We start from the raw sequence: 63,611 nt of genomic DNA on the forward strand, positions 1-63,611 counted from the left end.
CAAATTCTGTAAAAATAATTAGTACCATTAAATTCTTCAGCAAATTTACTACTGACATCGTCACTTAACTTGTCTCAGATTTTCTCTTAACATGATAACCGACCTCGGAAAATGAAGTATGTTAATTTACGTCGAGATCGAGAGTCGCCATTTTTAAATGTAAACAAACTTGCACCACTTCAATTTACAAGGCTGGTGATGGTGTTTAAAAGACTATCAGAAGTAAGTGAAGTGACGATATCTGTAGTAAAATGTCCGAGGAATTTTTTGGGATCAAATATTTGTACAGAATGTGTTCGTAAATGAGATTAATAAGTCCAAAACTAGCGCATTTTTTTGTGCGCCGTAAATTGCAGATTTTTACTATGGGAGGCACTGTAGCTCCCAGGTCGTCCATCCGAATTTTTTCAGACCGGGAGCTACAGTCCTGCAGCTAGGCACGAGCCTTGTTTACATGACGAAGAATTATGAGGCCTGTATCGTGCTTAAAACTCATTGACTGGCACCCAAATTTCATTTGATCATTAGGAATGCCTTCCTAAAGCATTGTAAATAATAAAAACAGAAAAGCAGAATTTGACCAAAATCGTGACCATGCCCCTTTAAAGGTACGTAAAGATTATTTATTTGTTTATATCAAATCAGTTAAAATAAGAATTACTACATGTAGCATATAAATAGTTATATAATATGAAAAGCATTATAAAGAGCCCCCCCCCCCCCCCCACACACACACACGCAAATTATGCCAGTTGAACATTACAAATTCCTAAATTTTAGAACATCAAAAAAATTAGAATAGAAACTTAAGACAGATAATTATAGGTCGATTTGAGTTGCTGGGAAACAAACAATACATGGACATACATTTAGCTGTAAAATACCTATCTCCCACCCGATAAAAAAGCAAATATTTTTAATGGAATCGCTTTAATTGGCGTCAAATATCTTATCGTGACAGCCAGTGAATGAAATCGAACGCCTGCGTGAAAATATTTCAGTACATTCAGGTTCTGAAAAGTACTTTGAAATAAACAGATGAATGGTGTCCACTTCGGGGCAAACGATCCGATAGAAAACCGATGATAATGTGTCACCGGTGCAGTTGCATTGCACTGATTGAATGAAAGTCAGAAAGAGAGAGATAAATTCTAATAAAAATTGTATATAGAGCAAAAGGAGAGAAAAGTTGGTTGATTTTTTTTTTGATTTGTACTAAATGACTTGTCTTGATTCAGATATCTGGATAGTTGAGAAGAATTCTCGACTAAATTAACCTTCTTGAAAAGAAGAGTTCTCAATAAAGATTGAGGAAGCGACTCAGATCAAAATATTTGGAATTCTTCTTAAATAACCGTTTTTATGGCTATAAAAATTTGTATCTAAAATTCAACTTAGGTCGGATCAGTAACTTGTTGACTATTTAGCCCCCTTAATATAGTCTCTGCTCGAAGCTTCTGCCGTGATAACCGGGACTATTACATGATTAAGCCAATAATTATGCCTATAAAACGAATACCCAACTTCTTGTCCGATAACCCCCACGTGCTCCTACGTCCTCTGGCGGGAATTTGTCATGTACGCTGATATGGCTATACCACCATCGCAAATTATTTTGCAATCTGTCCTGAAACAGCGCTTTGCGGTGAAATCGAAATCTTGATATTAATTTTTTCTCTACGTGTTCCTTCGAGCTATAGTTACACGGCATCGTATATAGCTATGATAATCTACTTTATCAGGGAATGTTTTGCATATTGTTAAGTATGGTTCGTATTTATTGACGAGATACATATTTGCCCATATAATGCACTGGCAAAAAGAATGCAGAATTGTTTTTTGACGATGTACTTTTGAACGAGAAATCTAACGATTAGACCAAATTTGAAATGAGATCATCCCAAACTCATAGCTTTCTTCGTGAGTTTTGAATCAATTTTAATTTATAAATTTCATGTAAATTTTATGTTGGCTACCATAATTTACTTATTTTGTGTTTAGTGTCGTTGGGAATTCTGAAAAAGAATACATGTATATCCTTATTCGATTCTTGAAAAAAATCTCAGTAGAGATAAGTGAAATCGGTAAAACTTTCTTTGTTTTTGAGTTAGTTACTAGTAATAATGCAGTATACATGTATATTTAGTAACCACCGGAGAAAACTAAATAATTGTCTTCACGGGTTCATGTTGTAAACAAACCACGAGAAAAGTCAATAGCATTGTCGCCAATTTAAACATTAAGGTAAACTTTCCGCGACAAATGCGAATTCCCACCGGGTTGGGTTCTCATAGTAGTCACTCTCATTGTTATTGGGGTATACGTAGCGGCGGTTAAATATCATGTTAACTATATATGGTGCGGCAGCGACAATCGGTGGGGAAAAGAAGCAAAAAACCAGACTACAACGCTTTCTGTAAATATCTTTTTATTGACATTGAAAATTTTTGCATCAAAGCATGAATAAATATTATCAATTTTATTTAACCAATCAAAATATAAACATACTGATTTGTACTAATTTTATAAATTCTGTCATTTTATAATCGGATTTAGGACAAGAGAAATCAACTTCTTTTGTGGCTTTTATGGATACACTTTTTGCAGTGCGGGATTGTGGAGTAAAGGTATGTGTCTCAAAATGCATACTGTATATACAGGATAATTTTCGCCCCGCTTTTTTCGCCCTTTTACTCTTGCAAACGATTTCCCCCTGTATCAAGGTCTGCTAGACAATTAAAATATTATATATGATGCATGCTCTTTTATAATTAACACAGTAATTAATTTAATAAAGAATTGTTTTAAATTTATCCAGTTTAAAATTTGCCAAAATAACGAGGGTAAAACGGCGAAAATAAAACTGGGGCGAATATTTCCATGTATACAGCAACGGTAATCAACGGTAACTGCGTAATTGTGTGAAATTGTGTAAAATTCTGCTATAAATATTCTCAATTGAATTGAGCAATAAGAGAAAAAGTTCAACAGTTAATAATGAAAAATAATGATGAATAAAATATCGGGCAGGAATATCCTTGAAGAGACGTGCATTCGACTGATTTCTGTTCTACAATGAAAACTTATCTTTCAATCTTCTCATATCTTTGTATATAGATAAATTATGTTTTTCATCCCTTTACTCTCTTTATGCATGTACCTACATGTATGTATATACAGTCATGTACTTCAAAACAGATGGATATGCTTTTTTGTAAAGCATCACTCTTTTCATTTGCTGTGGGTTCTTTAGATATGGACCCTGACACGATAAAACGAAGCCGAAATAATTTAAGGGAATATATTGTACTAAATTTAAATGTTGCGTCTAACGATACAAGAAATGCTCGATCTGTAACGAGTTTAGCTCGCGAGTCCATTGATTCTAACGACCAATTTAGAGGATTTACGAATGGCGATGGCGATTTTTTAAGCAAGTCATTGCGGCCATTATCGGAAATTGTTAGGCGTTCTTTGAATAATTCTTCATCATTGTTCCGTATGCTGGTCGTTCATTAGGAGTTAATTCTGTAACCTGCACTTCTGAGTGAATCGTAAAATATAAAAAAGAAATTGAAGGACAAAATGGATTTGGCATTGCAAAGGATTCTGGAGAATACAGCTGTTTTATTGCATTTCTCAAACCAAAATTATCTCAGACCATCTTTCCCTCTCAGCCGTATCGTATAGAATTGAAGAAATCTCAACTCTAACATTTTCGCTAGCCAAGGTGTGGATCAGAAAACCTTGGCTAGCGAAGATGCAACTGTAGTTACTGTAATATATCCATCATTGAAATGGGGTATGTTTGGATCCATGGGGAGTTTGGGCAGAAGAAGGAGGATGATGCCTCCACCCCTCCTCTAAAAATAGACTCAATTTATTTGTAATGCAAAATTACAAAAAACGGGCATTGGAACCCGTAATGCAAACATAATTACATGTAACGACCCTCGAGCCACCCCCCCCCCCCCCGCAACCTCCCCACTCCCTTAACAAACCTAACATTTAGGCTAATACCTATCTTTAATGCCTGTCGGATAATTTAATGTTTTAAAATAATGTATGATCATTCGATTTTATTTACAATTATTCCTGAAAATTGTTACATGAAATACACAACAGATAATCATACTATATTTACATGTAAATGTCATAATTATCTTTAATTATTTGCAAAATAGGAAACAAGAATTATTCTATTTTGCTGACAAGCATAAAGGACTATTATAAATTAGTATTTTTCAGCCATTTTACGAAGGAATCATTTTTTGTGTATCTAAATATACATGTACCTCTACCTACTTTTTCACCGCTACCAAAGACCACAGCTGTTTATTATTTGTTGAATTAAGGTTCTCTATTAGTATATTCCGGTAATTAGGATGGCCCGATGTCATGTAATGCATAACTCACACAGGTGCGTGTAATTTTGAAACCAGTACACATCCAATATCTCATCAATCACTGCAAAAACAACAAACACAATAGTGTTTCTTCATTGTTTTTGGGTATAAAGTCACCAGGAATTCAGGCTGCAACATATTTGTGAGGCCACAAAAGCAGAGACAGATACGCGCCGCTCTAAATGCTTGAACAAAACGATAATGATTTTGTTTACATATACAACAATTGGTTTCAATTGTTAATTCACAAGATTGGTTGTTTTAGACATGTGTGCAGAAAGTTTTCTTTTTTTGCTAGAAAATTTTAATGAGTATGTGAGTTTTCTTTTTTTGAACATGCACTGCCAGGTTATACTTGAATCCTAAATTTTATTACACTCACTATTTTGTAATACTTGGAAAATTGTATATTTTATAAATAAAACCAGAAATGAGAGAGAGAGAGAGAGAGAGAGAGAGAGAGAGAGAGAGAGAGAGAGAGAGAGACCTTTTGTTCTGTAACAGTTATATTTAGCTAAATTTCGTGAAGAAAGCAATTTACAATGCTAATGATCAGTTTAAGAACGTCTTATTAATAAATACTTTTGCTGAAAACGAAGAAGAAGAGAAGAGTCCTCTTGTCAAGTCATCTGGTACTTAACACTTTGGAGGTAACGAATCTAAAAATATTATGTTCTTTCGTATTTTCAGTGAATGTAATCAATAAAGGGCAATTTTCGTTCTTTTATGATTTTATGAATTATTATTATAATAGTTTTCTTCTTTTTTTCACTTTCTAAAAGAAAGAGCTGGTTTAACCAATAAAAGCAAGGGCAAGGGTCTCTGTGTGCAAACAATGTAAAGAACAAAAAAAAAAAAAATAACAACACCCCAGAGTGCATTCCCCGCATTGCATTGTTATTGATAGCGTGAGTAGATGACATTCAACCAGCGTTAAAAGATAAAAATAAAAAACAAGCTGATTTAATTCCACTGCTAAAATCGGAGAAGAGATGATCTTAAATACGTTTTTGGATATAACGACCGTTTAGCAGAATTCTTTTTGCACTTTCTCTCGATCTAATAAACACAACGTCAAAACCTAATTTAAGAGGGCTGGATGGTCGAGTCCACTTTATTTATCTCCTTAAGAAGAAGAGTTAATAAACAGAGATGTAAAAAAAATAAAAATTTCATTATGATAGTTTTTAAAGCTCACATTTTTGGGATTTATCTTCACGCAGTTGATACAACTTATCTTAAAAATCATATGACCGATGGGTAATTTGATGACTACCCCGCCTCATTTTTTAAAAATATTTGAATAATTCAGAAAACATAAAAAAGCAAATTTTAATTTAAAAGAAGTTCCACCCCTTATTGTTTCATTCGTGCTATTTACATAATTGATACACACAGCATACTCATACCAGAGATGATATACTTTACTTATCACGAGTGTAACTAAGTTTTGTTCTTTCAAATATACCAATAGACGACTATCACGTGGTACGCTCCATCCAATGACGTTGCGTTATTCTTGTCCAAGGCCAAGCGCAACCTTTTGGAAAGGCCCGAGAAATTACGTTTTGTCTGAGGAAAAACAAACTTGAGGCATATTATGGAGACTCTGAAATACTGTAAAAGCCTGTAGTTTTTCGAAAAAAAATAAGGAAATACGTGTATAATAAATAAGGTTTCAGGCACGTAGCATCGTTTTTGAAAGTGGGGGGCCAGACTCATCCAAAACATCTTGACAAGCAAAAAAAAAAAAAAAAAAAAAAAGGGGGGTAATTTAAACTTTCCTAAAATCTTCAAAAATCCTAATCCGTGGGGGGAGGGGGGGAAGAATATAACTTCAATTTCACTCCTCCTTTCCTTATTTTCATATCAATTTTTTACATACTCCCAAAAAAGTAGGGGGGGCCAACTCCATGATAATTCAATTTTTTTAATGTAAATTTTAAAAAAATTGTTGCTGTGAGAAAAAGTGGGGGGGGGGGGGGGGGGCAGGCCCCCCCTGATGCTACGTGCCTGGGTTTATAAAAAACTTATATCGAATATTGTCACTAAAAACAGCTTTGATTCGTGTGTGAAATGAATTACTGTGGAATCGTCATTGTTCGTGGAGGTCAATGTTCGCTGCTTTCATGGGTAGCCCTTGCCCAAGACTTTACATCACCACAAACGTTTAATATTTATGAAAATTATCACGAATTGGCTACCAACGAAATTACGTCCCCACAAAACAGGAAAATTTTGGTTACCAACGAACATTGACTCCCACGAATCCACAGTATATATAAAAATCCTATAGTCATAAGAATATCAATTCAACTCAAAACCACCGAATACGTTAAAGATATATTCTTTATTAATTAAATATGTTACCTCGATGATTCACAATTGATACAATGAAACACAAATCTTCATTATTGTTATGAATAATAATTATACATTTGTACTATTGCAACAAATTTATGCAACTTAGTCATGATAATACAATTAAAAGACAATATAAATTATCTACAACTAAATCCAAGAAACTGGTTTATACGATATGGCAACGTTTGATACATGTATATCATTAATAAGTCAAAAACATCAAAATTATACGAACAAGAATGGCGATCATGATGCAAATATTTGTAATACAATCTTCATTGGACATGATAAGAAACTATATATTTCATCCTTTCGACTGTCGTTTTAAAATATCATACATGCAAAAAGTACGTTTACTTATTTGCGAGATGTAGCGTTCATCGGGATTTTCTATCAGGCCCTCTGCGTTGTGTGTAGCAAGGTACATGTACATGTAAGTAATGGACACGCAGTCGTAATGTAGACATGCTATTGAATCACGTATGCATTAAAAAGCATCAGAATCACCCAAATCCAGCTATAGTTTAAATTTTCACCAGGCAAGATCATTCATCGTCACAGCCAGACATATTGTACAAATCTAAACGTATGTGCTTCCAACATTTATAAAAACCCACTTAACTCTGTCCTCAGATCAATTTCTTTGAAGAAAAGTATATACATTTGAGGCCAAAACTTCGACTTGAAGCCGAGTATTCATTCGCTTGCGGAAAGATAGAGACGGCGAAGTTTGGACGTATATATTTCCAAAAGTGCTAAACAATATAAGTCAGTGTCAATAAACAGAGAACACAAAGTGATATAAACGCAGATCTGGTTTCAAATTGGTTAAATCGAGTTTTTTTTTCTGTAGACAGACAACGGTGAAACACAAACAAGAAGATGTATAATAACAGTTTCTCAGCACTAATGCCTTCTGCAGAATGTCAGACTGACGTCAGAAGATTTACGTCACAGACGTCTGCACCTGTGACATTGGGTCGACAATCGTGTATTGTGTGGCTGAAGTAGACTGCGCGCGCTTACGTTTCCCCGGTAACATGGCGTTATGTTGATTCCATTTTCGTTTTAGTAGTGAAAGAACCTAGAAATTAGAGCAATGAAAATCGATAACCAAAACTATGCGTAAAATGACTTAGAAAAAATGTATTTAAATTACAGGAAAATGAATTATTGTAAAACGATTCTTAATTCTTCATATCATAATGGTTGATATGACCTGAATTTTTTAATTATTACTTTTTTCTCTTAAATTTCAGTGCAGCAAACATTTCAACACCACCAAACGATATTTAACTCTCTAGTCTACAAAAATGCATGCAAAACGTCCGTGCAATGTTGATATGGTTGTATTCCAATTTTACTCGGCAGCAAATATGGACACTTCACAAATATAACAACAACAATATTAACCTTCACCGCAATAATCAAATCAATACAACGCTTCACCATTCCTACTGTGACATACAAAATGAAAGCACTTCTTTAACGCGGATTAAATATAGGATGTCCAATACAAATCGTGGAAAAACATTACGTAGTGATGACGTCAACAAATTTGATTAGTATAACGAGGAGTGGATATTACAATATTCAAAAACAAACCATGTGCTTATGAGTTAATAGATCAATGTGAGAGACACGCTTAACCACGACATCACGTTCTTGTGTGTGAATAAACATTTATTCACCTGCGCGTTTTGACAATAATCGGCTCATTCGAAACGAACTTATGGTCGAGAGTTGATACGAGTTCTTTAACTTACGCACCTCTCCATTGCAAAAACAGTACATTATGGATACAAAAGCACCCTGAAAGTAAAAAGAAAACCAGGTCATGGTGGAAACAAAAAGTAAAACAAAATCACACACACATTGAACTTGTACAATGTTTTACTCAATTACAGGAAAGAGAAAAACAAGAAACCAAAATAATTAAAGATTGAATAAGTTTTTAAACGCTAATCAATTAAAAAAAATCATTCTAGGAATCTTAATATTGTAAAACCTCACACACAATTCCGAGAATACCAGTTTTTATTATTATTTTATTAAGCTAATAAAAGCATTTTACCGTGTTTCAAAACAATTTTTATTTTATTTTTACATGCTGTGTGCATGCAGTGCGTTTCTCCAAACATTCCCGCTCATATTACTCACTCGTTACCTCTCTGAATCATTGCAATGAATATTATTAACTTAACCACAATCTACACTGCGTTTATTATTACCTGTAAAGGAACAAATATCGCCAATACATATTGGTATATTGTCGACAATGTCGAATCTTTGTCCTCTGGGCGCTTGATGAATATGAGAAACTGTAGGCCGAGCAGAGGAATCAAAATGGCCGTAGCTCGGACGGCCTTCCTGTGGATAGAGATGAAACTGTGTGCAAATTAAAACGATCCTCAAAAAGGAGGCACGAGAACTGAATTTTCAAATCAGTGTGTCGTCAATTACGAAGTTAAGACACTGGAATTCAATCATCTGAGGCTACAGGGTGCTTCAAATAGTTTAAGATTTACTCTTAAAATGTTACAATGTTTGTTCGAAACTTTTAAATTTGTTTTTAACAGTCGATGATGCAAAATGGTCGAATATCACCAACGGGCTTGGCTAAAACAATAACTTGAAGAAAAACCCCAATAATAAACAATAAGCTAATAAAAGTAACATTAACAAACAATGCTATTACAATAACCATAAGAGATAAAACTAGAGGGTTTTTTTAGAATATAAACGGGCATAAAAAACCCATCAATTAAAACAAAAGCCGTTCAAAGTTGAAGGTCCCACATTTAAACACCGAATTGATAGAGCCCGAAGTAATATGCTCCTTATAGATATTACCAGAATCCAGGAAAATAACTTTTTTATATGATAGTAAATACTTGTAGTGTAATGTCTCCCCCTAAAAAAACGGAATATTTACCCTTCTTTCTGACATCTAATCGCCGCAAAGTAATTTCAGCAATTTCCCCGCATTGTAAAAAGACATTAGTATCTCCTTAAGGCATGCGGAATATGAAGACAATAACCAGGAATTTTCATCTTAATGTGACAGAACAGCAATATTGCGGATCGATAACAAGTTAAGGTCTCATTAATGGCTTCAATTAATTGCCAACTCGTAAAATGTATTAAAGTAATGGTCGTCATTTTTTAACAGGTGTTTTCTCTGACAATGATTTGACTATTTGTTTGTCAGTTTTTTAGATAAATGCAGAGTTTAGAATGAGATATCGCGCGTAAGTTCAACAATATTAAATAAAACATTTTTAACAATCAAGTTATGAGTTCAACTCCATGAAAAATTACGATAGCAAATTTAATTTGGGAGATAATTTTTATTTCGTCTTAATTGTGGTGTGTTTCGGTAGCTGTCAAAGTCTTTACAAAATGTCTTTACATTGTTCACGTGTTTCAAATATCAAAGAATATCTAACAAACTTAGAGGGATCATAGTTTTACTCTTAGAGTAATAGCCAGTAAAAATCAAACTATAATTAAGTAATTAAAAATGCAATATACTGTATACAGGGTTATTTTCACCCCGTGTTATTTTCGCCCTTCTTCATTTGCAAACGGTTTCACCCCGTCTTGAATTCGCCCAGATATTGGTGTGTTTAAAGAAAATTAATCTGAGATACTGGCAATCGCCCATTCTTAACATTTGCCCGCTGACAACGAGGGCGAAAGGGGCGAAAATATTTTCCTGTATACAGTAATAAAACTTGATAATTTTTCATATTCTCCAATAATATCTTCATACATAGCTCTTCTTCTCGAGGAGATAAATACAGTTATAAAATGACCACGATCATGAAGCCTCTTTAAGGAAAGATTGAAAACATGAGGAAACATAATACTGTGTACGGTGTATTCTGATATTTACCTGGTCTGGGCGACTTCCGGTATCTGTCTGAGTTTTGTGATGAGCAGCCTCATTATGTTCACGACAAACACAACGTTTATCTAAAAAGTCAAAATTTCAAAAAGTCAAATTTTTCCCTTATATAATTTCAACAGTCGCCTTGTATATAACATCGTCGCCTTGTATGACATGACATTGTATACCAATCTGAACTGCAATTTCTATGACACAACATGGCTGTATCTATAACTGCAGTGATTCTTTTTGTAGCATACATACACTTTTTTTTTAATCTTTTGTAAGTGTAACATTATTGTTGTGAAAAAAACATCAAAAGGCCCTGGCCCCGGGGCCATAAAACTTAGACGAGTTCACTTCTTTAATCTCAGTATTAATTTTCCACTATTTATTAATTTTCTTTTGTAAAAGTGAGACTGAGATCAAAAGTTAGCTCGCCTAAGTTTAATGGTCCTGAGGCATGATGTTAATTAACTATACAAATGTTGACAAGAAGGGATACACTTAGACATTGAATCCCTTTACTTACCGCCATGGATAGGACCACGGGGGCGTACATTATCCACAGAAAACTGCTCTCGCTGCTCCAACACCTGGTGGCAAAGGGTGGAAGGAGACAAATCAAATTAATTCAATTTATTGTGCAAGATATTACAACATCGTGTGGCATGCAATTCATTTCACATTAATATATTACTTCTATATTATATATAGCGCAAGATTGCGACTATCCATAGGGAATTTGGTGGGAGTTGTGAATTACACGGATTTAGTGGTTTTGGGTTCATTCATCATACACAATAGGAGAATGACATTCAACTTATCATTTATAATTGTTTTACAGCAAATCGAAAGGATACAAATCATGGCAAAATGCCCATGGGCCTTAACGGTCACCTGAGTTTATTTTCATAGAAAAAACATTTATTTCGAATATCCATATGAACGTGTACATTTTCAAGTGGAATTTAACATGCATGGATAAAAAAAACCCACCAAAAACATGTATACATATCGTTCAGATGGCAAATCATAGAGATAATTTCACAATGCATGAAGCAATATCGGGGGGGGGGGGGGGGGGGGGGTACTTATCGTGATTGACCAAGACATTGAGAAGGAGGCTAAATAAAATAAGTTTATAAGTTTTTGACACATACACGACACACAACAATCACCCCATTCCTTTTTGTAAAGAAAGGATTTGGATCCGCACATATTGTAAAGTTAATAAGAGATCATAACATACGCTATGATATTGTCCTTCAGTGATGCTCTGACCGCACCGTAGATAATTGTTAACGGAACCGGAACTCCTGCAAAATATAAACACAGAAAGGGGTAAACTCAAGGAGGGTGCGAGGTCATGTCGTAAGATCCATCTGAAATTAAGGTGGTATGGGACATTTCCCTGTCGTGACGTGCTATTGATCGAAATAAACAAAATAAATCAAGTGTTATTTCATAAATAGTTTCTTTCTCAAAATTTATTACCAAACAGTGTAGCGCAGTGGATTAGAGGGTTCACTATGAATCTGTAAGTCATGAGTTCGAATCCCGCTGGGGATTTTAAAATTTTAATAACTTTCCAAAAAGATATTTTTGTTTTATATCTAAAATTCTAAAACTGTGAAAGTATTTTATTTATTATGTACTTAATTCACATTAATATCGGCAAACATCCCATACAACCCTAAGTTAAATGAACTTTCTGGTCATAATACATCATTTGTTAAAAAAAAAAAATCAAAAGTCAATTACAACGCTCTCCAGTGGGATGAAAATGACATTATAATTGTGAGTATTGCGAATGAAGAATACAATTCACGTGCACTTTGCTCAATGGTGACCTGATAATAGATAATAGATAATAAGATCATATGATTGTGGACAGATAACGAGAAAATTGCATCAATTGCAACAGTACATAACGTGCAAAACATGCTCTACATTTCTGCAATATAATGTAGGGTGTTGAACTTGCCAATTATCGAATTGCATATAATTGTATCATACATTCAACAAACCAGTACATCAACATCAGTGATTGGCAGAACTATCAAAATATGATTCCGCTTACCCCAACCAATTATGAGACATGCGATAATGACAGACTTTCCGGAAGTGAATGCGCTCATCATCACGGTGTGGAGATATAGTCCCTCGCAGAACATCCAGGCAAAGTTGCAGACGATCGCGTATTGTGTGATGACGTGAAGAAATTGACACCAGTCCTGTGGAATAGAACAAAATAAACTAAATCCTTATATATATATTAAAAAAAAAAAGTACAAAAAAAAAACATGTGGCGACAGGAATTTATTGGCCTGTTTAATTAGATCGTGCAGACTTTGGATTACTAATTAGTCAATCATTACACATGGGCTATGGTCTTTTCCAGAAAATATCATTTTGTTACAACATATGAAAATAGTAAGTTAATACTCTACAGGGATTAACGCAATGTTATTGAGTTAAAATCGTCATTTTATGGGATAATTAGTTCCTTTTTAATGATTTGTCTTTCTCTTTTGCCATTGTGGTAAAAACCAATTCGTTTCTCAGACGGGCATGAGAGAGAGAGAGAGAGAGAGAGAGAGAGAGCACCAAACTGAACTCAATCTAGAAGCATTCTTAATCAGTTATCAAATATGCACAGAAAAAATAAGCTGCTTCTGCTAAGTAGAGCAATTTCTCTAGGATCTTGGATACAAGCACAACAAGAGATCAACCTTGAAGAGATAAAGACATTCATTTAGTTACTGTGTTTTTTTTGTTCTATGATGTTTCTTTGCCCGATTCCTGTCAAAATGCGTGTCTGTCTTATAGAGATTAACACAGTGTGGTTGGGATCATTGAAGGGTGATCGAAGGAAGAAGCATGAGAGAGCTGAAATGCATGCTTTTTTGTAAAGACAATTGCAACAGACATGAATAAATGGTGATTTTTAAAACATATTATCTGAGAGTAATACATCATATGAACTGCACACACATCATAATATTTAAAAAGATATATCATATCTTTTTAGTTTGCTGACGATTGTTGACACGGAACATGCTCAGATTTATCTTTTTAATGTAATCGCGGTGCGGAGGGGGCGGAGGGGGGGGGGGTCACAATGTCATGTCCCCGTCTCCTACTATGTGAATTTCAGACGCACTAAAGCAAGCAGTAAAAAAAAGTCACTATAAAAGTAGACCTCATCCATTTTTGAAACAAGCCCCCCCCCCCCCCCGAAAATATTAGAAGAACAGCGCCTTGAATGTATATCTATATATTAGATACATGCTGAAAACTTAGAATAACTGCTCATAACAGTTCAATATACATCTATGTAGTTACATGTAACCGTGCTGTCCCAAGAAGTGAATAGCGTTGACCAAAGAACGCATAAACTCACCGGGTTGTGTAGAACGACGTCTTCCGCAAAATGGATGACCGACAGGTACACCAGGTAAAATAAGTCGGTCAACAGGTAGGAAATGAACAGGTTTTTGTGGATGGTGATTCTATCACATCGAAGTTGTCTGAAGGAAAATCCGGAATATAATTATAGTTGCAAATTTAGTTACAATGACTCAAAACCAAGATGTAAACAGTCATTTGGTTCTGTTAAAAGTATATTTGTGAAAGTTTTTTACTAGTATTTTGTTTAGATTTTTATTTTCTACAAAATAATTTTTTCATTCTTACGAATCAGATTTAAGACAAATGAAGATATCAGACAAAAATATGAAAGTTTGCATACTAGTGTATTTCAGATTCATTTTGCATTTAGCTTTAAAAGCGTTATTTTTAGTTTGCGAAATTATTTTGGTAGGAATGATAGATTTGTACAATTAAATTTGAAATTTTTACAACCGTTTGGTTCTTTTTTGTGTGCATTCTTCAAAGATTTAGAATGTGCATCAGAAGCCAACACAGACATTTTTTCATGCAGAGCGCAGAGTCAGCATAATTATTAAATTCCGGTGCACCTACCTGAATTTGAAAAATATGACAAGCGATATGGAGATCATGACGAATGAAAGACAGAATAGCGCTATGGTGACGTAGATGTGAATTACGTCTTTGTCCATTTCCTGCATGAAAAAAGAAATATGATAAATAAATAGATAACAAGCTCAGTTTTCTTTTTCAAGATATTGTTAACTGAAAAGCTTTAAGTCTAGATCTGTTTTCGATTCTATATACTAGTATATATACCGCTTGTCGGAAAGGACCGAGACGTTGAAATTATACGAATTACTTGTAATAAACATATTTTTGGGCTAAAACTAGCAATATTTTCTAGACAAAAGAATTTTAATAAATTTTGTAAATGCTATGCATGTATTATCAGATGAGTATATCTTGCAGAAAAAAAAATACATGAAGCCCCTTTTAATTATACATTTTCCTTGGCATTTCAATAAAAAGTTCTACTTTCAAGTATTGCAATGGGAATTAACTCAATTATTTGAAGATCCATCAACCTTAACCTTTTTTGAATACTATATAGTAGTACTATTCCATTGGGAGTTAGCTCCTTTATCAGAAGACACATTCAGCTTAACCTGTTTCATTTATTAAAACTAAGCTCGCTAATTAGAAAACATTTACCAAAAAATGTTTCATTTATTCCAATTTAGAGTTTGCTCCCTTTTCAGAAGACACATCCACAGGCACCTTAACCTGTTTTTTCTATTCCAATGGGAGTTAGGTCCCTTATATGAAGACCAATCAACCTTAAACTTTTCTGGGATCTCAATTAGAACCATTTTAACAGGAGCTTTGACTTTGGGTAGTTGTGTCAAACAGCATTGTGACGTAGGCCTGTCTATTTTATTGTAGGCCACTCAATCATGGCTCTTTGAAATCAACAAGATGTGTCTGGCTTTTGAGCTAAGGCTTCGCAATCGGTGTATATTTCGCTTGAAACCAGCGTCATTTTAACTTGTTTTGACGCAAGAAATAGATAGTTACATCCTACTGAAAGTCCAAGGACTTGTTAAAATGGTTCTATCTACCGTCACCTACCTTGATAGCGTTTTCGAAGTTAAAGCACGCGGAGTAATCTGCATATTCCCGCCCCGTGGCTGGATTTACGTACCACGTGCCGTTTTCCCGACAGTCAAAGGTGGCGTTCTCTGTTAATACAAGAACATGAAAATTGAATTGATGAGAGCGTCAAATAAACGGCTGCAAAACAATTAAAACATATCAAAAAAATATCAATACATTGCTGTTTAAAGGGGCAAATTCAAATTCAATCTTTCTGTTTTTATTGTTTACAATGCTTTTGGGATGCATTTCTAATGGACCAAATGAAATTTGAGTCATAAGCAAGATGCATGGCTCACAATTCGTTTTCATGTAAACAAGGCTCAAGCCCTGTTTTTGTTTACATAGGCTCAATATACTCGTAAAAAAAACTTTCTCAAGCTGATTTGTCTATCTTCTTATTAAATTTAAGCATGAATAAACAATTTCTAACGTTTAACACATTAATGTTACTAGGTTAAACTGAAATTTTCACTTCAGCATTCAAAATGTAAACAACCGTTAGTTTACATAGCAACGAAAATTAAGCTCTTTAACTTGTTTATAACTCACCGAATCACACTCAGATTTTGGTTGCCTATCTAAAATGCCTAACTGGAGCACTTCAAATATTAGAATAGGGAAAAATGATTTTGGAACAAAATCGTGACCATGCCCCTTTATAACACTAAATAATATCAACTGAAGCCATTTCTATAAGAAAAGGTTTTTTTTAAAAAAAAAAGGACTGGTTTCCTGAATGTTAATTACACAAATCATTGTCGTATTTTTTTCCAGAATAGTATGGTACAAAATTTGTTTCAGTGCCGTCCACCATTGGGACCCCTTTCGTCCTACTTGGACATGGTTTGAAAAAAAAAACCCAAACCTTTAGCTTAAATTAAATCAACTACCAGTATCTAAGAAAGCTAAATATGAACATGTAGAGGATTTCACTTTGATGATGTTACTGGTTATATGTGTATCTTAATTCTTATGGACGATTGATGACTTCGCGACCTTCAGTCGAATACCAAGGATGCTTTACCAAGTTTGGTCAAAAGTGGTTCTGTGACTAGATAAAGGGAAAATCTCTTATCTGGCTCAAATATTTGCTGGCCTTACTTTTGGATTAACCATAATGTAATTTTGTATTTCATCTAATCTTTGTGTTTTCGGGGTTTATTTTCTAACAGTAAAATTTAAAAAAAAAAAGTAAAAAAAAAAAAAAAAAAAGTTTCGACGGAATGGAGAGAGCATGGTTAGAACAGGATTCCGTTGACAATCAAATCAGATTACAGACGACAAACAGATGAGTGATAGAATAAGAGGCCGTCAATTTATCTAATAAACAGAAGATAAACATGTCGAACAGTTCCCCCATTCCCCGTTGCTGCTACTAGATAGAGGCGGGAATTGCACGCATGCGTCGGAATCTTTTGTATCTCCAATCTCGTGTTATGTTTCCATTCATGTTTTATTAGCGTTTTACAACTTTTTGAGTGAATTGCTCAATTTCACTCACTGAAAGAGATCCTATCATGTATTATAATGGACGGTCTCTCTGCGCTTTTATTTTCTATATGTTCTATGTGCTTAAATCTCGCATTGGCACGCCATATAGAAAACAACGCGAATTATACGGATATAGAAAACCGTAATTGATTTAGTGAATACACTAAACATTTTGTAACGTTTTTCCGCATAAATTGCGTTTATTGACATCCTCTAACATATATCTCTTGTTAGCAATGATTTACGACCGAGGAACTTAGTGAATATAATTCTTTGTGAGGTTTAATTTATTTTCATTTTTGGTATTTATTGCATGTTCATCTTTTTTTTTTTACTAACGCAGATGATTACTTCTTGTGTAACTAGATCACATTACTTGTAACAATAATGTTGTAGAAAAATTCGTGCTTATTGTTCGTTCTTTTTAGCATGCAGACAAGCCAAACATGAAATAAATGAAGAAAAAAAAATGTGAAATGCATGGTAATTCAAGAGCGAGTATAGACGATTGTTTTTTTGTTTTTTTTAAAAAAAACCACTTTGTTGAGTTTGAAGAATATGAAATTATCTGACTAAATCAAAATTGTCAGTTTTAATGTGAATCAAGGTATAATAAGGTATAGGAGAGAGCAGCGATTTGTAAAAAAAAAATATATCCGGAGTGAGGTCGAAAATAATAATAATTCTTCCATATATAATAAAAGAAAATTATTGGTTAAAAAAGTTAAAGTTGTCTGTGTAGTTTTCTTTAAAGGTTGAAATGACGATTTTTAAAAATAAAATCAATCGTGGCATCTTTAGGTCTTTGTGTGTGTGCATGGGGTGGGTGGGGGAGGGTTGATCTGCCTCTCTTGAGCTGCCAATTTCAGAAGAATGTTCAATATACTCATATCAATAGTTTAATCTTAATAATAGATAAAATTAATGTATTTATGTATGATTTTAGTAAATGTTTATTGATTAGTTTTATATTGAAAACAAAAATCTGAATAAATAACTCACGCAAATAGTCAAAACCAGGTATGGGCGGGCAGGGTTCGGTGGCCCTCGTACCTGCCTCAGTGTAGTTCCAGCATCCCATCCAATGGTCGAGTTTGGGGGCGCAGTAAGACTTCCCTGTACGAACGAGAACCAGGAAGTGATCTAAATATCTAATAACATAAAAATGTGGTTGATGGAAAACACCGGAACATAGCGAATTCATTTTATAAAAGAAGGCTGCAAAGTCACCAAAATAATTACCTATCTGATATACCTTAAAATTTTAGACCCGATCTTTTAAGGTTTGAATTTTTATTCAGCCAAAAATAAAAGAAAAAACCAATGTATTCAAATAATTTAACTTTAAAATTTTAATTTTTTTACCTGTACACAAAACTCTTCTTTTTAAGAAGGTTATTATAGTCTAGCATGGCCACAACCATCCTCCCCTTTTAACAATTCAATTTATTTCTCTCATTATATTGTCTTTTACTAATTAACAATTCCTAATTGTCAATGAGTTCATGACTAATGATTAGGAATCGTTAATTAGTAAAAGACAATATTAAAAGATCTTGTAAAAAAATTCATGTATGTCATTGCTTAAAAATATAAATTAAATTAAAAATTCATTTTAAAAAAGATTAAAGGAAAGATTTTGGATTGTTTTTATGATTTATTATGCAATGTAGAAAAGTAAAACCTTGGGTTTTATATGCATGTAATTTTTTTTATTACTACGTGTAAAGGTGTGCCGTATCTAAGCTTGCTGATTGAAGAAGGGTGGGTTATCTAAATTTTATTTCTTTCTCCATCACAGTTTGTTATGTTTCGAAGCTATTGAGCATAATTAATGTGTTATTAAATAACTGGTCGTTCATGAGAGATATAATTTCAAAATATATGACATTTCTCAGCTTACTGTACCGAAAAAATGATTGGAATCTGTTTCCCATGCAAAGAAATAAAAACAATTTCAGTTGAAAATATACAAGATCAATTGTACGAAAAAATACCATGTTTTTACGAATGTGAAGGAATTCGTTCAATGAAAAAAGGAAAGTTTGTTGGCATCATTTACTTTTCTTTAATCTTATGCTAAAAACCTCAATTACGGAATTTTCTGAAAGAAATCTTGAATACTTGGTCTATGTTTGATATGACACATGTATATCTGGTATATTACATAACTGCAATAAAAATGTCCTCGAGTTTAAACTGGATTTAAAAAAAAAAAGTGGGAACATTGGACCGCCTAAGTTTTCAAAAATGTTAGGGAAAACGAATGTAATCGTCTCTTAATCATTCGATTACTTTAGAAACATAAAAATTGTAATAGGTTATCAGAAAATAACTTCAGTCGAAACTGAGAATGATATATAAGGAAAAAGCAAAGAAGATTTACATTCCGACCGATTTTTTAAACGGAAAATTGGTTGCCTTTAAAATTCCACCATTTTTTCATCGCTCGTAATAGAATACTGATGTGTTGTAAATTTTGACTCCACGGGAGGAAAACAGAGCGGGCAATTACTTCAAAATTCAACACAGCGTGAGTCCCCCATCTGGAGAGAAAGGTGGGTTAAGAAGGTCGAGTGTGTTTTTATGCTGTAAACAATTATACGGAACCAACCAAAAAAAGAATGGTTGAAGAAACTAGACAACAATGGATTGAGGAGGTTAGCAGGTGCGCTATGCTGTAGACTGCATATACTACACTCAATGTATATTCAATTAATGCTGATCACAAATCTTCTTGTTGCATGCTTTTCAATAAAAATAACTGGTTGATTAATTAAATATTTTTCAATTTTCATTGTACTGCTATTGGACCAATTCTGTCCAAATGACGCACTAGTTTTTGGCCAATGCAGTGCAAACGACACAATTTGAGAGCACGCAAATTTTATTGGCAGAGAAATTGGTAGATTAATTTATCTATTTCAAGAGAATATAACTATTATTTTTTTGTTGTTGGCTAAATCAATTTAGAATGAATTTGCCAAACACACCAACAAACCTAGTATACAATCAAATCTTTTTAACGTTTAATTGTCTGTACACGATTAACTCTGTTGTGATGTATTCGTTTCATACGAACCATGGTTAAACAAGACGTACGATATCGAATTCTTTTTTTTTTTTTTTTTTTTTTACAAGAAATGGGATAATTATACAACATATGTAGTGCCATAGAATGTTTTACTACACGTAAATGTAAGAAGTAAGTATATGTATATATATTAAGCTTTCTTACAAATGCTTCAGTGGCAAGGAGCGAATGCTGGATTTAAAAAAAATGACTAAGTTTTGAATGCTAAATTAATAAAATGTGTATATGTACGTAATTATCTTTTGCAACATATAATTATACAGGTGTACGTAAATTTTGATACCTAAATTACATGCATTTGAAGACATATAATTACAATATAAAGTACCCTTAAAAGCATTTTAAAAGATTTATCGTTATTTCATTTTATAGTCAATAAGAAAGACTTTATTACAGATTTTCTAATATAATTGCGTATTGCAATATACATTAATCAAGGTAGGCTTATTACTGTTCAATGTTGTCCTCGGTTGATCTATGACCAATATGGGAAGAGACGATACTCTACCCAACAGAGAGTGCAAATAGGTTACTTTCTAATAAAGATTCGATTAGCAGAGAAGTCAGATGCATTAAGGAGATTGCAAGGTTCCGATTTCATTAATTACTTAGGTTGTTAACGGAAATGATTTTAGTCGTTTACTAATACTATGTGACCTGAAAATTAGACTGTGATTAAGGTTCTAGTATATGAAAGTTGTTGAAGATACGCGAAAATAATTCAACGCGAAAATTAATGTGCTCATGAATAAGCAAGGAAAATAATCCTATTGTTTACTGTTGAACTATAATTTTGAGTTGAGGAGGCTAGCTGATCGATATCATTTATAATAGCTTTCTATCTCCAGACAAAGAAGAATTCGACGAATAAAGGTTAAGCTAAATATATAAATATATGATATGATTTGCTGCAAGTGCAATTTTTTGAGACATTTTGCTGATATTGCTTAAAAACATGGCAAAATTTGACCAAAAATCGACCTTTTTTTCAAAATAGCAAAATGTTCCATCTCTAATTACCGGGTAAAAAGATCCAGATATTGAAAATGGTGGGAAATCAAAGTTTTTCATGATATTAAAAAATGCACTACAAATGCACTTTTGCAAAAGGGTCATACAATCAAACTGAATAGAACTACAGTGTATCGCTACGTCTTTGTCTTTGAAGCAGGTACACATGTAAATATATTTTACCTCAGTGGCATCGGAAGCAAATTGAAAGTAGGTGGTAGACTTATCAAAAATCTTGACAAGCAAAAAAAAAAAATAGTTTTTGGCTATGGTTAGGAATAACTTTGCAAAAAAGCCCCCCTTAGCCCCCCCCCCCCCCCCCCCCGGTTCTGACGCCTATGGACCTTGAAGTTGTTTGGACCACGATCAGATAACGTTGGGTCACGCTGAACCAGAAAGTCTCCAACTATTTACCTGAACACAGCTGTGACTTTCATAAATCGGAAGAAAAAAAAAACCACGAAGAGCAGCGCGTGTATTCCATCCTTCTTCTGTTATATACCTTATCCTCGTCCTTTGATGGCAAACTAACCACAGCTGGTACGGGCACAATAGGGGATTAACTGAGAACTAGCGAGAAATTAAAAGAAAAAGTTATGTTAATTTACCAGATGCTGTCAGCGCCTAATCCGGTTAAAAGTGAAGCGATCAGCCACTGTTATAAAGCGCTCATCGACTGCTGGTGATGAAATTACAAAAAAAAATGTTATAAAGAGGGAGCAGGGTTATAGCAGAAACTCGCTAACAGTAAAAGAGAAGATAGCGGGTTCTTTAAAACACATATAATTTAAAATTATCTATAACAGTTTAAGATTGTTTTAAATTCTTTGAAATCAATTAAAAATTTTTTTTAAACTGTTGCTTGTGTTGAGGTGGTGGTGGTGGTGGTGGGGGGGGGGGGGTTAGTTGTTGCTTTGATTCGTTTTATTATTATTATTTGGGGGGGGGGGGGGGGGGGTAGAATGGGTGGGAAGGTTTTTGGGGATGGGCAGAGTAAAGAGGATTAACTGGGGGTTGGTTGTTAATATGACCTTGTAGGCTGAAAACTTTCAAAGCAAGATTCATATTGACAAAAAAAAAATATTTATATATAGATAATTTACTAACGGTAAAAAAAAGTTTGTTGAAAAAAAAATCGAGAAGCGCATCTTGTCACTGAGTTGATATGATGCTGATCTTAAAGTGCAGGGAACACACATGGCTTGTGTTTCATGTTTTAAAAGAGTTCTTTGTGATGGGCCGCCTATCTCTTTTACTTCTTTACTTCTTCTTTATTTTTTTTTCAAACGTGAAAGAATCCAGACCCTCCAGTAAACCGTATTAAATTCGTTTTTTGAAACTATATTTTGTTGAGTAATCGGAAACGACGAAAAAAGTGTTTCTGCGTGGTGAAGGAGGGGGGGGGGGGGTGTTGTTAGATTTCAACAGTGCAGATAAAAATAAATTAACTCCAATTCATAAGGTCAAGACCCAACATAAGAAATAAGAGAGTGAAAACTTCAATACAATTAAAAAAAAACCAAACCAAAAGAATCTTGACCAGATGTTCTTTATACCGCAATAATTGGGCCACTCATTTTGACCTTGTTGAAGATTCAAAAACCCAGTAAATTGCTCGTTCAGATCCGGCGATTCAAGCATCATTGCATTAAAAGCTTATTTAAAGAAAAAAAAAATCATGATGGTATTTTTTTTTATTTCAGAAAACATAAAAAGGGGCCCTTAGGTCTCTTTTCATTCCAGGAATATGTCCAATCTGTTGTTGTTACAGAATACGTTCTCTCCTTGAACCATTAAAGTTGGATGCGGACAATTAAGAAATTCTGAAATAATAGCTTTATCAGTGAACAAGAAAGGAGAATTCTTTCTTTATGAACTAGTTTTTTACCCCCCGGGGAATTCCTCTCAAAGTAACTCTATTAGTTACTGTGGACTTGCCAGGTGAGTTTTTTGTCTATTTTTTTTTTTTCATTTCGCTTGGAACGCAAAACGGAAAACACGTGAACTATTTGAAAGCCATGCATACGTGGGGTATGAATAGACTTGCCTTGAACATATGGTGACCGGGCCGGTCAAAATCGTGTTTGAAGTCATTTACTTTGTTTATTTCATCGATGTAAAATTGCTGAATGGCTGTGGCCATTTAAAGGCTAAATATACCCCATTTTGACGAAGAGCTCTGTATAAAGATATTTGAAACCGCTCAAAACATCCCCCCTCCCCGAAAAAAAAAATGTTCTTATTTTTTTTGCTGAGTTAAGAGTTTATAAGCTGTTTATGACCACAGTTGTAAAATATTTAAAAGTTGAAGGTAAGACGACACGTTCCTCAATTTTATACAACTTTTTCTAGGAATTGTAGTTGATTTACTATTCTACATGTACTAGCAAATATAATTTTGAAACCCATTTCGGTGAAAAACCGGATTAATATTTTGATCGGAACTCTTTATTATGAGGAGATATAAACTGATCAAGGTACGTGTCGTCTGACCTTAAGGTAGATCTGAGGGGTAATTTGATGACCACCCAGCTTCATTAATGTGAAAATCAATATACATGTACATGTGTATCGTCCCTCAAAGAAAAGAAGATGGAATGTCTTTCACCTTTTCTGCCCTCTCTAGAGAAATAGCACACTGGATTACTTCTGTAAATCAGTTATTTCATAAATTGTTTCAAACAGTGTTATAAGTCGCAGGATTAAGTAACCTGATACTGCTGCGCTTGATATATAAAAAATTCTGGGGATCGTATCCAATGCCCATTTGATAGACATAATTATCATTTTTACCAGGATCAAAACGACATGGCTGTATCCAACACAGTTCACTTTATATATTAAGATAATGAGAGAGAAATGTTACAAGAATTCAAATAGTGCGGATTCTTTTGTTAATTCTAGTAGAGGTCGGAACAGATTAGAAATAAGAAACAGGTCGGGTCAAAATATTGGAAGCATTTGTACATACACCGAGAGCAGTCAATATCCGATTTCAATTAACGTGTGCCTCTATTGCCAGAATACGACTTAGAATGAGATGAAATTCGCTGAAACAATATAAATCGTATCAGATTTCGGATATACATGTACATGTACATTTTTCAAATGCCTGTGTCAGATTGCATGTACATGTATAGGTTTATTTATACACAAGACGGCACGATATTTATACACAAGACGACACGATATTTTAATATAAATACTTTATCATGCAGATTTTTAATTAACTTTCTTCTATTAATCTGCAAAATATAATAATTATTGCGTGCATACAGCAAGTATTAAAGGGAGGTTTTACTTCCACACAAGTCGCGGGTTTCACTTCCGCTTAGATTCGCGGCGGAAGGAGATTTCACTTCCTCTCCTAAAGCCGCAGCGAAAGGATTTGATCCGAGTGTCACTATAAAGAAGGTAGTTTAATTATCGACCAACACATTTTATCCAAGTCCATCAATAAATCTCTTCATCCATGTTAGAAAATGACATAATATTCAAAAGTATTGAAAACCAAATTCGTTCAAGCTGCACATTGCTTGTATATTTTAATATTCATTTATCTTTAATTGAAATCGTATGCATTTTGTCGAAATGCGTTTTTATGTAAATCCAGGTCATTCCAAGATATCGCTGTATTCTGAAATCGAACCCTGAGACGACTATGAAAGAAACCGAAATTGAACGATGACATGTCATATTCTAGCAACTTGATAATCCGTAAAAGTTTAAAAATAATGCTACTAGTATTTAAAGCATGAACTTTTGCGTTCAAAAATTTCACATTTCTATCTGAAGCAGAGAGAGGGAGATCTTTTTTAAAACCATTTTGATGGACGATGAAATGTACAACAAATGGAGAAAAAAAAATATCAATGGTCTCGAAAGCTTGTTTTTGTCCATTAGTTATTAAAAAATATGGTCGTTGGTAAATTGATCTCCAGAAGGAAAGCTATGTTAACGGTTAAATGTCGTAATAACTTTATCTGCTCCTCTCTTTATGGACAGGTTATGATATATTGTGGAAATCGTTCTCAAGAGGGCTGGATGGCCATGGCCATTTTTAGACTTTATCTATCTCCTTGAGAAGAAGAGCTCTGTATAAAATATTTGGATTTTTTTTTAAAAATTTTACTTGATAATAGAAAAGTTTATGGCTAAAGAAATCACCTCTTAAGATGTTAAGGTATATCTGATGGCTAATATATTCACCATTCGGTCTCATTACCAGAAGGATGTATAATATGTACATGTTCCAAAGCCTCATATCCTTATACTTTTAGCAATATCATACAGAACCTGCTCCGAAATTATACGCTATTTTATACTTGTCAGTACTTATAATTCGCCAAACTTTAAAAATCTATCATCTGTTTGGGGATTTTCAGAAACATAACAGATCTCAGTTGTCAAACAAAATCACGTAGATTTTTCAATTGAAAAGATCAGAAGTTCAGAATTATCATTACATCTCTGACTGTATGAAGAGTTTTGAAGGCTAAAGGTCATGTTTCGAGCACTGTACATGTACCCATAAATTAAACCGAAAAAAATCAGTTATGATCTTTTTTTTCTAGATTTAAGAAAATTTATTGTAAACTTGTAAAGGAACGATAAACAATTATGATATTTTCATATATACAATATATATGTTCACAAGAGGTTTTAATAACTTAATAATGAACAAAGCGGTCCAACAATTTTAATAAGAAGGCTGAATAGTAGTTTACATTTTTTAGACTATATTAATCTTCTTTAGAAGAAAAGCTTTGTATAAGAATGTAGGAAAATATTCAAACTTTAAGGGCTTAAATAATGTATTTGATTTTTTCTGAATCTAATAGTTTTAGACAAGAAAAAAATCATAATTTAAAACTTTAAGGTAGTCCTCATGGTTAATTTGATGACCAAACAACCTCCCTAAGGTACAATCTAGTTTAAGACAAGTAAAAATTCATAATTTAAACTTTAATGTAGACCCGATGGTTAATTTTCTAACCATCCAGCCTCCTTAAGGTAGATCTGATGGTTAATTTTCTAACCACCCAGCCTCCTTAAGGTAGATCTGATGGTTGATTTGCTAACCATCCAGCCTCCTTAAGGTAGATCTGATGGTTGATTTGCTAACCATACAGCCTCCTTAAATACTTATGATTTGGTGACATGATAAGGAGTATACAAAGAAACCTTTGTACTTACCATCTGCCGGTGCAGGTTGGGATAAAACCCGGGCTTTACATTCCGCTTCTAACATTGCAAAATATTGTCTGATATATTCGTTTTCAGTCATAAACTCCATCTCTAACGTCGAGTTAATTTAGCACTCTCCAAACCAAAAATAATAAAATGCTCTCCTCCAAGAATATAATATATATCCCTCTTTCTGGAAATCAAAAAATGTTGCCAAAATGACAATATCCTTTCGTTAAAAACAAAACTAATGATCTATTTCTAATCATGTGTCAAAATCACTTGGTGCTGACTTTCAGATTATAATTTTTATTTTTTCTGTCACCTTTTGGAAGTTTACTGCTAAATCTCTCGCGGAACATTCTAGCTGGATATGTTCCTAACATTAATAAGGTTTTCAATTTCAGAAGTCGGGATTTTTCAATTTCCTCTGGGTTTGTTATCCTGGAAGTATTTGGTGTTAGAAATATCGGAAATCACACCGGCTTCTTCGCTCAGAGTCTGTCTCCAGCTTACAAGAGATTGCTGTGTGCTCGAGCAAGCACCGGTGGTTAAATACTAAGCGCTCTCTCTTCCGCTAGCTGGATCAGTATCACATCGTCCGGAATACGATCGCTTGTCGGTTGTCGTAAACAGGAATACGATCGGCTGTCGCAAACTTCCGGTTCCAATTTAAGATATTAATTGGTTTCAGGATAATCAGATTATTTTTATTCGCCTGAAATAAAAGAAGATATATCACTGAGTTTAATCCCAGAAAGAGTTGTGAACTGTCGACTGCATGCATGTCGAATTTCAATGTGTAATGGAAGCGAGAAAGTTAATATTTAGCCAGGAATGTTGTGTAAAGGTGATTATACAAACATACTTTGTTCGACGCTGATGAATTAGTGGTTTTTATTTAGACGATAAATTAAATAAAAGCTACGAAAGTCTTTAAACTTGACGCGTTCTTATTTAACTTCAAGTACCCGTATGTTTTTAGTACTAGCTTAGTATTGTTACAGCTAACTCAATATTGACCATCACCATACTTGAATGCACATACGATGACTGTGTATATGACCTTTGATGTACGATAAGAATTTTGTTCTTAAATGACTAAATGGTTGACCTGTCTGGGACATATTTTTCCCACTTAGCCGCATGTACATGAAACGCGATATTGATTAATTTATTAGATTGTATGTGTCTGCTGTTCTCACCCCTCTGCTGAACAGTGCATCAATTGTAGTAGTAGATTACATGTGATCAATTTTCTGGAAAACCTATACAAAGTCAAGGCTATATATCAGTCTGGCATTCTAGCCGGGGTTTAGCTAGAGGACTTTGATTTAAGTTCATGTGAATTGTTAATTATTTCGGGGGCGGATTAATTGTTTTCCGTTGGTTTTTTGTTTGTTTTGTATTTTTGGGGGTTGTTTTTTGCTCGAAGGGGGGGGGGGGGGGTGTCGAATTGTATTTAAAGAAAACTATGGGTCTGGTGGTTTTCTTGGGATCCTTAGCCCCTGACTCAGGCAATTCATTTAGCTCTCTCTCTCTCTCTCTCTCTCTCTCTCTCTCTCTCTCTCTCTCTCTCTCTCCTCTCTCTCTCTCTCCTCTCTCTCTCTCTCTCTCTCTCTCTCTCTCTGATTTTAAAGAGGATAAAAAAATCTTTAAAAAATCTGCGCTCGACCGGAGATGTAGAAGGACATATTCAAGATGCAGGGTGACATGAAGCAATAGATTGTGATTGATATTGACAAAGTGGGGAGCCCGCGTGCTATATAGTGATGCATGAAAAAATAAATGAAAAGTCGATCATCCTAAGCTTTTGTTTAACGGAAATCTGGATCTGCATAAATTTTGAATTGACGTTTAGGAGGAGAGATCGTTAGCATGGTTTGAAATTTTTTGTCGCGGGATTGGAATTTTTCACACGTTAAAGTATATTTGAGTATTTTATTGTAACGATATAAACATACATCAAAATAGAGAAACATGAACACTAAGATTATTAATCAAACTCAGCTCTGAAGATTTAATATTATTAGATCTTCAACTCCATTCCTCACAATCTTAACTACACATAACGGTAGCTCCACAAACAATTTTTAATTGACAGAGTAATATAATTTCAATCCATTATTTTACCCGATTACTAAGATACCAGTTCTATAGTTATACTAAACAAACAAGGAAAGGGACAATGCAACTTCAGTGGTTTCATCAATATTCGTTGAATACCAATTTTCGTTGATTTCGTTGTTAAGTTTATCCTTGAAATTAAATATTCTTTGAAATGCAATTTCTACTAATATTTTGTATTGATAGGGTCATTGGCCATGAATTTACGTAAGTTTCACTTTATCCACGAAAATTGATACCCTTGAATATTAATGAAACTACAGTATTTGCTAGGTGTATGACTTTGGTCACGTTCAGGTAGAAGTGGGGGTGGAGGGTGGGAGAGGGGAAACAAGTACTATCAAAATGTTCATGTAATGTGCGGATCTAGAGAGGATTCAGGAAGTAAAGACCCCCCCCCCCCCCCCCAAAAAAAAAAAGAAATAAGAAATTCAAATTTATTTAAATTATATTACAAAATTACCAAATATATGCCTCGGACACCCCCCCTCCCCCCCCCCCCCCCCCCCCCCCCCGAGGCAAACTCAAATAACCGTCGGACTCCTCCCTCTGGAAACAATTTCTGGATCCGCGCATTCATGTAGGGATAGAATTATTTTGAAAATTAATGGTTGCTTATTGAATTTGCACCATGCGCGGATTATTTAAAAAGATACTCTCAACCTGAATTTTAGATTTAATCAAACTTATTTTTTACGTTTATGTACAACTGACAGACCTTAAACCCCCTATATTCGCCCCTTTTTTTTCAGGAAATAATGACCTTTCAGGGACCACAGACCCCTGTCCCATCCCCACCCCACCCACAGGCCAGGGTTTCTGACGATGCTATATATGTAAAAGTTGTTGTATTAATAGGAAATAAAAAATTGACTGATTATATTGATATTAAATAAATAATAAAATGTATTTGAAAACATCATTTCAAAAGGTATCAATTAAATTAAATCTAAAGTTCATGAGTTGACTATTATACACATTCTCGTTTCGCACACATATTTGTGTGCAAAACGAGAACAAATCAAATAAATATATAAAGTGTCCAAATGTTTCTCAGCCGTAGTAGTGATGATGCTAATGGTCGTTATATTTACTTTGCATCAAAATATTTCATACACGGACCATGTACTTGTGTGTTTGGTTCCCGGCATCAAAGCACATGAAAAGCATAATATTTTAAAACACACATAATAAATTTGGCTAGCTCTTTTTCTAATTCGCTTTTACTGAAACATGCTTGCAGCGCTCTAGTTTGTTTGGGTTTTTTTTGGCATCAAATGTTGATGTTTTTTTTCTATTTTTGTCGTTTTATTGAACATGCAGGCAAATGCAATTGTTCGTGAAAATTGCACATTAAATGTCGGAGATTATCAATGCATTTTTAGTTTCTCTGTTTCGTTGGTTTTTTTTTTCTGTTTGCAACTTTAATTAATCAAATCTGCTTTCAATATTCTAGTACGTTCGGACAATACATGTACATCTAGATTAAACTTCATATTGTGTGAATAGAAATACCTGCTTGCAATAGAACGTCCCTGGCGGACATCGATTACTCAGAATGGAAAAAAAATCCCCAGATGATAATGAGAAACCATTTATTGTATGTAACAGACCTTTTATTGTAGTGTTATTTTTCACTTTCAAAAAGTAGGCCAATGACCTACTTTTAGAGTTAAAGCTTAAGGTCACAAGCAATGTTAAAGATCGTATTCCAAATAAGAATGTCAAGGTCAGGGTTCTGCAAGTAAAAGTTCAAGGTCAACGTTAAGACTAAAGATCTAATGCATGTCTGGGACGTACATAATTTTAAAAGCTATATGTCGCTATTATAAGATTTAAAACAACATTTAGGTTTTTTCCTAATATTACTATATTTCACGTCATTTTCGTAAAGTGTGCAAGCATGAGAAAATATATGAAGTGAGAAGTATGAATTCTGGTTACTTAGCGGAAGTCTTCGAGAAAACCATTCAAAGATAAAAATAAAACATTACACAAGACACTCTTAAAAGTTAATTAGGTATATAAAATATATCGGCCCATTTAATCCAACAATTTTGTCACAAGAATAACATAAAAAAGGAAATCACTAAACTAAACCGTTTGTGGGATTTTATATCGTGCTCAGCGTTTTAAGTACATTTGCACTAAGTGTTGTACATGCTAGACATGTGTTTAACATGTTTAAAGAAATGCATCAGGTTTTAAACAAGACTCACTCCTCTTTATTGACATTATTCTGATTTCAAACAAGTATTTATTCATTCTGTGCTTTTTTACTCGTTTTTTTTTTGGTTTGCGAGCTAATAATTGTTGCTAATATTAGCGATTATTTAATATTGTATTACATGTCCAAGATTAATTTTGCTTTTAATCTACACTAATTAATTATTGATTTTATATGATAAAGAAAATTTCTAATAAACTGATGGTATTATATTGTTTGAGTGGGTGTATGTATGTGTGTATGTGTGTGTGTGTCTGGGGGGGGGGGGGTGGATGGGGCGGCCGAGCCGTGGTTTAAAGTCCATCAAAAGAAAAAAAGTGTCTGTACAACCAAATCTAATGAAATTTACTTTCAATATGGCTTATACACACGCCATGATCACTAAATATTCCACGAGCGAGAAAAAAAGTCACTTGCATTCAAGGACCGAAAATAGGACGTTAAATTCATTCTATTATGAATTCATTTTTTTTTTTACACAAATCATTTCTACAATGTAATGTTTGTGTCTTTCCCATAAATATCAGTTCAACAAAACCGGAAACACTCCACTCATATCAAATTTGGATTTCAGAAGTGCTTTTTAATTTTCGAAATAGGATGTCTTATGGGAATACTGGTAACAAGTTTGTATCACGGTTCCCTCTTTAAAATTGCTGTGCAATTGTGTGTGATAAACGGTATTAAAAAGTACATTACATACGGCCTGACATTTGCTATATTGTCTTGCATTTAGCTTTACACTGAGAGAGAGAGAGAGAGAGAGGAGAGAGAGAGAGAGAGAGAGAGAGAGAGAGAGAGAGAGAGAGAGAGAATCTCCTCCCTACTAAGCTGAGTTTTTTTCAAAGCCGCCTGCGCTCTTGAACAAGTCCATAAGTTAATTCGTTTCTTAGTTGGATATCAGAATTTGTTAATTGAATTGTCAATTTCATTAACAAGCATGGCGAACAGGATAATTACAGGAAACATATCTCCGCACTTAAACCCAATCCACCCCGGTGGTAAAGTGATGAATATTTTCTTAATTTTTATAGTATAATGAAAATATGAGGTAAAGTTAATATCAAGCCCGGAGACAGAGGCACCATCAAGCTGTTTAAAGCGATTGCGGAATAAAATAAAATCTTCCAATTCGCCCCATGGTACAGTAGATATTATCTCAAGTTTCAAATCTTGAATGAGCTTGATGGGCGATGAAAAATAAAATAAAAATTATTATTATTATTATAATCATAAAAGATTTAGACATACCAGGTTGTTTCCGAATACGTCACTAATCCGTCACAATAATTCAAAATCTTGGAAAAACTACGGAATTTAATTTGAAAAACAAAAAGTTTACAAAAAGTAAGACTCCACACTGCCAGCGCGCTATAAGCTAGCCAGCTCTGGTATCGCAACTCCGTCACACTAAAAGATACCAGTTAACACTTGGAATGGAGAGCTGATTTGCGAGTTTGGTATATATCAGTACAAGATCAATTACAATTAAGAAACGATTTCCTCACATCATTTTCGCATAGACCGCACCAGCGCGATAAGTTGGGTCCTCAATTTATAATAGCGATCGCTGTCTTCTGAACTCTTGATTACATCCAACGCCGCAGTGTTGAGGATGCTGCAGTGTGCATGCACGGATCGGTCAGAGCCTCAGATTCCTGTCGGATCAATTGTATTCTGATTTTAGATTTTGATTAATGACCGGAGCCCGCGGATAGATTCTCGCGTGAAGCTGTTTATGAAAACCTTCAGTAGTTAAGTTGGACTAATAAGTCAAACGGGATATGGAGAGATTCCCGTAGGATTTAGAATGTACTGTACGGGGTACCGAAATGTATTCTCCGTTGCTCTGTACCCGAGACATGAAATTCATGTCTAGATCACATTAGGTAAACATCACCGCTGCTATTTTATATACCCAGTCTAGTTAAGATAAACGAAACATTGTTAACCTATAACCCCGTTCCCATTTTGAAAAACAAAACTTTCCTCACCAAAACACAAAGAAACATATTCGAGTTAATATTCAATTTTTAAAAAGAAAAAAAATCAAAGTCTAAATATAAACACGGATTTACAAGAACCATTAGCTGCACGGGTGTAGCACATACATGAATGAAAAATGAACGGTTTAAACTTTTGTTTGTTCGGAAAATACTGTATGACAATAACTCAATAAGATGATAGTTCCGACATCATGATTAGTCCCTTATAGTTGTCATGAATTGAAAAAGAATCTCTCTCTCTCTCTCTCTCTCTCTCTCTCTCTCTCTCTCTCTCTGAGAGACTCTTCTACAAAGAGACGGAGAGATGAGAAAAAAATGCCTTTTGAGACTCTAATGATATCAAACCATTTCATTATAAATATATAAGTATACCCTCGAGACTCCGTGAAAAAACTCTCTGCTTACATTGAGAGATAACGACTTTAATTGCTTTAAGTGTTCGATAGCGCCGCTTTGGCCAATACATATAAGAGTCAATTGATACACAAGCTGAAGGTTGCTCCACAGCTAGTATTGAATTTTCATAATTAAATATGTATTCACTTCAGGAACGAGATCTGATACTGCGTTGTTTCTTTAAAACAAGCAGTAATTATTTGAATATTATGTTGGTCAACTTGTAGTAGTTCTTAGATAGAAGTACATGTATTACATTTTTGTATGAATTTTTACGTGCGACGATATATTTCAGTCGCTTTCTAGAGACGATGCAATCGCAAAAAATACAATTATACTCAACTTTTTCGCGTGCGAGAATTTTTCGCGAGGTTCGTTGTTTTGAATATTTCTCACCGCGAACAAGACATCAAATGTCTCTAATATAATTTTATTTTCCATATTACATTGTATTTTTTTTTTAAAAATTATCGCAGAAAAAAAAAATCACCCACTTATAATTGGTTAATCGCGAAATAATGTTCTCGCGAATAAAAGTTGATTTATATTATTGAAAGCATGTGAAGTGCGATTTTAGATACAATTCCTTGTTTTTAATAACTAATAATGATTGATAAATAAATAATGATTAATCAAATGAAATCTGTAATTATTATTTGACGGTGTTATCAGTTTAAGAGAACTGTGTGTTTAGGGTATGCTTATTATTACGGTACTAAGCATTTTTCCGACAATGTGTGTTCCTATTATACCGACATAGACCACCAAAGAAAACAAAAATATTGCTTCAATTTTTTTTGTTCTGCAGAAAGTATGTCAAAGCTCAAAACATTTTTTTTTTGGAATGACAGACATGATTTAGATATATTATATGCATACATCTGACTTCTAGGCGACAGAGATCCGTCCTTATTTACACAACAGCATTATCTTGGTGGTTTATTGATGAATCTTGTAAGTTCCAGTGTATACATGTAATTGTAGCTCAGTATGCATATCAATATGATTATGATATATATCAATATCAGAGAGAGAAAGAGAGAGAGAGAGAGAGAGAGAGAATATATAAAGCAAATCAATTAATTTATTCGTAATAAATTAATTCAAACATTATATTTACATTTCATCGTCGGAAACCCATGGCCATATACACTTCCTTAAAGGATATCTATTCCTTAGCAAATATATACGTGTACAGACTTTATATATACATCAATTTAACAGCGCATTCATACACTCACATGAATTATCTTAATATTATAATCCAAAATACTGATGCTGAATCAGATTTATACGTGTATAATAAATTAAACCTACATGTAACATGATCAATATACGTGTATAGGGACCTCAATATTAATTTACAATATCTCGGTTGTTAATAATTCATCAATACACTAGCAATTCTCCATATTTTTCTTCCCAGTTCTCAATTAAGTGACCAATATTCTGTTATTATCAGATAATTCAAGGATAAAAATATATATTATATATAATAGATACGTGCGGGCGTACGTGTGCTTTGTTTGGGGATGTCAGTCGTTTCCATGAAATTATTGATGAAAGTAGAAGCTTGCGTGGGTGACCATTCTCATTGGATTTTCTTTTTTTTTTTATTTACTCGATCCTTCACCTTGAATCCATATACTAGTAGGCGCTTGCTTCTGTGAACATGTTCAGCCCATACTGTATACAGGGAAATATTCGCTCCCGTTTTATTTTAGCCCCTATTTCACTCGTTGTCAAAAGGTGAATTTAAGACTGGGCGAATTTTATATTGCAAATAATATCTTTGTTAATACAACTGCATCTGGATGAATTCAAGACGTGGCGAGACTGTTTGCAATTGTTAAAGGGCGAAAATAACATGGGACGAAAATTACCCTGTACACATAAGTATAATATCACATCTAATTACGTGAAGTACTTACCCCCTTCAGTGAATTACAATCATTTCGAAACGAAATATTTAGCATCACTCTCCTCTACGATAGTTGACCTACAAAATGATATATATGGCGACATTGCTGCTATTATTTGTTTTCGGGGGGGGGGGGGGGGGGGGTTATATACTAAAACAACTTCTAAACAATACTCGCCGAACAGAAAAATCTGCTTTCATTCTTTGTGCAAAGATATTCACGAAATAGTATATATGTAATGAAGACTGAGATTCAGGTATGGATCAAGAAATTTTATCCCAGAGTTAGGGATCTCGGGGACGAATTCTGTTCGGTAGGGGAAGAGAGACCTTGTTTTGCCCATTTAATTTATTTACTATTTAGCTACGTAATTTGAATAAGTTTGAACTTTCCATGGCCTGGGGTGAGGGGTGGGGTGGGGGTGGGGGAAGCCTGACCACCCCGCCCCGACACCTCTAGACGATTTATCTTAATTTAGCATATTCTGGTGGCACCCTTTAATAGTTTATTTCTAAGGAGAAAATATACGTGTATTTCTGTTCGCTTTCTTTTATATCATAAAAGCGATTCATATGGAATTGTTCTCAGCTCGCCTACACTGTTTAGCAATGGTTGTACGGAAACTTTAACTTCTGTCTCTCTATTCATGTGGTGAACGTATAAACATTGACATTCATCACGCAAAACACACAAAAATCCAGTAATAAAGTTTATTACTTTTTAAAGTTATCATTACTTGCATTGCAAAAACATAACAGCATGTGGCCAAAGAAATAAAAACGCAACATAAAAATTTAACCAAGGCACATTTATTTACAGAACATATCAGGAATATTTAGATTCACCAATACATGTAAGCCCCCCCCCCCCCCCCAAAAAAAAAAAAATTAACAAAATAAAAAAAAATTAACAAAGATCAATCGATTCAAAACACTCGGCATATAATATTATAAAGAATGAAATCGCCCCCTCCTACGCGACATCTTGTGATCACTCACAGAGAATAAAACAATGGCTATGGGGCGAGTTTATCAGAAAGGAACCGATTTTTTGTTTATTGATATCATTGTATGATTAAGTGTGTGATTTCTCGTGGAATTAATCATCTTGTCAATTCTCCGCGACTTTTTTGTTCATCACCGTTTTATTCAAGGTATCATTTTGCGATAAAAACGTATTTTTACATTATCAACATACATAAATGTTTTCATAATCGCAGTGGTGTTTTCCATTTCCAGATTATTGGAGATCGTTTTGTAATCGCATCGATTTCTTTTTTACATTCAATACATTTTTCCAATTTTATCCAGTACTTTTTTCGTTTATCAAAGTGTACTTCAATACCTGCGATAATATATATTTTAAATTAGCTAGTTCGTATAAGAACTGTTCAAAATAACTTGATAATTTGCACTGCTGTGTTTTCATGGGTGAAAAAATATGAATACAATTAAATTACGAAAAATTTCCTCCCATAAAAAAATCCAGCTGATCTGCAGAGTACAGTCAGACAAATGTTTCATTCTCTGAAAGTAATTTGTCCGAATTTTGTTCAAACCGGAATCCCTCCCGAGGTTTATGATGAAATAAATAAAATTCGTAATAAGTTAAAATGCCTTGGCGACTACAGATCCTGTACCATCAGTCGGAGAACTTCCGTGGTTCTACAATTAGTTTCCAACTTGTACTTCCTGTCGATTGATAAAAAAATGGAGTCTCCCGTACTTAACAACGTTGTACGATCTGCGACCGGATGTAAAGCGAATTGTAAATAAGTTCGAACATCATGCCTTCTCTTTTTTTGCGAAACCTTGAGCTTTTAACTGCTTTAAAGTAAAGAAATCATAAATTGAGAGTGACCAATTAATTAAACATTATTTTGATTGCATACTCGAAATTAAAATTGGTAATGGATGAACTTTATTTTGTCAACAGAAGATGCAAGTTTAATATGATGCTTGTACTGACTGTAATTATGGTATTTACGATTTACAAGGATTAAAAATATTAAAGAAATATGTAAATAGATGTAAAATGAATAGATTTTAAAGTTCCAACAGAACGCCTTAGCTTAATCTCAATCGTACGATTTCTGCAACTAAAGTACACGTGTGTTGTCCTTTTCAGCAAAAGTCATGCATTTACATTATAAATTAAAAAGTACAAAATGACGTTTGTTCGCCACGTGATTTTATTTTTATGACGCCACGAGAGTTTTTTCGGTTTCGGGTTATCTGATCATGCAGACACATTGATTATTATATCATTTTAGCGTAAATGAATGTAACATCGACATTGATTTAACCACGCCTAGAAAAATTCATTAAAGAAAGTGATCTACGGCATTTGCCACACCAACACGTTTCATTAGAAATAAAGGGTATTTTGTTTTGAAGTTATAAAATGTACCAAAAAATTGCAAATATTTGTACATCAAATTAGAAAGATAACTTGATGGAAATGATTTTCTATTTTTTTTCGTTTGATTTATGATGACTTTGGATTCTTACTTCATGATCCTAAAAATTCAAAAGTCAAATTAAAGCTTATAAACATGAATATTTTGACTAATCAGTTAGAGTCCTTTACAGAAGACTATAGATTTTTTGGGGTTTGTGCTATAAAGTCTTTTAACCTTGATATACAAAGACTGGTTTGCTTAATTTGTTTTTAGTGTTGTTGATTCGATCATTGAGTTATATAAATTAAAACAACAGACTGACTAAATAGTCAGTCATTGCATGGATTATCTAAGCTATATTGTATGTCGAAATGGTACTCGCATATTATATATTTCATTTAAGATCAGCATCATATTTTTTTCTTGTTTTGATACGTTATAACATAAAAGCACTCAAAAACCAAATGCGTTTTTCCAAAATACATATATATATATGCCTAAAAACCAAATCAACACATATGCCCAAACGTGGACAACATACATACATCGTACCAAAGTTCCCAAATCTTTATATGGAGTGCGGACGCACTGGACACCATAATTATACATGCATACATCAATGCCGATGGGGGATAATGCGTAGAAAAATATAAAGAATGTTCTAAGTTAGCGCATAAAACAATTCAGAACCGTGTCGTGTCAAATCTAATATTTGGGGGGTATCTTTATTGCCTTGGCGATCTTTTGAACAGAATCTCCCATCCTCGGAGATTTATACTGAGCCATTCATCTGAATATCTGACTCGGTCAGCATTTTATTCGTCCGATGTTTTTGTTTTGCGTTTTTTGCGTTGCATTCTTTATTTTTAATATTTGACGTCACGCATTTCCATGGGGAACAACGAAACACTTTAAGACTCCATTTCTTCTTTGTTGTTGATTTCTTTCCGTATAGAATGTATTTAACACGCTATATATGGAGTCGTTTGCATCTTTATTTTGAAGAAAAACGTATCTTCCAAGTATGCAGACGGTATAACTGAATCAAGGTAGAATCAATTATGGAGGGGAATCTCTTCGACCAGTGCCCGAAATAAAAGATCTATTGGCTCCAAGAAGCCAGTAATTCCAGGCCTCGCCGTGCTATATCTCTAAGTCGATTGATCAGGGCATGATAGATTATTTATTTGTACACAACTGTTAAGCGGGAGTTTTGCCCGTTTATTTTGGTTAAGTCTATATATATACATGTATATCAATTCATATAAGATCTTTATATTAAAAGGAATTGGCGCAAGTATTGTTGTTGAAGTTGCACGGTATAAATAAACATTCTTGACTGAGCCACCCCCCCCCCCCCAACAAAAAAAAAATAACCGCTAAAGGTACATCAATGTAAGGGTCAGAGGAATTTAGCCCTCAACGCTTTTTGAATTATCATAGGTGGAAGCACTTTAAGTTTAGGTCTTACCTGTTTTTATCTGTTATTTGTAAGAGTTAAAGTAACAAAAAACAGCAACTTAAAAAATATGAAACATGTGCCACGTTGAGGAATTATATAATTTTTATATAACGCTTTCTTGGATAACCCGGTGTATGAGCATCATATACATTTATTAATAAAAGTACATGACGTTTTAACGTGAGAATAAGCATGAAATTATATAAATATTAAACAATATGCTTAATTTCTTACCTTATTTCTCAATTCCCTTAGGTTTAGAATGTTTTAAGTACGGGGGGTTCAGTTCTGAAATTTATCTTATCTCACTGACAACTAGTCCGGAATTTTCATGACGGTTTGAGATTCCGTGGTGTATTGGTTTTGTAGGTATAAACGTGTGTATTTTGTAAATCTTTTTTTTTTTAAGTGCTATGTTTTAACTAAAATCTCGTGAAAAAAATCATTCTATGATGTATAAAAATAAAAATTTTATTTGTTTCTGAGAGAGAGAGAGAGAGAGAGAGAGAGAGAGAGAGAGAGAGAGAGAGAGAGAGAGAGAGAGATGATGTCTTCAATATGTTTCCTTGTTATGAACTAGTCATCTTGAAGTACACGTACAATTATTTAAGGCAATTATTCCAGAAGAAACTCATCCGACACAGGATGCATTCTATGAAACACATCTATTAAACAATTTTATCACAATGGGATCCCTCAGGATAAAAGCTAAGGGGCTAAATTCAGATAATGTACTTTATAGGTTCATCTTCTTCAAGTATGACAAATTGTATCTCAATTTCAGTGTAAGTGAAAACGATACTTTTGATTAAACCTTAAAGTGGTTGTAACCTAATTTTTGCACTTTGCACTATTACCGGGTAAGAAGGTCATCTAACGATATTTTCAAAACCGGTTCTGCTTTAAAATCCTGTGCATTTTTTTTTAAATTTTCATGCAAGACTAAAAAAAAAAAGGAAAACAAAAAACACCCCCCCCCCCAAAAAAAAAGAAAAGAGTAACCCCCTCCAATAAAAGACAAACCAACAACAAAATCAGTATTCAATGACATCCTTAAAAAGTTTGAAAATGAAATCGATTTTCTTTTTCATTATAGATAATATAAAATCATCATAATTATTCAGTCGGTGCTAAATTTTTTTTTGGAAGGAGTAGAAAGGAAGGAGCTTCAATAAAAGATTCACATTTTTTTTTTTTTAAAATCTAAAATAGAGGTCTTAGAAAATGTAATATATAGAAATCGTTCCATATTTCCAAACAATTAAGTACGAAGTCGAGCCCCCCCCCCCCCCCCCCACATCTCAACTCGAGGAAACTAATATCATAAAGAAAGAAATTAACATGATCCGGATATAGCGCCATTTATCTCACTACAGCGTACTTGAAATGTTTCTTTGCACTGTAACGCTCCCTTGAATTAGCCATCCCATCGCTCATGTTATTTGAGAAATTTCTTTCAATTTGTTCAAACAGAAGTCGTGGAGCGATCATTTAAAGTTTTCTTTTATGCTTTTTCTCCTGAGCACGGTTTATCTATCGCTTTTACCTCTGAGTACCGAGGGACAAATTTTCAGAGAATTCCAGTCGAACGCACTTGAGTGGATTTGAAAAAAAAATTTGTTCCTGATCATCAATTTTTCTGAATTACGAGGTCCGCATGACACGGGAATAGAATTAGTTAACATTCGATAAGAAAACATATTAACGCTAAGCATATAATTTGTTGTATGGCAGAATTTATTGCTTCTCGAAATAAGACAGAAAGAAGAATTTAACCAGAAACCGTAAACATTTAGTGAAAATGTGAGCGCATTTTTATTTTTGGTTAAACATTAAATAGCAAAAAAAAAAAAAATCAGAACCAGAATTCTAGACAAAATTTTGTTATATTACAGATAACAAAAGTTTTGACATGAAACATAATCTAATGAACGCGACACTCGATGATAAAATGCCCCGGCAGCTTTCGTATTATGAACACATTGATTCCATCTCCATGCAGGTGCGAGCTTGGCGCGTCTGCGACGCCATATCGCAGGAAATGGACACAGAGATATGTATTCCAAAACATCTCCTAATGTTCCCACATTCGGCAAATTTCTAGCCTATCGCAGCGATCGAACATAAAGTGTATAGGTTTTACTAAGGATGAAGGTTTGCCTGTTTTATTGTGTATCTTCTCACCTGTATTTATGACATGGGTTTATCTCTCCAGAACTTCCGAACTTCCTCTGAGATAAAACAGCTATATAGACGGAGAGAGGATGTCAATGCGATAAGGCAAATCTGCATCAACTTGTTACCATGTTTGTGTGTGTGTGCAGATATTGTTTGGGGGGAAAAAACATTTTTGAAAAAAAGTATATCGGTTATGAAAAGAACAAAAGAACAGACATGTTGGAACCCAATAAAATAAAATCTGGTTATTATAACAACTGGGCGGCAATTGACTGACTGTTATCGGGAATTTTCTTTGTTTTCCTGTTTTTTATGACTTATTTTTTCATATCTCTTTTTTTGTTGTTGCTGTTCTGTTTGAGCGAAGAAATCTCTTTTATTATATATGTGCGCAAAATTATGTTCACAACGTCAGCTAAGAGGGCATGATTGTTGTCACAATTTTTAAGCTATTTAAACCTCCTTAAAAAGAAGAGTTCTATGTAAAGATATAGAAAAAAAGTCAAAATTTTAAAGCCCAAATATTTGACTTTGTTTTTTTCTAAATGATTTATGACCCAAAATTCTTTTCTAAAATATTAAGAAATGTTGGTGATCAGAGGCACGTAGCACCCCCCACTTTTTTGCGCAGCAAAGATTTTTCTTAAATTTACATACCAAAAATTGAATTAACATGGAGTTGGCCACTTTTTTGTGACTATGTGAAAATTGGATAGAATATAAGGAAATAAACAGTGGAATGGAAAAGTATCCCCCCCCCCCCCCCACGGATTAGGAATATCAGAATTTTGGAAAGTAACCCTTTTTGTTGTTGATTTTTTGGATGAGTTTGCGCCCCCCCCCCCCACACTTTCAAAAACGATGCTACGTGCCTGGATCATTCAGCCTCCTCAAGTAATTTTTTTTTGGTTTATTTTGTAGGAAGAGAGCCCGAGGTTTGAATATCATTATTCATATTAATTCAATCTTTGATCGAACAACTTCCCCACATCTATTCACATAAACCTAAACAGTTTTATTGCTAAACAATGATACCGTAACTTTATTCAAGAAATACGTTTTATAGATATGCATGTTATAATCTAAAAGATATGACAAAAGAATGTTTTATGCGATAATTTAAAAGGCTTTCTAATACCGTAATTTGTAACAACTTTTGTTCAAACCTTAAGTATATGCATAATTATGTTATTTCCATAAGAAGGACACTTTTTAAAACAGTTTTATAATTATTTTAACCATATCTTTGCAGTGGTACTGTACGCAAGTAGCATCGGTTTTAGCACCCCCCCCACACCCCCCCCCCCCCCCCGATGCTACGTGCCTGATTGAATAGTGGCTTGGTGGTCAACAATTCACTCCTAATTCTTTTATTCTTTTAAAGAAGATTTTTATAAAATGTAATATACAGCTTAGTAAAGAAAAAATCCAAATGTTTAAGTTTTATATTCAAAATTTGTCTCTGTATCTTATATAGAGCTCTTTTTCTAGTCTAATGACCTTTGAGCCCTCTTAAGGATATTTTACTCTAAAATTTTTAGATAATAATTTTATTTATAAATACATGTATATGTTATTCAAAAGATAGCGAAAAACCCATATGTATAAGCTGTAAAATTTAAATATTACTTAATTATCTTTATACAGTACATTTCCTTATAGGAATGACCTTGACCAACAAGCCCTGTAAGGAAGCTGGGTGGTCAACTAATTACCTCTCAGATCTACCTTTAAGTTAGAATATTTAGATGTGACAAGCAATAATCTCTGATTTAGGTTAGAAAAATTCCAAGTAATTCAACTTTGAATACTGAATATTTTTCCTTATCTTTATTTAGAGCCCTTCCTCTCAAGAAAATTAATGTATTTAATAGAGTTTCCCCTATTGTGAAATCAAAACAAAGGCTTAGGAAAGAAAGCTAACTCTAACCTCACATCTATAGCTTGCTCTACGAGCTAAAACACTTAAAATTAGATCTATACTCTTACTTCTTTTTTTAAACTGCATCAATTCCGAAATCATGTACCGTAATTTTAGTTGCTCTCTCCCCGTTCATAACGACTGCTTGTCATCATATTAATCAATGTTAACTAAGTTTTTTAATTACTTAAAAAACGTCGTTTTGTTAATTTTGTTTGTTATAATTTGTTATATATACAGCTCCTTTTCAAACTATGTATCAATCATAAAAAAAATATAAAGGAACACTGCATCAATCTCAAATGAAGTATTAATAATTAAGCCGAAGAATGTTTACAGACGGAAATGCAAATCCAGAAAGATTATGGGAATACTGAGTGTAATTACGTGAAATACATATGATATTAAATTGATTATAAGAGGTGGGATTGTTCATTAAACGACTTTGGAGAGTTGACACTTTTAAGAAGGAAATAGAGCACTTCCTACATACATTGTAAAACAAACATTCATTGTGGTAAGACATGCAACACTAGGCAAGGAAGAGATAAATGGTGTATATATCCGCCATCTTGAATTGTGGAGGTTTGTAGTTTATGTATGCTTCTATTAACGAGTTTTAAGAAATAAAACGTTAAGTAAAAAAAAAAGTTTTATTTATTATACAAATTGACCGTTTCTCTATAAACGAAAATTTGAATGAAAGAAAAAGATTAAATAATACAGAAAGGGTCAGAGTCAAGAATTATAACGGATGACATGTACGATTACTGGCAAAATTTAACTGCAACTACATTATTTCTGTTCACTGTCATAAACTATGTTAAGCAAGTTATAGTAAGTTTACCTATAATTTTTTTTCATTCAGAATTCTTTTACAAGCCTATGAAGTTTGACAATGGACCCTCGTCGTAGTGCTCAGGATGTGTTACGTTGTCAACTTTGCGGATTCGCAGGGCCCCCTATGTACTGTGATATTTGCCATATACATCTGTGTAAAAGCTGTGTGGGGGAACATCTCTCCGATTTTAACACAGAACACAAAATCGTGCCATTTGGAAAGCGGGGATCTACTACTCCATGTTCAAAGCATTCCTCAAAATTATGTGAGCTTTACTGTGAACAATGCGACAGTCCTATTTGTGTACATTGTGCTTCTTCAAAAGAACACCAAGGTCATACATTTGTTGACATCCTGAAAACACTAGAACTCCATAAAGCAGTCATACAGAAAGATTTAGAAGAATTAGAAGGATCCATATATCCTAAATATCAAAAAATGGCATCTGACATCCCAGTTCAGAAAGATGATCTGAGTAAAAACTCACTGGAAGTTTCCACAGCTATCAACAAACACGGAGAAGACTTGCACAGAGAAGTAAATGTGGTCGTAAATAAACTGAAAGATGATCTCGATGAAATGGACTCCAAATACCTGGCTGTCCTAGAAAAACATGAAGACGAAATTATGCACACAATTTCTGATATAACACTAGGCATTGCAGATCTAAAGAAATTACTAATCTGCCATGATTTGAACCTTGTCTCTGCCTACAAATCCAGGAATGCTGAATTCAAAAGACTGCCTCCTAAACTGACTGTTACCTTACCAAGTTTTGCCCCTCAGAAGATAAACAAAGAACATATTTACGATCAGTTTGGTTTCTTGAATTCGTTGTCCATCGAAACAGAAGAACATGGCTACACAACAGATTCTCCTAATGCGGAGCCCTTTCTCCCGGACAAACCGTTCATGGATAGTCCTCAGATTATCGCTGAGATAACCACTGATTACTATACCCGGAATGTGTCCTGTCTGAGTGATGAAGACATCTGTATAAGTGGTAGCAACAACATTTTGAGGTTGTACAACCTACGAAGGGGACTTGTGAAGTCAGTGCAAACCAAGTCAGGGAACGCGCCAAATGACATAGCAGCCACAAGGAGTGGGAATATAGTTTATACTGACAAAGTTGATAAAACTGTTAATGTTGTAGACAATAAAGTGATCAGACTTTCGGGATGGAGACCTTTGGGTGTCTGTACTACCTCCGCTGGGGATCTTCTAGTTACCATGGTCGGTGATAATGAGAAACAACAAACAAAAGTTGTGCGGTACTCTAACTTCAGAGAGAAACAATGTATTCAGTTTAACGATGATGGACAACATCTTTATTCATCCGGCGAGAGTACCAAATATATCAGTGAGAACAGGAACCTTGATATCTGTGTATCTGACTATGGAGCCCATGCAGTTGTTGTGGTCAATCAGGCCGGGAAACTACGGTTTACCTACACTGGTCCTCCCTCTACTGTTAAGGAATCATTCTATCCCCAAGGTATTGCTACAGACAGCCAGAGTCGGATTCTGACAGCAGACTATGACAATAACCGTATCCACATCCTGGATCGAGACGGACAGTTCCTCCGCTACATTGAGATTTGTAATTTACAGCGTCCATACGGTTTATGTGTGGACACCAAGGACAACCTGTTTGTGACTGAGTTCAAAACTGGTAAAGTGAAAAAAATACAATATTACCTGTAAATAAACACTGTATCAAACTCTTTATGTGAAGAATGTAAATGAACTGAAAATGTGTGTATATAGCTGTTTATAATATGCATGAATGCCTTGAAATTATTTTCACACAAATCTAAATAAATAGATGAGACAACTCCTTTGTTTTTATATTATCTGTACAATGTCTGCATAAAACATGTCAATGTATGTATCGATCTTCTGCTTTTCAGTAGACATTTTATGTCACCTTTAGTTCAAAAAGTCTGCATGTTCAACATATTTTTGAATACTAGCTTTTTTTTAATAATGTACCTTAAATTAGTTTATTTCATGCAATTTTTGAATTTTATATCATTGACTCATACTTTTAATTTTTTTCTTTATTTATACGATTTTTTCGACAAGTTTTTGATATTTGAGTAAAAGTTTGAGACTTTTAACTTACTTCATTGACGGTTGAATTGTTTTTTTGTGCATGAAAGCTACGTTGAAAGGACCAAAAGGTCAACATATTACTAAGTAATAGGTTGATCAATTGAATTTTTTTTTTTTAAATTATTTTGTTTTTATTTATTTACTTATATTTTAAATCAAATAAGGTTGTTTTTGTGCCATGGTTCTTTCGAGAGAAAAAATAGAGGAAAATTCAGTATATCTGTAAGTTGCACTTTGAGAGCAAAACGTCTATTTAAATGCTTTTAATTAGCTATGTTTGTTGATTTTTTAAAAAAATACATAAAAGACTTTTGAATGCAGTGAAAAACCTCCTTAATTGTGATTAGCATTAAGTATCTACAGACTGGATATGAATGGTTCATAGAGTTTTTATATCAAACTAGGTGTACTGATTGTATTTTGTACAATCCAACCTTTATAATATATTTTTAAAAAGATCCTTTAAAAGTTTCTTTGGTGTTTCTTGTCGGTATGAGGAAAGCAATTACATTGTATTACTAAAGAAAAGTACAAAGTACAAAGCATTTTAATGTTCATATAAACATATACAAATGCTAGATCAAGAGTTAGATTACGTAAAATGTTAAGATTGTCTACAAGCACGTTACACAACCGGACCGGATTATTTGAAGTTTTCCATGGTACATGTAACTACAACTACTTTGACGTCTTAGGTCCAATCCTGCGAGTTCGCGGAAATTGTATCTCAATGTAGATTACGTTTCCATTGATCAGGAAATTAAACAAAAACCCGCAAAACTAAAGTGCAACATAAGGAAAATGACTTCAGAGAACGATTTAAACAATAATTGTAATTGCTAAATTAAGTTGACAATATAATCATTTAATATTTATTCGTTTGATGAGATATCGGCGCTTTTGATTGATACCTGCATCAATAAAATTTTTGCCGGATCTACTTTTCTCAGCTGTTCTAATCTAACACTATTTATAGAACGGGAATTTTCAAGATAAACACTGTCAACAAAATGTAAAGTTGTGTCTGTTTTATTGTCAGCAAACAAAATGCAACCTTGTGAATATAAAAACTTGAAAGTTTAACCTTCAAAAAATAAATAAAACACATTATTTGATTCACGAAATAGAAAATTAAGCGTCTTCTCACGATTTCGTCTGCTTGAGATCAATCAACATTTACAGCGAGGCTGGCTGTTCCTTTTCCAGGAATATTATTATAACGAACATATCGGCCTATAAACTTTCACGGTAACACTGCTGTTCAAATTTGGTAACTATAATTTTTAAATTTACACACGTACATGATCGGTCATCAGAATAAGCGTTGTAAAGAAAAGCTATGAGTAATGCATCAACTCCTTCGGCGCATTCCAAGCGGCAGATATACCATTTAAGTATATCACTGGCTAGTTAGTTACCACAACGTTTACAAAAGTCGCTTATACATACTATTCTTTGTCGACATATCAACTATTTTCGTCCACGATCGCCTCTCCTTGGATGGTTATGTCCAGTTGCATATTCCAGCGATCTCACATGATAACTAGTTTTATTACGAATTTTTCAGCACCGTGAATAATAATATCACAAGCTATCGCATGTATTTTCCTTTTGTTTTCAATTCAGCCGGTTCAGATTTTAACTCACTATTTGTGTTTAATCCATTAATTCAACTCAGTAGCTCTGAATCAGCTGAAGGTGCATCCATTTTGAATATTGTTGCTTTTGTATTCATACGCGCCGCTTCATTTACATTATTTACATTTTTGATCAATGACACTTAACATTTTTTTATTTGAAAATGTTTTATTAAATGATAAGAAATAAAGATAATAATTTTTCTATTGATCTAAGTATCAAAGAAAAAATTGACCGGAAAACTTTTTCATCAATGCGCTACGCGCATTGATGAAGTTTTCCGGTCAATTTTTTCTTTGATACGTCGATCAATAGAAAAATTATTATCTTCATTTCTTAATTGCCACTATGTATTTGAAAGTGGTATTATAAATTTGAATACAAACATTCACCTGCAGATGAGTAGTATATATTTAATGTTTTAATCTGGAAGAAGGACGAGGAGATTTCAGGCTTGTCTGTTTCTATATGAGTTACTAACGCAATTATTAAGAAATGGAGGAGTAAAAACCAAGTGATATCAATTTGTTATTGTTCTTTTAAACTTAATAGACAATATCGTATTGAATTCATGAAGATTCTTAAAGACATAATTGTTCCTCAAAAAGCTACAGAAGTTTTTAATTTATGTAATTAAAAGTTAGTTTTTTAATGTTTTACCCCGGGTTTGGACAATAATTGCCCAAGAATGTTATATTCATCCTCAGAAGTGGACAAAAACAAAAACAGATTTCTTGAAAAAATCATAATGGGAAAATCTTACGTCTTGTATTCATTTGGAAGATTTCTGAATGCATAGCACAATTTTAAAAATATCATTATGCGGTTACCGGATACTTTTATGTTGTTAGATTTTGTTTTATTAATTGGTGCAATCTTCTAACTACTGACAAGTAAGAGAGAAGTCGTTCACAACGAAGGACTTTTGGGATGTTTTCATACATTGATACAGTTTGAGCCCGTATGTTTTTACTTAAATTGAAGAAACCAGCAGATTGTTATGCATGTTAATCTTTGCTCATAAGTACTTTCCTAAATTATTTGTTCTGCTATGTTAGCTTTTAGAATCTAGACTTAATTTAAGTGTCTCTGATATTTTATATTACTAAATACATCAATTTTTAACTATGCTTTTCGGGGTTTAAAAACTGTTTAAAAATGCCAAATATTTAGCATCTATGCAAAAACTTTCTGGCACTACTTCATTGGTTAGCAAATTTGTCTTAAAATGGGGAATAAAAATCCGCTACTTTTAAAAACCTTAAAAGTGGTAATCGACCTTATTTTCAAATGAATCAAATGAATAAGGACGGTTAGGTTTTGAGATGTGAAAGCCGATTATTATTAAAAAAACACATCTCAGCTATGTTAAGTAAGGTATACAAATACCAGCACGTGAAATTTAAGGAAATTTGCATAATCCCCGTCCATTATTCACGAAATGTTTATGAGATTATACTGTATTTCGATAATTAAAAAACATTAACCAAATTAATAATCATGATTAATAATTGAGTCTGTTTGTACCAATAAAAAGTAAAAGTGGACTGATATAAAAACACCAGTATACCTTATATCTTGCGAAATTATAAAATGTATAAGTCGTATGATGGCTGTGTCGAGGTTGACTACGTCACATTTTGTAGTATTAATTTTACGATGGAAGTCAGTGTTGTGCTTTCATTTTATTAGTACGACAGGAATATGTTTCCAAATTAAGCTGCAAAGCGTTTTATGCCAAAATCTTGTATCATTGACTGTTTCGAATTGCAAAAATTAAGAACATGTATGAATGGACATTGACTCCTCCTAACAGTACTAATTTAATGAATAAATTTTTATTCACTTTTTTTTTATTGATTTACTAAAATTGGGTCTAGACCCATAATGGGTCAAATTCATGGTTTTCACCAAAAACGTTTTAATTTACTTTATTAATTATTGTCAAACAATTCCATTTAATTCACCTTTACTCTAACGTTTCAACGTAACACGAGGCTCGTAGTCCATCTTTCTCGGTAAAGAGGGTGATTGAAACAGACGGCGGTTTATTTTCAGTTCATTTGCTTTTAAGTAAAACATCATTGGACAATATGAAAAATATTAAATACCCGTTCAATGAAAACACTTACTTAATGTTCATGGTATGTACACAAAATGTCGGATAAAAATTGTGTAAGCACAGATATGAGACCATGCTGTGATGTTTAGAAAAAAACAAAGGAGATAAGTATCAAGTATTAAATAAATGCACATTTTTTATTTGTCAGAAAATGCAGTTTTATATTATACATAGACTGATGCACACTTTCAAATGGAAATAGTTTTTATATGTTCATATACCATTTCAACATTCTGGGAACGGGGGATTTGCCAGGCCTTGTACCCTTTTGACCTTTCACTCTTTTACAAACAGCCTGGATGGGAATCAAAAGAGGAAACAACTGAAAAAGGAATGTAAATGGAAGCAATGTGTTATTGATCAATTTGTCATGTAATTGCAATTAAATTAATTACTTTCAAAAAGCATGCTAATCAAATTTCTTTCAATTACACCTTGATTAATATTTGAATAAGAAAGCTATCTTCAAGCCAATGTCCCCCATTTTTTTGATATTACATAAGTATACAAGAGGCTCAATGGGTCACATCGCTCACCTGAGCAACACCGGCTTTATATGGGCGTTCAAAGGATATTGTGGCATATGGCTACTCGGTATATTAACCAAAAATGAATATCCGAATTTTACACTCATTTTTGCATACACTTAATATTTGACCTTTATGGAATACCATTTTTACCGAAAATAAGATTACATGTATATGCAAAAAAATAACTAAATTTTCAGTTGGTGTTCACTGTTAACTTCCAGTTCTCTTTATTTTAGCCCCCCCCCCCCCTCACTTTAAAAAACGATTAAAATACATGAGAGCATAAAGTTACATTTTCTCCCTCTACTACTTACTAGTTATTGTATTTTATTTTTAAAAAAGAAGAAGAAAAGTGTACCTCAATGCACCAGAATGAATTTGTTCAATCCCTCAAATTATAAACATTGAAAAATTTCATTGGTCTTCTCCATTATTAACGATTGCCGTATACCAGGCATGAATTCATTTCGTATGACATTTCATATCCTTACTCACTTGACTCATGAATAAATTTAACTGAAAAATGTTGTTACATACGTTAAAGAGCTATAATTCAAATCAGTGTATTGGCAGGTGCATGTCGCTTTATTGTACCAAGGCCCACCCATTATTTTCATCTTTAATAAAAAACAAAAAATGTCTACAAAGATGATTTTCCGTTGCAATAACTTTTTAAGAACAACGCTTATGCTTTTATCCTCATAATAATAATGTGTCAGGAATATGGAAACTGCTTAAAAGACGTCGTTTTTTTTTTGTGCTCTAAAAACTAACAACAATTTGTGTAGATTTTATGCAATTCGTCGTTTAAGAAGGGACACCAGAAAGTAGTTACAGCATATCATCCTTTTAGCATGACATTTCTATTGATCAACCAACATTTCAGCGTCAATCATAGAATTATAAGCAAGATACATAGCTTGGTTTGAGTCATGTTTTTGTTCACATGAGTTTATTACATTCAACTTAAAATTTTTAAACTTGGTATTTCCTATTCAGTTTAGCTGACTTTAAAATATAAACGAACTCAGCAGTCCTCTCACACCCATTTTTGTTACTGTGATACAAGTTTCTTAATGAAGATGTAAAATTTCCCTAAATGTTTTTGTGTAATTACTATATATGTCAAATGGCAAAGAAAAAAATGAAACAGTTTATCAGAATTTCAAAAAAGTTATCTTATTTGTATTAATGAAAAATTAAATTTTTTTTTTTTTGGTATTTATACCTTTCACAAATAATAAGTTTTTTGATTGTGTAAGCTGAATGACAATATTTATAAAATCAGTCCCTCTACTTCTGTGTGTTTGGGATATTAGTCCAACCTCTCTGACCCACTTACTACCGTTTTGTAGATGATCTGTTTAGACAAACATTTTTTATAATAATTTAAACCTTTATTGCAGAATTATAAAATATTAACAGCTTATCAACCGACTGTAATATCAGGATTAAAAGTATTAAACATCGTTTTTCAATTACTATACACTGTCTGTCTGAGGAGATTCTGGCTAAGTCACCGATCACAAAAAACAGTTTACAATGCGGTAGTGTTGCACATCCTCACAGTGTTTTGTATGACTGCTGAATATACATGCTATATATTTAGAATAAGCATGATTTTCTTTTAGTTACATTATTTATTTTAGTCAATCTCAAATTGAGATAAAAACACACTCAATTTTGGAAAAAGATGCCCTTTTCACGTTGGGAATTAGGCCAAATATCGGCCCAAAAAGAGAACCGAGAGGCCTGGTTGAATTACAGCATAACCTCAGTTTTGTGTGCAAACATACAGTAGCATTGTGCGCAAAGCTCTGTATCTTATAACTCGAAGCTTGAATCTCAGATTATAGTAAATAGAAATTTGTAAATAATTAAAACAAGAGAAAATGCACTAAAACAAAGAAGAAAACAATTTATTTCTCATTTTATATATACTTATGTATTTCTAGCAGCGAGAATAATCTCCGTTTAGATCGAAATTGCTGAGTATCTTAATAAAGCATGTTGCATTAATCAACCATTACGTAGAGATCGTACCGAATAACATGTACCAACATAATATTATTTTAAATGTTATTAGTTCATCAGATTACACGCAGGTACCTGTAAACGATCAGCTGTCTGATTTACCGGCCTAAACTGTGGCACAACAACCAAATTCATTTCAGTTCAAGATGGATGCTTCTAACATAGCTTGGTTTTCGATATATGAAATATTGAGCCCGAAGTTTAACTAATTGACTCCCATTCTCTTTGTCTTATTATTATTTTCGTAAATTACTCAAGTATGAAATAGATTTAGTCCTTAGTTTTTGCAATTTATATTTTCCTTCCCCTAAGGACGATTTATGCTAAATTACGTTGAATTTGACTCAGTAGTTCTTGAGAAGATTTTTTAAAATGCTGTAACAAAATAGCCCTTGTTACATGTAATTATATAATCGAACACTGGTGATTGGACTTTATATTTACCTATTATTATATAATCGAACACTGGTGATTGGACTTTATATTTTACGTATCATATAACTTTGACTATACTGATTGGACGTTACATATTATTCTTTGAACTATTGTGAATTAACTTATCATTTTATTTCAGAATCAGTATAGAATGCTTTCGTAAAGTAAATACCTTTATTTAATGTATATTCCATGTAAATTGAATCACGATAATTCTGTGTCCATCAAAGACTTTATTGCTTTAAAGGAAGGTCAGAGAGAGAGCCAATAGCTACCATGTTTACATATTTATGGGGTGTATTGTTTTGAGGTGATGATCCTTTAATGACCGTAATTAAATCCTTGCTGGTCAGTATGTCTCCAATTTGGACATTATGTTCCCGATTTGTACACAAATATCCTGAGGGGGTAAAGTTTGATATAAACTAAATAATTACATACATCATTCGGCTAATCGAAGTCAATTAGCCCTTTGATCGGCTCAGGTAGATGACAGTAATTGGTCACGATACAGTGACCCTCCCACTAGTAAATATCTGTCGTAACCTTGATTGACCCTAAGTACACTGATTAAGGGCGGGTTCTTGACTGATCAGCTTGACGCCATCTTGGAGCATCATAGTAACAAGGTGGTGGCGCCCTCTTAAGGGGTTTTTCAACACCCAATGAACACTTGTAATACTTTGATAGTTGTTTTCCCCAAATAGTATAAAACTACTAACTTCTCGCAAGTTATGTTAATTCCGACGCTCTTTCGAACTCTTAACATCTCTCTCTGACTTCCCCGAATTGGGACTGTGTATTAAGTTTGCTTTTTGTCGAATAAAACCACTATACGATCACTTAAGACTTTTACTTAACGTGCACACTACTTACGTAAGATACGCGTGGTAGTGTTATAATGCACCCCCCCCCTTTTCTACAGTTTTGAGGTTTTCTCCGCTTGGAATAAAGGTCGGTCTTTTATTTCTACAATTTATATATGCCTTCCCATAAGGATGCTTTGTGCCAAATTTGGTAAAAATTGGCACAAAGCAGTTTTAGAGAAAAAGTTTAAAATGTAAAAAGTTTACAGACGGACAGACAGACAACTGACAAAATGTGATCAGAATAACTCACTTGAGCTTTCAGCTCAGGTGAACTAAAACACAAAATACAAATATGAATTAACGTTTTTCTACCAAACATACAGGAAGTTTTTAATATACACTTTTTCAATGATCGCTATCTTATCATAAGATTACTACGTTTGTGAATATCATTGTGTCAATATTTGTCAATTTGTTACATGGAGGAACCAAATAATTTTGATGTTAAGCTTGGTCTCTTTTACCTTAAGAAATATTATTTCATTAGAATAATTTAATATTTCCAATATTATTGAGTTTGATTATAGAACTATCTGTTTATTTTACTAATAAAACCATAGATAGTTGAATTACACTTTGTAGATTTGTGCATTTCAATATATTCAATAAAATTAAAATGTATTTTTCTCATAGGGAATTTGTGATTTAATAAATTACATTTGCAAAGTAATTGTGAATAAATCAAATACATATAAAAATCGTTTTAACTGTATGGTAATTTAATTGAAGGTTTTAAGCAAATAATTGCAATTCGATTAATTACTTTCGAATGTATTCGACACCATCATTGCTTACAGATCATGGTACAATTTAAACTAAAAATTGTCAATGACTTTTTTTTCCAATTTTGTTATCAGCATTTTCAGTATTTTTAATACCCAAGTACACTTTGAGAGATAGTTGGTGATTTCTTATTGATATGCAGAGTTCACAATTCTTTGTTGTGGAAACCAAGCCCTGGCCTTGTTTTTGATTAAATTTCGAACGCTGAATGCAAATAAATGTATACTGATCGAACCTTCTAATACCCCCTCTTAATATTCCCTAACCTAAACATTTTTAACATCGGTTTATAGGTTGCCACTACGGCCTGCTGTTCAAAATGCTCATTTGATCATATAAAAATCGTAGTCGAGTAAGTGATTACTCGATCATGACCGTATTAGTTGAAAAGCCTGGAACGCGTGTTCGAAATGTCATTCGTTGTGTTTTTCAAAACGACTCAATTCGATCGTTCCCTGCCTTTGCTTATAAAAAGCATACAACCAATTAAGTAAAATGCGGCGCATGTCTGCCAAAGAAACCTTTAATATCAGTTGGCGTGGTCCAAGCATAATATTCATCACAGATAACCAGAGATTTTTTTCAGACACCTCAAAATCCTTTTCAAAAAATCAAATGCAACCAGAAGTGTTGAAGACCTACCATGAAGTCTAATATACGTTATGTGTAGTATATGTAATTAAGATCGGGTTCGGCATTCCGATCAGCTGATTGATTATTCCTCAGTTGTGAACAGAACCTGGAATAGTAAAGACGTCCCCCGGTCGGCTAGGCTATTCAAGACACAACTCAGGTGGGTAGTAACTTTAAGTTACCCCTCACCACTTGTCACGTTTAATACTAACGAATAAATAAATCCAATTACTAACATCACTTCACAACATTGGCGTCGCCGGTAGGATTATTCGATCGGTGAAGTGTAATTTGTGTATTTGGATTTCGCGCCAAATATTTTTTCTTTGTGAATTCGTAAGGTGTTATCAGTTAAAATATTTGTTTTGATTTATGTCATTTGGGGTTTTCTTTCATTTCGTATCTTCTTCTTACAAATTACATATTTTGTTGTCGGATTTTCTGATAACAAATTTAAAAACAAAATTCACTCGAGATTTTTCTGTCGGATTTTCTGATAGAGAAGTCAACAATACGTCTATTTCTTCTGTCTTTATTGGTGTTCATTAATCAATTAAGATGGCGAGTAGTTCAAACCCTGTAGACATAAACAATGCCAATTTGGCAGAATTAAAATCAATTCCAAACATTGGAGAAAAAAGGGCTGGGGCTATTGTTAAGTTGAGAGATGAGAGGGGCTCTTTGTCATTAGAAGACCTAAAAACAATGTCAACAGTTCCAAACACAATCTGGGATCCCCTTGTGAGTGAGGGTGTGATTGTTTTCAGAGAGAGAGTGAAACAACAAGAAAAAACACAGTTGAATGTTGAAGATCTGTCAAGTCAAGTATCTAAGTTACAAGCAGAAATTCTCAGACAAGCAAAAGACATAGAAAGAAGGGACATTCAAATTGCACAATCTGAAAAAGACATTACTGCTAGACAAAAACAATTAGATTCTTTAGAAAAGACTTTGACATTAGAACATGAAGAACGACTGAATAAATTACAACAAAAATTTCAAACAGAATTAGAAAACACAAAATCTCATTATGAAAAGACAATTAGTAAAACAATGACTGTTAAGGACGATGAACTTGCACTCATGAAGCAAAGACTAGTTGACCAAGACAGTAAGTGGATAAACAAAATGCAACAGTTAGAAAATAAGCTAAAACAACTCGAAGATGAAAAGATCAACAGGGAAGTCGACAAGCTGGCACCACATGGGGTGTATTGGAAATCATCAACAAACCCAACTGGATTTGCAGATACGCTTCAGTCAAAGGGTCCTAGTCCACCAAAGATGTCAACATTTGACGGAAAAAATGACTGGAAACCTTTCTTCACACAGTTCAACCACATTTCATCCCGGTATAAATGGTCCGAAGAACAAAAGCTGGACAAATTGATTGAATGCCTCAGAGACAAAGCTTTGAAATATTTCAGCTCTAGACCAATTTCAGACCAGAAAAGTTTCAAAAAGCTGAGTGCAAAGCTTGATGAACGGTTTGGGAAAAAAGACCTTCCCCACATTATCAGACGACAACTGCAAGATGTCAAACAAGGTTCTGAGGAGACAGTTGAAGAGTTTGCAGACAAAGTTCTAGAGATGACCACTGATGGATACCCAGACACACCAGAAGACTGCCGCCAAACCGTGGCCATAGATGCGTTCTTGAGAGGTTGTTACAACAAACAAGCTGCCCTCATTGCCATGGACAAGAACCCACTTACACTAGATATGGCAACACAATACATGAAAACTGCAGTCACAAACCAAAAACTAATACTAGGTGTGAGAAAGTCTGAGACAAGAAGGGTGAAGTTTGAGAGTTCTGAAAGTGAGAGTGAGGATGATGATGAAAACATAAGCAAAATTAGGGCTGTTTACGATACAAAACAAGCATCAAATCATTTCACAGATCAGACAAGACTCTCCAAATTAGAATCAAGGGTCAAAAGAATTGAAGAAGATAATCGGGAAATGAAAAACAATATTCATGATATTCTTCAAATTCTTAGAACAAACAGGTCAAGATCAAACAGTAGAGAAAATACAAGAATGTTTAGATCTCCTTCTAGCAGTCCTAGAAAACAAGCTTGTTTTAAGTGTGACCAAGAAGGGCACTTTGCGAGAGAATGCCCTATCAGTAAAAGTAGTAGTACACAATAAAATTTATTGGAAAAATAAATCACTGTTTAGGGGAGATGGAATTCATTTGTCCGACAAGGGAAATGACATTTTATTAGAGGACTTTAAGGAATGTCTAGGAAGATTGTGTTGATTTTATAATTGTGTATAGTGATTTTTAGTTGTAAATAAATGTGTAATATACAACATTTGATTTTAAGATTTTGGCATTAAGTCGGAAATTCTGATTTGTGCCATACGGTGTGATTTTATTAAAATGGGGAGGAATGTAGTATATGTAATTAAGATCGGGTTCGGCATTCCGATCAGCTGATTGATTATTCCTCAGTTGTGAACAGAACCTGGAATAGTAAAGACGTCCCCCGGTCGGCTAGGCTATTCAAGACACAACTCAGGTGGGTAGTAACTTTAAGTTACCCCTCACCACTTGTCACGTTTAATACTAACGAATAAATAAATCCAATTACTAACATCACTTCACAACATATGTAACGACACGTCTTCAACATGACTGTTACTTTACGGTAACTCATCTTTCTGATGGACACCGCACAACACGCGCAACTGCATTGTACATTTCAGAATACATTGATGGCTAGTATGTATGGGACAAAATAAATCCTCAGCATCAAAATATAACAGAACTAGACAACATTGATTACCTTCCACAAAAGTTTTTTTTTTAATTCAATAATGGGATCTCTATGAGGAGCTGTTATTAGAGTGAATAAGGAACGCATGGTTGTAGTGTTGATTATGTATATATTTTGTTAATGTTTATGTCTTAAGGTAACTTAACCTTCTTGATTTTTTTTAAAATTTAAAGGTCTTAAAATTACAATTTTTTCTTTATGCGTATTCATTGTCTAACTATAATTAGGAACGGTGTATATAAACACTTGCCTTGGGTGTAGAAATTTTGACTAGTATACATGGCTCAAAACTAATATAGATTTGATAAATATTAAAAACTGTGTATTTGTCTTCATAACAAGCTAGAAATTAAACAGAAAAATATAATTTCACCTGTTTAAACAAAATTATGTAACGAGTCTTGATGTTTACATAGCATAGAAAAATCATGATAAAGCATTGTAAATATTGAAATCGATAGGCAAATTCTCAGCCTTTTAAATCCACAACAGTTACTGCTATGCACAAATAAATCATGTGATAGCAACGCTAGACCCATCTTCGCTAGCCAAGGGTGACGATCCACGGTGTTTCGTGAATAGAGAAACACCGTGGATCGTCACCCTTGGCTAGCGAAGATGCGCTAGACCAGGAAGCGAATAACAAACATTACCTAGGTTTAACAGTGGTTGTTTTTCGCCGGTCTGTTTATGAAAACCAGATGCTCATAATATAATAACGGAAAAACATTAAAACCATGTGGGTACAGGTATTCAACAAGAGGACCGTAACACAGGTAGGTCTATATAAATCTTTAAATTTCTTTACACCGATTTCACACCTAAATAAAATGGCCGACGTATCGTATTCTTTTCGTGGTTTTCGATTTTGTGCATTTATTTTTTGTTTTAAGTGCATATTCTGTTTGTAAATAATGCATTTACCTTTTTACTATACCCTCGCGCAACTTGTTGCGAAGGGGATATAGCATCGCTACCGTGCGTGTGTGTGTTCGTATGTATGTATGTGTGTATGTGTCTGTGTGCACTCCATTTCAACTTTCTAGTAAATTAAAAAAAAATCTTCCAATAGAATTTCCTCAACCTTTGCACAAATATGCCTTATTGTAAAAGATTAAAACAAATGCAATGTCATATTAATTGGTCAAATTTTTATGCAAAAACTTAGATAAAATTACACTATTGTAAAGGAGGGGGGGGGGGCATACATTATGACAAAATTCGTTCAAAACTAAAATTATTTATCATAGATTACACGCTTCTGTAAAATAACAAATAAAAAATGCATGTGCCTTTCCAAACCATTAATACTATTACAAATTATTATTTTATTAAATCAATGTCACAATCAACTTTGTATATGAGTTATCAATCGAAATTTTTGAGTAAGAGTTATCAATCTTCCGCTTCACTTCTCACTTCGTGAAAGTATGCAGTTCGAATCAACAACTTGATATTTTTTGGATTTAGATCTAGTACAGGTAAAGAACATGTAGTTTTTGCAGTAATGGAGGGTTAGTAGAATATGGTCTTCTCATTAACATAACTATATATTCCTAAATAATGCATCCCCACACACAATAACCCCACAGGTGCTTGTGGACTGGACCGTGCACTACCACCCCCCCCCCCTTTCTTTTTTTTTTCTTCAAATTTTATAATCAGGGGAAACTAGTGTGATTATAAAATGCTACTTCTCTTTTACTGATATTTCTTTTATTTTTCGACTGGAGACATATATAAGGGGTTGTTAACGATAATTAATAAAAGAAAAATGGAAAAAAAAGAAAGAACCAGGGGGGGGGGTGGTAGTGCACGGTCCAGTCCACAAGCACTTGTGAATAACTCATGTCGCGAGGGGATACTCTGCTTAGCGGTGCCCTTGTTATCTTTAAATTCTCCCCTGTGTTGGAAAAAGTGCATAAAATTGGTAATTTCATCGCGACCGAGTAACACGGCGGAGCAAAATGTATGTCCACATATGCTCGACCTTTCCAACGATTAAGAGGTCTGTAGCTTATATATTGGCTGTATGATTAGAAAAATGTTGGGAAGAAAAATATAGCAGATAATGCATTTTACAAGTAGTGTTTAGCTCCAAGTAAACAACAAACAAGTAAAATTCTGCAAACGTCTACAAGGTTAGCTATAGAGAGATCCCGGAAGGTTAGATCGAGATTTTTTATGCATAATGCGTTTTTGTTGCATGTTGTGATATGATTGATTATTAACAGTTTTAATTAAAATCTATTTAATAATAATGGAAGACCTAACAAGTTGCTCTTTCTTTCAGGATTCGTTAAAAATCCACCAAGTGGTTTGACTATGGACCCTCACAATAGGGCCGAAGATGTGTTACTGTGTCATTTATGTGAAGCTTCGGTTTCCTTTTTATACTGTAACATTAACAACGTACATCGGTGTAAAGACTGTGTTGGAGAACATCCCGTTTATTTCACAAAAGGTTATTCAACGGCGTTCTTTCAAAAGCGCGGATCTACTGCTAAATGTCTAAAGCATAACGCAAAAATATGTGAACTTTACTGTAAATATTGCGATATTCTTATCTGTGTGCAGTGTGCCTATTCTAAAGAACACCAAGGGCATACATTTGTTGACATAGTGAGAGATCTAGAAGAACAGAAATACGTTTTAGAGAACGATTTACAAGAATTAGAAAAATCAATTTTTCCTAAATTCCAAGAAATTGAATCATTTATCAAAGTGCAGAAAGCTGATTTGAATGAAAACTCACAGAAATTGACAACAGCTATCGACAAAACTGGAAAAGATTTGTACAGCGAAATTGACGTCATTATCGAGAAACTAAAATCAAATCTGAATGAAATAGACTCCAGGAACCTTGCTGTCCTAGACAAATATGAACAAGAAATTACACACAATATTTCTGAAATCACAGAGAGTATTGCTGATCTGAAGGAATTATTGAAATCAAATGATATAAATATTGTATCTTCTTACAAATCAAGGAATGCTCTATTTAGAAAATTGCCTCCTAAACCGTCGGTTACCTTACCAGGTTTCACTCCTTGTAAGATCAACAAAGAACATATATCTCAACAGTTTGGTTCCCTGTCAGAGTTATTTAACAGAACAGAAGAAAATGATTACACAATCGATGTACCTGGTGCTGAGTACTCCCCCCCAGGCAGAATATTTTTAGATGTACCACAGATTATCACAGAAATAAATACTGGGTATAAAAACATATTTAGTGTCGCCTGTCTGAGTGATGAAGATCTATGGATATGTGGTAACGGCAACGGCAACGGCAACGTTTTGAAACTGTACAACCTCCAGAGAGGGCTAGTAAGGTCATACCCGACCAAGTCAGGATTACTTATAAATGGCAATGCAATTACCAGTAATGGAGACCCAGTTTTCATTGATTATTGTGGTAAAACGGTAAACCTAGTAAAGAATTCACAAAGACATACAATAATCAAACAAAAGGGATGGATACCTCTCAGTGTATGTAGTACCTCATCCGACGATCTTCTCGTTGTATTGGCAAGTGATGATATTAAACAAGAAACAAAAGTTGTGCGTTACTTTGACTTAACAGAAAAGCAAAGTATTCAGTACACTGACAAAGGAAAACCTCTGTATTCATCTGGTGGTTGTTCTAAATGCATCAATGAGAACAGGAATCTAGACATATGTGTATCTGACTGGAGAGCCCCTGCAGTAGTGGTGGTCAATCAGGCCGGGAAACTTCGCTTTACCTACAATGGTCCTCCTTTTCCTACCATGGAATCATTTGATCCACAGGGCATTACTACAGACAGTCAGAGTCGGATCCTGATAGCAGACTGTAAAAATCACTATATCCACATCTTGGATCAGGACGGACAGTTCCTGCAATTTATTGACAACTATGAATTGTTGCGTCCAGTTGGATTATGTGTGGACACCAATGACAACCTCTTTGTCGGTGAGTCTTGCACAGGTAAACTGAAGAAAATTCAATATTACTTGTAAACAAACCTTTCCTAACAATTTTTATGTGTATGAAGCGATCAATTTTAAATGCAAATGCTTATATAAATGTTAACTTGATTAACTTATTAAATGTATGCAAGCTTGGTTACTATGTAACTTTTCTGTAAATTGAATAGATTTATCGATCAAAAGTTAACAAGTTCATATATCAAGAAACATGATTTAATTTTACATATATACAATTTTTCGTTAAACTGAGTGAATGATCTTATCCAAGTATATATTGCACTTAAAAAGATGATGTGAATGCATGTTGCCATAAAAAAATTTTTAAATAAAATTGACATATTCCACTAAGCAAAGATTGTGGCTTAACTGGGTTGTCTAAGTATCCAGATTAAAAGATTTTATGATTGTTAGGAATTTTATGATTATTTTTTAACGTTGATTCAGGTTTTATCTTACCGTTACGTGCTTTTTTCAATTTTTTTTTTACTTATACCTGTCAATGAATTGCTTTTAAGGACGTTATTTACTCAGGGTTTGAGTTCTTAAATTCAGATTGTTATGCAATTCAATGTCATGAGTAAAATTTGTTCTAAACACAAACAGTATTTATGAAATGAATTATTATTAACATAACATTCTATGTCTTATGATATTATATCTTAGGCTCAAACAAAGTTGGGCAGAGGAAATTTGGACTAAATTTTTTAGATTTTGTTTTGTACTGAAATATTTTTGGTAGTACTGTTATATTCAAAGTTAAGATTTTATTAGTTAGTCAACATAATTTTGCATATTTTCAGTTCGTTTTAACTCACTTTTCTACAAAATATTGAAAAATGCTTAAAGACACCATATCTCAAAAGTTTGACCATTCATATAAATTTTATGCTAGCAGAATAAGGTTAAAATACTTAGTTCAATACTATAAATGATTCTTATTGTCATAATCAAGTTTTTTGTTAAATTGAATAAAAAATGGGAAGGGATTTGAAAACTGATAGAGGAAATTCGGACTAGAATATTTATGAAAATTGTGAATAAAAACTTAATATTTTGTATCTATTTAGTGTCACTGCCATTCATAAACTGCATTTCATTTTTAAAAGAGTTTAGCAATTTGAATTATTTTCACAATTAAGAAAAACTCAATCAAAATTATTAAGGATTTTTCTTAAATTTTCAAAGAATATTCAATGGCAATGAACTCAAAAAGTAGGTCATTGACCTACTTTTTGCAAAGTGAAAAATAACACTATCCTGAAAGGTCTATAACACACAATATATGGTTTTTCATTATCATCAGTGGAATTTTTTTTCATTTTGAGTACACGTTTACCTTAATTCAAGGTTTAAAAATATCGAAAAATTTGAAAGGAGGTCTTCAGTGCCCGGTCTTCAATAATTTGTGAAGAAAAATGTCGAAGTTTGATTATTTAAATTGTAACTTAGTCTCAAAATAGGGTATCAGATACTTAAAATGGATCTCATATGTCGAATCAACATGGAACTCCTATTGAGACTCCGCTACTGGCCAGGGTTTTAACAATTTTACAATGTACATATGGATAATTGCATATAGTTAAATCATTAATTATATCATTGTATATATCAAAGTATACTGACGTACAAACAAATGGCAATAAAAGTAATATCTATATACTTTTGGGTCATTTTGTAAATCTTGAACATACAGGATGGACGTACAGAAGCAAA

At 33.6% G+C, this 63,611-nt stretch overlaps 4 protein-coding genes across 8 annotated transcripts in view; 3 read left to right on the plus strand and 1 right to left on the minus strand.

Annotated features, from left to right (window-relative positions):
• Positions 1-6,737: 6,737 nt before the first annotated feature.
• Positions 6,738-39,359, minus strand: LOC105338980 (calcitonin gene-related peptide type 1 receptor). 5 transcript variants are annotated; one of them, XM_066072830.1, is made up of 14 exons: positions 32,103-32,483; positions 26,823-27,215; positions 26,507-26,690; positions 18,208-18,321; positions 15,688-15,797; positions 14,650-14,750; positions 14,069-14,195; positions 12,746-12,899; positions 11,915-11,981; positions 11,195-11,258; positions 10,669-10,748; positions 9,002-9,158; positions 8,541-8,582; positions 6,738-7,854 (listed from the first exon to the last, which is right to left on the minus strand). In XM_066072830.1, the coding sequence occupies exons 3-14, from the start codon at positions 26,604-26,606 to the stop codon at positions 7,717-7,719; spliced, it is 1,254 nt and encodes a 417-aa protein (XP_065928902.1). In that variant the 5' UTR covers positions 26,607-26,690; positions 26,823-27,215; positions 32,103-32,483; the 3' UTR covers positions 6,738-7,716. The 5 variants fall into 5 exon arrangements, with proteins under 5 accessions (XP_065928902.1, XP_065928901.1, XP_011442638.3 ...); XM_066072829.1 differs by lacking the exon at positions 32,103-32,483 and adding an exon at positions 39,273-39,359 and having other exon boundaries at positions 26,507-27,215; XM_011444336.4 differs by having other exon boundaries at positions 8,462-8,582; positions 26,507-27,215; positions 32,103-32,487.
• A 4,278-nt stretch (positions 39,360-43,637) lies between these two features.
• LOC136272054 (tripartite motif-containing protein 3-like) lies at positions 43,638-45,816 on the plus strand. Its single transcript, XM_066072828.1, has 2 exons — positions 43,638-43,722; positions 44,006-45,816. The coding sequence occupies exon 2, from the start codon at positions 44,036-44,038 to the stop codon at positions 45,683-45,685; it is 1,650 nt and encodes a 549-aa protein (XP_065928900.1). The 5' UTR covers positions 43,638-43,722; positions 44,006-44,035; the 3' UTR covers positions 45,686-45,816.
• Positions 45,817-55,698: 9,882 nt separating this feature from the next.
• LOC136272002 (uncharacterized) lies at positions 55,699-57,294 on the plus strand. The gene has a single exon (XM_066072656.1). It carries the CDS (start codon positions 55,699-55,701, stop codon positions 57,292-57,294), a length of 1,596 nt encoding a protein of 531 aa, XP_065928728.1.
• Positions 57,295-59,354: 2,060 nt separating this feature from the next.
• LOC117683833 (B-box type zinc finger protein ncl-1) overlaps positions 59,355-63,611 on the plus strand; it is a 5,083-nt gene continuing 826 nt past the window's right edge. The window contains exons 1-2 of the mRNA XM_066072827.1: positions 59,355-59,407; positions 60,220-63,611. The exon at positions 60,220-63,611 is cut by the window's right edge and continues 826 nt beyond it. Coding sequence (XP_065928899.1) covers positions 60,252-61,928 — 1,677 coding nt within the window. The 5' untranslated portion in view covers positions 59,355-59,407; positions 60,220-60,251 and the 3' untranslated portion in view covers positions 61,929-63,611. The remainder of the gene's footprint in view (positions 59,408-60,219) is intronic.

This window comes from Magallana gigas, chromosome 10 (assembly GCF_963853765.1).
Source record: "Magallana gigas chromosome 10, xbMagGiga1.1, whole genome shotgun sequence".
NCBI lineage: Eukaryota > Metazoa > Mollusca > Bivalvia > Ostreida > Ostreidae > Magallana > Magallana gigas.

What these genes read in the sequence shown, in the direction of transcription:
- LOC105338980 (XM_066072829.1), bottom strand. Translation starts at nt 26,606, where the DNA reads ATGGAGTTTATGACTGAAAACGAATATATCAGACAATATTTTGCAATG. An exon ending in CCAACCTGCACCGGCAGATG is followed by an intron (nt 18,322 to 26,506) that starts GTAAGTACAAAG and finishes TCGTTCGTACAG; the next exon opens with GGAAGTCTTACTGCGCCCCC. An exon ending in ACTGTTTTTGCAATGGAGAG is followed by an intron (nt 7,855 to 8,540) that starts GTGCGTAAGTTA and finishes TCTAATTTCTAG; the next exon opens with GTTCTTTCACTACTAAAACG.
- LOC136272054 (XM_066072828.1), top strand. Translation starts at nt 44,036, where the DNA reads ATGGACCCTCGTCGTAGTGCTCAGGATGTGTTACGTTGTCAACTTTGC.
- LOC136272002 (XM_066072656.1), top strand. Translation starts at nt 55,699, where the DNA reads ATGGCGAGTAGTTCAAACCCTGTAGACATAAACAATGCCAATTTGGCA.